Here is a 71,877-nt window from a genome sequence, read left to right as displayed (position 1 = left end):
ACTGAAGTCAATGAGAATCATGGGAAACCTCTCCACTGGCTGGAGTCACACCTACCACAAAAGAAGATGGCTGTGATTGTTGGAGTTCAATCATCACAGTCCTAGGCCCAACCATCTTCAGCTGTTTCATCAATGACCTTCCCTCTATCATAAGGTCAGAAGTGGGGATTGATGGAACCATCAATTCAGCGAACACTGAATAGTTGGATCTGAACAGAGGCTTTAATACACTTACAATAGAGCCAGCCTATTCGTCGTTGAACTTCAGGTGAACTGGCAGGCTGGCTCTGAGGCACTGATCTTTATACATCGGTCCCAGGGGGAGGAGTTCTGGGCGGAGCCAAGGGAGGAGCCCAGTACAAACTCTCGCGTACTCCCAGAGCAACTCCCCCTGGTGGTCGGATAGTGCAACTGCACTTACAATGGGTAGATAACGAACATATATACATGGAGTGATTTTGGCAACTATATATAGTGTGAATCACATTCACCACAGGGATGTTCACTGATGTTTGCACAATTTTCAGCACCATTCATGCCTCCTCAGATAATGAAGCAGTCCATGTCCATATACAGCAAGACCTGGATAATATCCAGGATTGGGCTGGCAAGTGACATTCATGCTATGTAAGTGCCAGGCAATGACCATCTCCAACAAGAGAGAATCTAACCATCTTTCCTTGATATTCAATGGCATCACCATTGAATCCCCCACTATCAATTTCCGAGGGGTTATCATTAGCTAGACACTAAACTGGAAAACCATATAAATACTGTGGCTACAGGAGCAGGTCAGAAGTCTGTGAAGAGTAACTCACCTGCTGACTCCCCAAAGCCTGTCCAGTATCTACAAGGCACAAGTCAGGAGTGTACTGGAATGTTCTCCACTTACCTCGATGAGTACAGCTCAAACAACACTCAAAATACTCCACATCATCCAGGACAAAGCTGCCTGTTTGATTGGCACGCCATCCACCACCTTAAACATTCACTGCCTCCCCAACAATGCACAGAGGCAGTAGTTTGTACCATCTACAAGATACGCTGCAGCAACTCTGCAAAGCTCATTCGAAAACACCTTCCCAATCCATAATCTACCTCCCAGAGGACAAGAGCAGCAGATTCATGGGAACACCACTACCTGAAAGTCTCTCACCATCCTGACTTGGAAATATATCATTGTTCCAGCCCTGTTGCTGGAACTCCCTAACTAAAAGCACAGTGGGTGTAACTACACCACATAGACAGCAGCGGTTCAAAAAGGCAACTCACCACCACCTTCTCAAGGGCAATTAAGGATGGGTAATAAATGCTGGGCTAGCCAGTGAAGCCCACATCCCAGGAATGAATATTAAAAAGTCAAAATGCTGCAACCAACAGAAATCTTCCACAGACAGGAATGATAAATGGCTTGATCATTTGCTTTAGTGCTGGTTGAGGATAAATGTAGGCCTGGACACCAAAGAAAACTCACTTGTGATCTTTGAAATAGCGTCATGGAATCCATTCCATGTGGCTGCAAGGGTAGTGAGTCCATAAATCAGTACCTCAAATGCAGCACTCCATGGAGTGTAGGCCCAGATTATGTGCTTAACATGTTGGAGTGCTGTCCGTGTGGAGTTTGTGCATTCTCGCCGTGTCTGCGTGGGTCTCACCCCCACAACCCAAAGATGTGCAAAGTAGGTGGATTGGCCATGCTAAATTGCCCCTTAATTGGGAAAAAAATAATAATTGGGCACTTTAAATTTATTTCAAAAAAGATGCTTGAGTGGCATTCAAAGGTGAGAGTGGGACCACTGAACCATGGCTGAGGTAGTGGTGTAGTGGTACTGTCGCTGGACTAGTAATCCAGAGACCTGGAGTAATTCTCTGGGGACCCAGGTTCGAATCCCACCTTGGCATATGGGGAGATTCGATTCAATATATAATTGGGAATTCCATGAAACCATTGTCAATTGTTGTTGTGGTAGTATGACTAGGAGTATTACGCTACCTGGGAGTGTGAGCTGCCATTTGTGCAGAGGACTCGCTGCCCGTTGGCCCAGGTATCGTGTGCCTCTTAGCCCGATTAGCTAAGAGGAAGGTAGCTCCGCCTACGAGGCTGGGTATAAGAACCCGTGTTCCCCGGCAGCCAGCCATTTTCCTGTACGTCTGCTGCCCGGTTCACTTCTTGCTAATTAAAGCCTTACGTTCGGACTTCACCTACGTTTCGTGTCCATTGATTGTGCATCAGTTGTAAAAACCCATCTGGTTCATTAATGTCCTTTAGGGAAGGAAATCAGTCATCCTTCCCCAGTCTGGCCTACATGTGACTCCAGACCCAATGTGGTTGACTCTTAAATGCTCTCAGGGATGGGCAATAAATGCTGGCCCAGCCAGTGATACCCACAGCCTATGAACAAATTGTTTAAAACTCTCAGGCTGGGATTCTCACTTCCGGGAACTAAGTCCCCATGCCGGCGGGGAAAACCGGAGCCAATGACTCCGATGTCAACGTGCCCCCAATGTGAGGAATTCTCACCTGTCTCAGGAGCTAGGTGGACGCCGGAGGGATTGGCGCCACTGTAGACGGCGCAAAGGGACGGTGCGAGTTTGTGCATGCGAAGCCCGGCCGGCGTATTTTGCCGCATGTTCTCTTCTTCGCGCCGGCCATGGCGGAGCCCTACAGGGGATGGCGCAGAAGGAAGAAGTGACCCCACGGAACAGGCCCGCCCGCAGATCGGTAGGCCCCAATGGCGGGCCAGGCCAACGTGGAAGCCCCCCCCAGCATTGGATCCCTCAGCGCCCCCCCTCCCCCCTCCCGAGGACCGCCTCTGCCAACATACCTGCCAGGTCCCACCGTGTGGGACCATACATAGCCCACGCTGGTGAGACTGGCCGAAAACGGACAGCCGCTCGGCCCATCGGAGCCCGGAGAATTGCCGAGGGGAAGAATGTTTTGTTCAGTCTGCGTGAAATGGGAGAGGTACACAAGAAACAGCTTTAATTCTAATGTTAGGGTTGAGGTTCCGAATGTTGTTATCTAATTGAATGTAGAACAAAGTCAGTTAGATTACAAACTACCTCTGCTCTGCCCAACTCAACTGTAATCCCAGTATTCCCAGTATACATTCATGCTTCTGTCAGAAGTGCATAACAAGATCCAATTTATGCAAAGTACAACATACAAAAAAACAATTAAATACTTTTTGAATAAACTGTGCCCGCTGATGTGGTGCACTGCTATGGAACAGAAAATGCAATTTGTACTATTGAGTAGGAATCAATATTATGTAATTTTGGCAGGGGGTATGCATGAGACTGGCAAAAAATGTAGGTGTAAAGATGATTCAATCATGGGGAAGTCGAAAGAAATAAAACATGCTCACTAATAAATCCTATATGGAAATTTTGGTTTTCACACAGGATTCCAGAAAGGAGAGTCAAACAAAGGGTTTATTACCACAAGTCCCAGTCCCAGCCGGGCCTACCCTGCAACTCAGCTCCTGCCTGGACCTAGTTCTGATATAACTATCCTGCTGATCAGCCTCCACGCCTCAGCGGGACAGCTCATACTCCACGAACCACGTTGGGGGGGGGGGGGGGGGGGTTAGCGGTTAATTGGGTCGTCCCTGTAATGATATGTATATTGACTGGGATGTAAAGAGTTAACAAGCTAATTATAATGCTTCTTACCACTAGAGGTAGCCACAGAACAGTCAATTATATATTATGTGACTTTGGGGATTCTGGGAGTCACGAGTTAGGAGAGAGCTGGATACGATAGTGAGAGAGAGAGAGCAGCTGTACTTGAGGAAGCCTGCTTTTTGGAGATAGCATAGTTTAATAGAGAAACCTTCTACTTTAGGATACTAATCGAATCTTAGTTAGTAATGTAATAAATTTATAGTTTTGTTTGTTAACAAAGCTTTGTTTTCTTTATTCAACACTACGCACCCGAGCCATCCAGGTAATGCAAAATAGAGAACATCCCCCCCCCCCCCCCCTCAAAGTCTGTAAGTCCTGTGGAAGAAGGTTGAGCAGGAGGACGGCTGCTCCTCTTCGCCCGCAGCTGCATTTCCAGTGGCTGCGGCGCTGGGGCGGAGGCCTATAGCGTGTCAGGGAATGTCGTTATCTCAATGACCACCTGGAGCATACCATGATTGCCGACTGATCCCTGGCCAGGTTGCGCCAGAAGCCTCGGATACCTGGGTCTCCATTTCCGAGTCGGAGTCTACCACCTCCCACATCTTGGTGTCGGGGCGCCCAGGGGGTGACGCCCCCATGTGTCGGGATGACGTGGCTGGATGCCAGTTCATCTGGTGGGGACATGGCCTAACACTGGGCCCCTGCTCCTGAGGTGGTCAAGGTGGTTCCGCACCATCCATTGTGGCATCTTCACTTGGTATGAAACCGGACCGGTCTGCTGGAAACATATTTTGAGGAGTCAGATGCATCGCTCAATGACAGTCTGGGTGGCCACATGGGGCTTGTTGTACCGGGTCTCCGCATTGGTCACCCACCTCTGTAATGGCATCGTTACCAGGTCCTCAGCGGGTACCCCTTATCCCTCAAGTGCCAACTGACCATCCTGGAGTGGTCCTCGAAGAGGCCAGGAATGCCCGAGTGTCCCAGGATGTAGCTGTTGTGCACACTCCCTGGGAAGCGTGCACGCACATGCATGATCTTCATCTGGTGGTCTCACACAAGCTGGATGTTCAGGGAGTGGAACCCCTTCCTGTTGATGTAGGACAGTCCCAGATAGTACGGTGAGCGCAAGGCAACAGGCGTGCCATCTATTACCCCCTGGATCTGGGGCATCCTGGTGATGGCGGAGAATTCTGCTACCCGGACATCATGTTGGGCCTAGTCCATGTCAAAGTTGCGATAGTTAGCTGCCCGGGCAAACAGGGCATCCATGACCTCACAAGTCCCTGCTCGAGCCCTGGAATGATCCTGAGGTGTAGAAGTTCAGAGCTTCAGCAACTTTGACGGCCACTGGGAGTGGGTATCCTCCTCCTCCATGTAGTGCCAAATCCCACTAATTATATGGAGATTGGCCTTAAGTGGTAATTATTGGATTCTCACCACATTACAGCGGGTTCCTGATTTTGTTAACGGGAACGGGCCGGTTAGATCGCAAACTGATCAGCGCCCGGCAAGATTCTCATTTTTGCCTCGCCTGCTATCTAACGGCCTTGTCGCGTTCTCGCTTAAGCCCTTTGTGTCTCGTGATGTGAAAGCATGTTTCCATACCCACTGGTCAGTGCAACTGAGAGGATTGACTAGGCTGAGTTACTAACATGTTAGCACGCCATTCTTGGGAATTAAACTACTTAATTGCTCCAAGCCAACAACCAGACCACCAACACGTAAAGGGGCGACAGGTAGGACTGGGTTTGAATGACAACTGATCAGATCAGTCCATTGAAAGCTAGATTTGTGCAATACTAAGTGGAGATGCATAGGTTTGCCAACCCTCCAGGATTGCCCTGGAGTCTTTGCGAATTGAAGATCAGTCTCCAGGACACTGCCGTGTGTAATCCTGGAGGACAATGATCAGGGCATTGAAAAAGATAGTTCTTTAAAAAGTTCTTCAACCAAATCTCTTTACCCAATATAAAAATATCAAAAATGAGGGGATAAAAGATTGTTTGCCTCACAGTCAAGCATCATCCAATTGTTAATGAGCCTTTTTACTTTCCAATTGCCGTAGGAAGGCAGTGAGTCAAGGGAATGGATGCATTGACCAACTAATGGCCGGGGTACCAAAGAGAAACTGCTAGAAAATCTCAGCAGGTCTGGCAGCATCTGTAGGGAGAGAATAGAGCTAACGTTTCAAGTAAGATGACCCTTTGTCAAAGCGGTAATGGCCGGGGTAGGTCATTTGATGAAACCTCCAGAAATACATTTGATGACAGTTGGCAACCCTGTTGGCTTAAGTTTAACTTTAGCAAAGACTTCTAATTTCAAATATGGGGCTGGATTCTTCGATTTTGAGGCTATGTCCTGACGCGAGCATGGGAACAGTGGCGTTTTACGACTGAGCATTCGGCGCAAAACGGCCACCGATCCTCCGTTTGTCTGGGGGCTAGCAGCTGAGCAGCGTAGAGCATCCGGTTCGGAGAATTGCAACATGGCGCGCGGATCTGGCCTGCAAAATAGTGTCCCCACCCCATAGCCGGTTCGCGAGCCCTGGACCACCCCCAACAGTGCCCCCAGCCCCGGCAAAAAACCCCTGCCCACGGATCGGCCCTCCCCCGACTGTGCCGGTGCTTGAATGAGTCCACAGCCGCCGCACTGAGTTCCCGACGGATGATAGCACACGCTACTGACGCCATCGGGAACTCGGCCAGTCGGGGACAGAGCTCGGGGGGTGGGCCTCAGGCAACGTCCTGAGGCCGTCGATGCGGCGTGCGGAGAGTACATGGCTTTGGAGGGGGCGGAGCGTTGTGAAAGCGGCACCCCCTCATTTTGTCGGAAACGGGTATTCTCTGGCTGACCGACTAATGCAATTTCAGCATCGGCGACCGGAGAATCCTGCCCTGGCTCTTTATTTACTGCTATGTGCAGCAGATACTGAGCTAAAGCACTCAATATTACATTGATTGCAAGCTTTCTAAAAGATCTGAACAAATACCTCATTGGTACTGGGAATGTGCGTGCCATTTCGTGCCAGAGGTAACCACCCAGGAAAGGCTGCATGCAATGATAAATCACAAAACAGTTCCAGGTCAGAGGGCACAGTTGGGGCACTTCCTGTGCTCACTCGGTAGTCAAATCAATACGTTGACAACAGAGAATAAACTTTTTAAAAAATAATTTCATTATCAACAACAGTATAATCTTTGATGGTAAATTCCAACAGTTATAGTGTGAACAGTTCCGAGACACAATGTGGGTTTTGCATTATTCTCATCCTTAAGGTTAGGATAGCAAGCTTCTTATTTGTGGAAACACCAGAGGTTCTGGTTGGCAAGTTTAATCCAGCACATCTTTTGGTTAGGAATGAACAGGAAAGGCCATTCAGCACCTAAAGCTTGTTTTGTCCTCATTGTTACATCATCGCTGCTCTGCACTTTACATCCACATGAAGCATTTCCAGTTGATTGCTAGATTCCAGTTGAAATGAAATGAAAATTGCTTATTGTCACAAGTAGGCTTCAATTAAGTTACAGTGAAAAGCCCCTAGTTCCAGCGCCTGTTCAGGGAGGCTGGTACAGGAATTGAACCCGCGCTGCTGGCCTGCCTTGGTCTGCTTTAAAAGCCAGATATTTAGCCCAGTGTGCTAAACCAACCCCTGCTAATAATAATCACTTATTGTCACAAGTAGGCTTCAATGAACTTACTGTGAAGTGCCCCTAGTCGCCACATTCCGGCACCTGTTCGGCGAGGCCAGTATGGGAATTGAACACGCGCTGCTGGCCTTGTTCTTCATTACAAGCCAGCTGTTTAGCCCACTGTGCTAACCCACTTTGTTCTGGTCTTGCTGCCAAACGTATATCTTGAGTAATAGGTTTGGATGACTGGAATGGTTGAATATTTTTCACTTGTTTTAAATGTTGTTTTGGCTGATAGGCAGGCACACAGTAGGTCGCCAAACAAAAGCAGCATTTAATCAGCTAACAGCACATTTGAAATACTTCACTGAAAAGCACAAAGCTGCAGGAAACTGGCTTTATCTTCACTTCAGATTTACTTTTTTTTCTCTCTTTTGCATCTCTTTTTCCAGCACCACGGTTGATTCAGGAATGTACCTTCAATTTGTTTCTGTGAATTTTCCCGACCTTTGAATATTTTTAATTCTCCTCATCTGCTTTCAAAGGCTGGCTTTGCTGTTCCGTACTGTACATCTCAACCATCATGTACTTCTTCAGATTGAATCAAAGTTCAAGAATTTCATCACTCTTTTCACGATGAAGTTCAAACTTTTCACCAGTTTTTGTTTTAAGCTCAAGTTCTGTAATTTTACTTCTGCTAGTGATTTCTGAAACTCTTCACTCCCCCTTTTGAAAACGTTTACTTTCCGTTGCCATTCTAAATTCTTGATTTTCATTTCTTCATACAAATATATCTTTGGAAATGTAATGTTTTTGTAAGTTTTCTTCCAAATGTCCGACCATTTCTTCAGTTCCGCAGTCTTTTTCTTGTACCTTTTGGCTTTATCCTGGAATGTAGAACAATTCTTAGGTCTTCTTTGCCAACTGATTCTTCAGTTCTGTCAAAGTGACACTGTTACGTATCAGAGTAGCACCATTGGCTAGTGTACAAATTTAATTTTGCTACTCTTTGTAATTTCCTGAGGAACAAGTTTTGAGCTCAGGGATCCCTATAGAATATGAAGGTCCTTCAACAGGTTTTCATTTTCTTTGCAAAACTCAATTTCCTCATCTTAGGTTTTCTTGTAATTCAACGGAGTCTCCACAACTTTTCTCGACTGTTCTTCCAATCTGCCGTTCAAGGCAGTCTTCATTTCTTCATGCTGCACTTGATCTTGAAGGATGATTGGTTGCTATTTCAACTATTTGTTTTCTTGTTGACCTCCTGCCAACTCGTGCTGTGCTTCAGTGCAGTGCATTGATTTGTCGCTACTGATAGTTCCAACACAGATTTTTCTGAAATAGTATTCAACATCTTTTTTTAACTCCTCATGTTTTCCAGGGCCATGTATTGATTCTTCCAAAGGGTCTTTCAAGGCCGTGACTTCTCTGAATACCTTTTCTGGCAGTTGTTGTGCCTGGCTGTACCTCTGGTTGAGGTTTTCCAATTCAACTTTGATATGAGCATTTTCCCGTGGAATAATTTTCTTTATGCAGGTTTTGTTTCTTTTGGGTTACCTTAGGTAGCTTTCCTTCATTCACAACCAACTCTTGCTCTGCACTGCCCCCTACTATTGCACTTTGGGTAATGTGTCAGCATTTTCCCAAACTTCAATTTTAAGCCTTTTGGGGTCTCCTCTGCACTAAACCCTTGGCTCATTCACTTCATTGCAGTAAAATGGTCAATGACTATCTTGTGGTTTACTTGGGTATTATGCTAGATTCTCCGATTCTGAGACTAAGTGCTGATGCTGGCGTGGGAACGGTGGCATTTTACGACCGAAATAAATGGCTCAAAACGGCCACCAATCCCCCGTCTGGTGGGGGGCTAGCAGGCACGCAGTGCAGACCAACCGGCTCTAGCTGCGGGTATGACCGGAGAATTGCTGGGTACGTGGCAGCGCATTCCCACGACGGCGGCCTGCAGTGGCCGCTTCATGCAACATGGCGCCAGATGCGCACTGACCTGGCCTGCCAAATAATAACCCCCTTTGGGCAGGCTTGCCACCCCCCACCAATGCCCCCTGCCCCCGCCAAAGCCCCCCCTGCCTGCGGATCGGCTCCCCCCTGACTGTGGTGGTGCTGGACTTAGTCCGCAGCTGACAAGCCGAGTTCACGAAAGTAAATACCATGAGTGACCAACGCCATTGGGAACCCGGCCCATCGGTGGCGGATCATCGGGGGAGGGACTCAAGTTACATCCTGAGGCCATCCCGACGGTGTGTGGCGTCCTCCTAGACATAGAAGTGCAAGGAAAAGCTTGAATAGATTACATAATGAAATAAAAGCCACAGAACAATATTGTTAAAGAGCAAGTAGCAGAGGTCCTCATGGTTGTAAAGTTTTGGTGGTTGTTAATAATCTTGAGGATAAATTAATAATAAAGATAAAACAAAGGGAGTTAGATAGTTGGAGAGGGTTTGGATTCTGAGGTACCAGGTGAGGTGAACCAGCTTTGTCACCATGGTGGATTTGGAAGAAATGGTCCTTTCAGATGGGACTTGACGAGCTAAAGCGAGATTCGCCACCAGGAGGCAACTGAATGATACAGATGTTGACACTCTACTGCTGGTAAAGTAATTTTCAAAATCTTTTTTGTTCTTTTAGCCACATATTCAGAGGAGTGTAGATCAATTGCCATAAAAGCCACAATTCTGTCGGGTGATACTTTTTCTGAAACCACCCAAGGGGGCAGCAGGTGCGAAAAGAAATATATAGAAACTAAACAAATGTATCAATGACCCGAATGATGCTTCCAGTTTCAGCAAGATCTGTTTTGTGTTCAATTAAAGGCAGATCCCACACTGTTTTATTGGAACCGTGAAGGCATCTTCAGGAATGCATGTTGATGGGATGGTACTGTGGAAATTGAGAAATGAGTTATTAATAAAATTAGAGTAGAATTTAAAATTGGGAGTTAGGCTTTTAAATCCATTACTTTAGATATTAAGCAGAATAGGACTGGAATAACTATAAATCAGCAATTCTATTTCGAGATGTTGGGCATGATTCCCCCACCGCATTGCACCCAGCACTGGGTACACGGTGGGTGAGGCCAAAAATGGGCTTCGCGCCAGGCGATGAGCCAAGCGTATTGCACCCGATCCGCTATTCCCGGCACGATCTGGATCACGCCCATGCTGGGCGAGATGCGGATAATCATATTTAAATGAGCCATTTAAATAAGCACAGCCCATCTGAGGCCACAGTGTCCCAGCTCCCGATAGTTACCAACCGTGCTGGCCAGGCCTCACACCAACGAGAATTAGTACTGATCTCCAAACACGGTATCCTACGTGGCACTGCAGGGGTGCCTCGGGAAGTGCCAAGGTGCCAGGTTGCCACTGCCAAGGGGCGTAGCCTAAAAGAGGTCATGTTCATGAAAGGAGGGTAAAGGGGGAGATATTAAAGATGGGAGGAGAATGGGGGATATGAGGGTGGTTATGAAGGGTGAAGAGGATGAAGGGGCGGCCAGAAAGGCGGAGACCTGAAAGGAGGTAGACTGAAAGGGGAGGAGTCCTAAACATCGGGGTGCCTTCATAGGGGGTATGCTCATTTGGGGGGTGCTGCCCCGATGCCCACAAGGAACTGATGGAGACAATAGGGAGCAGCCGGGACATTCAGAGGGATATGTCAGCATTGCTCCAGCAGATCCATAGTCGTTTGGAGCAGTCCCAGAGGCTACGGGTGCAGGAGATATTGCTGGCATTGAGTGGCACCAAAGCCTACACTGCTAGAGTGGCGACTGCAGTGGAGAGCCTGGTGCACAACTTTGGTAGACATAGAATTTACAGTGCAGAAGGAGGCCATTCGGCCCATCGAGTCTGCACCGGCTCTTGGAAAGAGCATCCTACCCAAGGTCAACACTTCCACCCTATCCCCATAACCCAGTAACCCCACCCAACACTAAGGGCAATTTTGGACACTAAGGGCAATTTAGCATGGCCAATCCACCTAACCTGCACACCTTTGGACTGTGGGAGGAAACCGGAGTACCCGGAGGAAACCCACGCACACACGGGGAGGATGTGCAGACTCCACACAGACAGTGACCCAAGCCGGAATCGAACCTGGGACCCTGGAGCTGTGAAGCAATTGTGCTATCCACAATGCTACCGTGCTGCCCGTGCTGTACCATTAGTGAAGGTGTCCAAGGCATTATGCAGTCGGTGGCGGCCATGGCTGATGGTCACGGCAGTATATCTGCCTGGCGGGGGGATGTGACCCAGTACCAGCCCGGCCTTGATGAGGTTCCGCGCAGCATGTCCCGCTCTCAGGTGGGCATGCCCGGTGCACTGCGGAGCTTGTCCCAGTCGCAGGTGGGCATTGCCGAGGTGCTGCAGAGCATGTGTTCAATTGCCCACCTGCGACTATTGCCCAATCACTGAGGAGCACCATCGAGGGTGTCGACACTATGGTGCGGACCATGGGGAACCGCCAGGCCTGGCAGAGCCAGGTGACGCATGGGCAGCCGGGGCTCGAACCAGCTGCCCCTCCATCCCAAGGTGAACTCCAGGGTCCTATGGGCATCGACCGGGAGGAGGGGGCGCTGATTGCCAATGTGGACCCATCCCATGGAGTAGCGACGGTGGGCACTAGCTCCCCGGGTTTCACCCCTCTGATGAGGCTGCGTCTTGCAGTCAGTGCATGGGACAGGGTTGCACGGCTGTGCATGTGCCGCCGACAAGTGAGCCGGGGCCCTCCGGCCCCAGAGGACGCCATCCAGGGGCATCAAAGGCCATGGGATGAGGTAAGCAGCAGGGTGCCTCCACCTCTGATGTGCATCCTGGGGACACACCTCGAAATAGTGGTAGAACTAGGAAGGCCAAACACATCGAGGATCACTGAGGGCACAGGTGGAGGGGGTGGCCAGGTAGGCAGGGGGTGAGGGGGTGGTGAAGGTGGGGGTGGCACCAACAGGAGAGTGGTGAATTGTATTACCCATTAAACACCTTTGTGCACAACCAGTATGACGTGTCTGACACTTTCTTCCGCATTTCGTGCTGACCCCGGCCCCTTGGCCCATCTCTCCAGGCATCTCCCCCTAACGTGGTACTCAGCCACCCTCTGGTTGTGGACATGTCCCCGGAGCTGTGTCCCATCCCCTGGGTGTTCGGATGTTGGCTGCTGTGTGTGTGGTTTTGCCTTCGCAGTGTTCCAGCACAGTGTCCAGGCATCAAGGTGTGATTGGGATGCTCGGCAATGAGTCCCACATGCTGCATGGCCCACCCACCCGCTGGAATTCACTTGGGTAGTGTGAAGTGCTCATTTAACCACAATTGTCAATTAACTATTAACAATAGCTTCAGCCACACACCCAGAGGCCTCAGCAGTCGGTGGGGGTTATGGGTGTTGGTGGGGCAGACAGGCAGGGACGAGGGTTGCTCCTGGAACGGGTATACACAATCCAGGGGTTGGCATGATGGTTCTGCGAGCAGTTGCCCCCCCACTCTCCTATGGCAGCCAACCCCTGCGGAGGGTCCCCCACTCTCAGCCGAGAGTGTGTGTGTGTGTATGCGTGTCCCACCGAGCACAGGGGCAGCAGGCCTAGTGCCCCTGGATTCTATGCCTGTGAGCAAAGATGGCTACTCACCTCCTTGGCTCCCCGCAGAAGCCCTTCCACCAGGTTCACGTTTTTCAAAAGGAGCACTAATCGGCGGCAGCATGAGCACTTGCTGGGGAGGCCACCGAATGACCGACCGAAGACCGTTGAATATAATAATAATCTTTATTATTGTCACAAGTAGATTTCCATTAACACGGCAATGAAATTACTGTGAAAATCCCTGGGGTGGCTCCCGTTAATCCTTCGTACACCCAGACACGGTAAGGCGCTGTTCGCACCAAATCTCCCCCCCCATTTCAAACAATCTCCCTCGCTTCCGGATCGCACTCAGTGCAGATCTGGGGGTACATTGTCGCGAGCCTCGCGATACAAGCGTCGAATACACAAAGTTTAAACTATATATCCTCCCCGATCTCTGTGCTCCTCTTCTGCAACCTCAGGAGCCTGACCCTAAAGTTCGGCGGGCCCCTACCCCCTCTCACCGTTTGTAGCCTCGCGACCCTGAAGGTCGACCCTGCCCCGCTCTTCGCAAATCTCACCTCCGACTGTAAATCCGTCGCCACCAGGAGCAGGCGGTACAGTATCCAGGACAGGACTTTTATCAGGTCCAAAGTCCAGCGACTCTTGCGGGAAGGGATCATTGAGGCCAGTAATAGCCCCTGGCGAGCTCAGGTGGTGGTCATCAGGACCGGGGAAAAGAACCGGATGGTTTTAGACTACAGCCAAACCATAAACCGGTATACGCACCTTGATGTGTACCCCCTCCCCTTGATAGCGGACATGGTGAATCAGATTGAATGCTACCGGGTGTTCTCCACAATGGATCTGAAGTCCGCATACCACCAGCTCCCAATCCGCCCGGAGGACCGCCACTACACGGCTTTTGAGGCAGACGGCCGCCTCTTCCACTTCTTCTAGGTCCCCTTCAGCGTCACCAACGGGGTCTCAGTCTTCCAAAGAACGATGGACCGAATGGTGGACCAGTACGGGCTGCGGGCCACATTTCCGTACTTGGACAATGTCACCATCTGCGGCCAAGACCATCAGGACCACAATGCCAACCTTCAGAAGTTTCTCCAAACCGCCCAAGCCCTCAACCTCACTTATAACAAGGAGAAATGCGTTTTCCTCACAACCTGACTAGCTATCCTTGGCTACGTCGTGGAGAACGGGGTCCTAGGGCCCGACCCTAACCAAATGCGTCCCCTCCTGCAGCTCCCCCTTCCCCCACTGCCCCAAGGCCCTAAAAAGATGCCTCGGGTTTTTTTCCTATTATGCCCAATGGGTCCCCAACTATGCGGACAAAGCCCGCCCACTGATCAAAGCTACCATCTTCCCACTGACAACTAAGGCCTGCCAGGCCTTCAGCCGCATCAAGGCAGATAGCCTTTTTCCCCCGAACCCTCAACGCCGCCGTAATTCGACACTCCTCATCGAAAAAGAAGCTCAAGCCATTGTGGAAGCTGTACGGCACTGGAGGCACTACCTCACTGGTAGGAGGTTTACCCTCGTCACCGATCAACAGTCGGTAACCTTCATGTTCAACAACACACAGCGGGGCAAGATCAAGAACGATAAAATCTTGAGGTGGAGGATCGAACTCTCCACCTATAATTACGATATTGTGTATCGTCCTGGGAAGCTCAATGAGCCCCCAGATACCCTGTCCCGTGGCACATGTGCCAGCGCGCAAGATGACCGACTCCGGGCCATCCACAACGACCTCTGCCACCCGGGGGGTCACCCGGCTCCACCACTACATCAAGGCCCGCAACCTGCCCTACTCCACCGAGGAGGCCAGGGCCTTGACCAGGGACTGCCAAATCTGCGCGGAGTGTAAACCGGGCTTCTATCGACCGGATAAGGCCCACCTGGTGAAGGCATCCCGGCCCTTTGAGCACCTCAGTATCGACTTCAAAGGGCCCCTCCCCTCAACCAATGGCAACGCGTATTTTCTTAACTTCGTTGATGAGTACTTCTGCTTCCCCTTTGCAATCCCTTGCCCCAACATGACCGCGGCCACCGTCATTAAGGCCCTACATAATATCTTCATCATGTTCGGTTTCCCCACTTACGTTCACAGTGACTGGGGCTCCTCGTTTATGAGCGACGAACTGCGTCAGTACATGCTCAGTAAGGGCATCGCTTCAAGCAGGACTACCAGTTACAACCCCCGGGGAAATAGACAGGTGGAGAGGGCAAACGCAATGGTATGGAAGACCGTCCTCCTGGCCCTACGGTCTAGGAATCTCCCATTTTCCACTGGCAGGAGGTCCTCCCCGACGCGCTCCACTCCATGAGGTCACTTCTTTGCACTGCCACGAACAAGACCCCTCATGACCGCCTATTTGTTTCCCCCAGGAAATCCACCTCCGGGGTCTCGCTTCCAGCCTGGCTGATGACATCGGGGCCCATACGCCTCCGAAAACACGTGAGGAGTCATAAGTCCGACCCCCTGGTCGAGAGGGTCCAGCTCCTTCACGCCAACCCCCAGTAAACCTACGTGGCTCACCACGACGGTCAACAAGACACTGTCTCCCTCGGGACCTGGCACCCGCAGGGTCCCCTATGACTATCACCTACCCCCCAACCTACACCGAGCAGCGCCCCCGCCCCTACATGGCCTACACCCTCCCCCCACACATCCCCTCTCCCCATCACCGACCTACAGGGATGAAGCTCCAGAAGACATTCTCCCGGAGTCCATACCTGTGCCCGCATTGATGAGTTTAACACCCGTGCCCACAGCGAAACGAGAACTCAGGCGATCACAGCGCACGATCAGGGAACCAGAGAGACTCAACCTGTGAGCCACTTCGCCCCTGCTGGACTTCAATTTTTTAACAGGGGGTGAATGTGGTGAATGTATTATGACAGCCATTCACCACTGTATTGCATTGTACTATGTTGTTGCCCTTGTGGGCTCCACCTATGGACCATTGTATTGTATTACACCACTTTGTATCATGTTGTTCCCCTTGTGGGCTCCGCCCCTTGAGAGGAGGTATCTAGGCGGCTCTCAGTGCAGAGCAGTCGCAGGCAGGCACAGTTTTAGTTGATTAAAGCCATAGTTCACTTCAACTCTCTGTCTCGTGTGGATTGATGGTCGCATCAGTCAGACTGCATGTGTATGTGTTTTTACCATGCGTGTAAGTGCGTCTGTATGAATGTGTGTGTGTAAGTGTGTTTAACTATGTGTTTAAATGTGTCTGACTGTATGTATGTGTAAATGTGTTTAACTCTGTGTGTAAGTGTGTCTGACTGTATGTGTGTATATGTTTAACACTGTTTGAAAGTGTGTCTGACTGTATGTGTGTGTAAGTGTGTTTAACTGTATGTGTGTAAGTGTGTCTGACTATATGTATGTGTGTAAGTGTGTTTAACTGTATGTGTGTAAGTGTGTCTGACTATATGTGTGTGTTTAACTTTGTGTGTGTGTCTGACTGTACCTGTGTGTAAGTGTGTTTTACCATGCTTGCAAGTGTGTCTGACTGTACGTGTGTGTGTAAGTGTGTTTAACTATGTGTGTATGCCTGACTGTATGTGTGTTTAAGTGTGTTTAACTGTGTGTGTGTGTCTGACTATATGTGTGTGTAAGTATGTTTAACTGTGTGTGTAAGTATGTCTGACTGTATGGGCGCGATTCTCCGCACTCACGACGGGGCGGAGAATAGCGGGCGGCGCAAATTTTTACGGCGACGCTGGTCCGACGCCCTCCCGCTATTCTCCCCCCCACGCCCGCCCCCCGACACGAATCGCTGCTCGCCATTTTTTTACGGCAAGCAGCGATTCTCCCCTGGCCGATGGGCCGATTTCCAAGGCCTTTACGGCCGTTTTCACGATTTTTAATACACCTGCTATACCAGTTCATGTAAACGGCCGCAAAGTGCCGTTCTGCACAGCCATGCCACCGATTGGCACGGCTGCAGGTCTGCGGGTCCGATTCCCGCGCACTCTTTCTCCCTCCGCCGCCCCGCAGGATAAGTCCGCGGGGCGGCTGAGGGGCATTACGGACTGCGCATGCGCGGATCTGACGCATATGTGCGGATGATGTCATCCGCGCATGCACGGGTTGGAGTCGTCCAATCCGCGCATTTGCGGCTGACGTCATCATATGCGTCAGCCGTCGCTAACTTTGGCGCGCGGGCTTAGCGAAATTCGTTAAGCCCGCGATGCCGGAGTTCACGGGGCCACGATGCTAGCCCCAACCAGGGAGCAGGATCGGGTCCCGGGAGGGGGCGCGGAGGCTGCCGTGAAACACGGCCGGTTTCGTGGCAGCCTTCAAGACTCTCCGCCTTTGCGGAGAATCGCGCCCTATGTGTGTGTAAGTGTGTTTAACTGTGTGTGTAAGTGTGTCTGACTGTATGTGTGTAAGTGTGTTTAATTGTGTGTGTAAGTATGTTTGACTGTATGTGTGTGTGTAAGTGTGTTTAACTGTGTGTCTGACTTTATGTGTGTGTGTAAGTATGTTTAACTGTATGTGTGTAAGTGTGTCTGACTGTATGTGTAAGTGTGTTTAACTGTGTGTGTGTTGACTTCCGGTTGCGGCTATGCGGAGCTAAGCCGCACGTTCGGCAGCTCCCGCTATTTAGGGACTTTTGGGCCGTTTTGAGGGTTTACCGGGTTGCTGCTGGAACAACTAGGAAGGAGCCGATGGGGGCCAGGGGGGAAGAGGAGAGGCGTTATCGCCATGGGGAACGGGTCGAGCGGGGTGTGCTGGCCTGGGGCGAACATCTGCCAAGCTATGGCTAGTTGGCGGGGGAGGGGGGTGGGTTGCCCTCTGATCCGGCTGATTACCTGGAACGTGAGGGGGCTGAACGGGCCAGTTAAGAGAACCAGGGTGTTTTCCCATCTAAGGGGGTTGAAGGCGGACATGGCTATGCTCCAGGAGACCCACCTAAAGGTGGCGGACCAGGTTTGTGTGAGGAAGGGGTGGGTGGGGCAGGTTTATCATTGAGGATTGGATGCGAAGAACCGGGGGGGTGGCGATTCTGGTGGGGAAGAGGGTGGCGTTTGAGGCGGCTGAGGTGGTGTCGGACAAGGAGGGCAGATATATTATGGTGAAGGGTAGGCTGCAGGGAGAGAAGGTGGTGCTGGTGAACGTATATGCCCCGAATTGGGATGATGCTGGCTTCATGAGGCAATTGTTGGGCCGCATCCCGGACCTGGAGGCAGGGGGCCTGATCATGGGGGGAGATTTTAACACAGTGTTAGATCCCCCACTGGACCGGTCCAGTGCAAGGACGGGTAGGAGACCGGCGGCGGCCAAAGTGCTGAGGGGATACATGGACCAGATGGGAGGGGTGGATCCCTGGAGGTTTGGGAGACTGAGAGCGCGGGAGTATTCCTTTTTCTCTCACGTCCATAGGGTTTATTCCCGGATAGACTTTTTTGTCCTGAGCAGGGGATTGATTCTGAGGGTGCAGGATGCCGAGTATTCGGCCATAGCGATTTCGGACCATGCCCCGCACTGGGTTGATCTGGAGATGGGAGAGGCGTGGGACCAGCGCCCGCTCTGGCGACTGGGTGTAGGGATGCTGGCGGAGGAGGAGGTGTGTAAGAGGGTTCAGAGAAGCATTGAGGGGTATCTGGATACCAATGATACGGGGGAGGTCCAGGTGGGATGGTCTGGGAGGCTCTGAAAGCAGTGATCCGGGGGGAGCTGATCTCCATCCGGGCCCACAGGGAAAGGAGGGAGAGGAAGGAGAGGGAGAGACTGGTGAGAGAGCTCCTGGAGGTGGACAGGAGATATGCGGAGCCACCGGAGGAAGGGTTGCTGGGAGAACGGCGCAGTTTGCAGGCCAATTTTGACTTGTTGACCACCAGAAAGGCGGAGACACAGTGGAGGAGGGCGCAGGGCGCGGTATATGAGTATGGAGAGAAGGCGAGCAGGATGTTAGCGCATCAGCTCCGTAGGCGAGATGCGGCTAGGGAAATTGGTGGAGTGAAGGATGGGGGTGGAAATGTAGTGCAGAAGGGGACAGAAGTAAACGGGGTCTTTAGGGACTTTTACGAGGGATTGTACCGGTCGGAACCTCCGAGGGGGAGAGAGGGGATGGAGAGCTTCATGAACAGGCTATGTTTCCCAAGGATTCAAGAAAGGCTGGTAGAGGGGCTGGGGGCGCCGATAGAGTTGGAGGAGCTAGTCAGGGGGATCGGGCAAATGCAGTCAGGTAAGGCCCCGGGGCCGGACGGGTTCCCGGCGGAATTTTACAAAAAATATGCGGACCTGGTGGGTCCCCTGTTGGTGCGAACCTTCAATGAGGCATGGGAGGGGGGGGGCTTTGCCCCCGACGATGTCGCGGGCACTGATCTCTTTGATTCTAAAACGGGATAAGGACCCCTTGCAGTGCGGATCATATAGGCCTATCTCGCTCCTTAACGTGGGCGCTAAGTTGCTGGCGAAGATCCTGGCTACCAGGATAGAGGATTGTGTGCCAGAGGTAATTCACGAAGATCAGACAGGATTTGTCAAGGGGCGGCAGCTCAACACGAATGTACGGAGACTGCTCAATGTTATCATGATGCCGGCAGTGGAGGGGGAGGCGGGGATAGTGGTGGCGCTGGACGCAGAGAAAGCGTTTGATAGAGTTGAGTGGGGGTACCTGTGGGAGGTGCTGGAGAGGTTTGGATTTGGGGAGGGATTCATCAAATGGGTGAGGCTGCTTTACGCGGCTCCGATGGCGAGTGTAGTCACAAATGGAAGGAGATCGGAGTATTTTAGGCTTTATCGTGGGACCAGGCAGGGGTGTCCCCTGTCCCCTCTGCTCTTTGCACTGGCGATTGAACCGCTGGCCATGGCGTTGAGGGAGTCAGGGAAATGGAGGGGTCTGGTGCGGGGTGGGGAGGAGCACCGGGTATCGCTGTATGCGGACGACCTGCTGTTATATGTGGCGGACCCAGAGGGGGGAATGCCGGGGGTGATGGAGCTGTTAGCGGAATTTGGGGGCTTCTCGGGCTATAAGCTAAATTTAGGAAAGAGCGAGGTATTTGTAGTGCACCCGGGAGATCAAGAGGAGGGAATTGGGAGGCTCCCTTTCAGGAGGGCAGTGAAGAGTTTCAGGTACCTGGGGGTGCAGGTGACCAGGAGTTGGGGAGCTCTCCATAAGCTTAACTTCACCAGACTAGTGGAACAGATGGAGGAGGAATTTAAAAGGTGGGGCATGGTGCCGCTATCGCTGGTGGGTAGAGTGCAGTCCGTCAAAATGACGGTTCTCCCGAGGTTCTTGTTCCTCTTCCAGTGCTTGCCCATCTTTATCCCTAGGGCCTTTTTTAAAAGGGTGACCAGCAGCATCATGGGATTTGTTTGGGCGCATGGCACCCCGAGGGTGAAGAGGGTCTTCTTGGAGTGGGGTAGAGATGGGGGGGAGCTGGCGTTTCCCAACCTCTCGGGGTACTACTGGGCGGCCAACGTGTCGATGGTGCGTAAGTGGGTGATGGAGGGGGAGGGGGCAGCATGGAAACGGATGGAGAGAGCGTCCTGTGGGGATACAAGCCTGGGGGCCCTGGTAACGGCGCCGTGGCCGCTCCCTCCTACGAGGTATACCACGAGTCCAGTGATGGCGGCTACCCTCAAGATTTGGGGGCAGTGGAGGCGACATAGGGGAGAAGTGGGGGGCTCGATGGAGGCTCCGTTAAATGGGAACCATAGGTTCGTCCCGGGGAACATGGATGGGGATTTCAGGGATGGTACAGAGCGGGCATTAGACAGCTGTGGGACCTGTTTATCGACAGAAGGTTTGCGAGCCTGGGGGAGTTGGAGGAGAAATTTGGGCTCCCTCCGGGAAACATGTTTAGATATCTGCAGGTAAAGGCATTTGCTAGACGGCAGGTGGAGGGATTCCCTGCGCTCCCCGCGAGGGGGGTGAGTGACAGGGTGCTTTCGGGGGTCTGGGTCTGGGAGGGGAAGGTATCCGATATCTACAAGCTTATGCAGGAGGTGGAAGAGGCGTCAGTAGAGGAGCTGAAAACGAAGTGGGAGGGGGAACTGGGGGAACAAATCGAAGACGGGACATGGGCTGATGCCCTGGAGAGGGTTAATTCTTCCTCCTCGTGTGCGCGGCTTAGCCTCATTCAATTCAAGGTGCTGCATAGGGCCCACATGACTGGGACGAGGATGAGTAGGTTCTTTGGGGGTGAAGATAGGTGTGTCAGGTGCTCGGGGAGTCCAGCGAACCATGCCCATATGTTCTGGGCATGCCCGGCACTGGAGGAGTTCTGGAAGGGGGTGGCGAGGACGGTGTCAAGGGTGGTGGGATCCAGGGTCAAGCCAGGATGGGGACTCGCGATCTTTGGGGTCGGGGTAGAGCCGGGAGTGCAGGAGGCGAAAGAGGCCGGCGTGCTGGCCTTTGCGTCCCTAGTAGCCCGGCGAAGGATTTTGCTACAATGGAAGGGCGCGAGGCCCCCAAGTGTGGAGACCTGGATCAATGACATGGCGGGCTTCATTAAGCTAGAGAAGGTCAAGTTCGCCCTTAGAGGATTGGTGCAAGGGTTCTTTAAGCGGTGGCAACCTTTCCTCGACTTTCTGGCTCAACGATAGGGTACTGGGATAGTAGCAGCAGCAACCCGGGGAGGGGCGGGGGTGGGGGTGGGGGGGGGGGGGGGCGATGACTATGTTTGTTTATTTTATTTAAATTTGATTTATTTAATTTTAATTTATGGTTGAGTTTTCTTGTTGGGGGGGTGGGGGGAGTGTGATACGTGTGATGTTACGGTTTGGGGGGATTTGTGGGTGTTATGGGGCAGTTAGTTGCATATTATTACTTGTTATATTTTTATATTTTCTGTAAAAAATTCCCAATAAAAATTACTTTTTTTAAAAAACTGTGTGTGTCTGACTGTCTGTGTGTGTAAGTGTGTTTAACTGTGTGTAAGTGTGTCTGACTATATGTGTGTGTGTTTAACTGTATGTGTAAGTGTGTCTGACTATGTGTGTGTAAATGTGTTTAACTGTGTGTGTAAGTGTGCCTGACTGTATGTGTGTGTTTAACTGTGTGTAAGTATGTCTGACTGTGTGTCTGACTGTATGCGTGTGTGTAAGTGTGTTTAATTGTGTGTGTAAGTGTGTCTGACTATGTGTGTGTAAGTGTGTTTAATTGTGTAAGTGTGTTTAATTGTGTAAGTGTGTTTAATTGTGTGTGTGTCTGACTGTATGTGTGTGTAAGTGTATTAACTGTGTGTAAATGTATCTGACTGTGTGGGTGTAAGTATGTTTAACTGTATGTGTAAGTGTGTCTGACCGTGTGTGTAAGTGTGTTTAACTGTGTGTGTCTGACTGTATGTGTGTGTTTAACTGTTTGTGTGTGTCTGACTGTATGCGTGTGTGTAAGTGTGTTTAACTGTGTGTGTAAGTGTGTCTGACCATGTGTGTAAGTGTGTTTAACTGTGTGTGTAAGTGTGTCTGACCGTGTGTGTAAGTGTGTTTAACTGTGTGTGTAAGTGTGTCTGACCGTGTGTGTAAGTGTGTTTAACTGTGTGTGTAAGTGTGTCTGACCGTGTGTGCAAGTGTGTCTGACCGTGTGTGTAAGTGTGTTTAACTGTGTGTGCAAGTGTGTGTTTGTGAAGCGAGCACCCCAGCTCTGTAAAAGGTAGGCGTGGAATGTATCAGAAGCAGTTTGCAGCAGGGGGATTGGCTCCCGGTGCCGCACGTGGTTTCACAGCTGATTTCCTGTGGCAATGTTTATGTCAGTTTCCCGAAGCGATCGGTGAACATGAAGCACTGAGAGAGAGGGAGGAAAACACTGGCTCCGAGCGGAGATGGCCGAGTCCAACGCGATCCCGGTGCAAGACGAGAACAACTGTCCCATCAAAGTGGACCACGACCGCAAAAGGAGGCAGTTCGAGGTCCGGCTGAACGGTAAGCAGCAGAGATCCTCTCCGTGTGTCTCTCACCTTTGTTTTCAACCAAAGGGAGATTATACTCCTTAAAAGGGCAAACGCTTTCTCTGACAATCCCCCCCACCCCATTCCACAAAGCAACAAACAATATCCGGCGGTGGGGACTTCAAGAGTCTTTTCACACACAAATGTTCGACACCTTGTTTTTACCGAGCTATTTATAATCCCGATGGGCCGAAAGGTTAACCCTTTATTTGCTCCGTCTCTGCTGGCTCCGACTTTGACTCCTGCCTCCCTTAATTGTGTATCCCGCAGAATTACCCCTCACTGACAGTCACTGTGGAGTTACTGCTATTCCCTATGTTGATTTGGCATCTTCCAAAATTGGGTGTAAAAATCGAACCTCTGCATCATGCCTCTGAAGTGGACTTCTTTCTTGGCCTTTGCGAACTGCGTTGTCAAATTATGGTAAAGTTTAAGCTACACGCCCTTGGCTAGGAGAGGCTGCATGTGAACTGAAGGTGAACTCGGGGTAGATGTCAGGGGTGGGGTGGGGCGGTGCTGGTCAGGAGGAATGAGCTGAATTCCACAGGGAATAGTAGATATCCAGAATGTGGCCTGGTCCCAATGGGCTCCTTTTGGGGCAGAACCGCAAGGAAACCTTAACCGCCTCCCCTTGACCCCTCCCCAGAACCTCCATCAAAATGACCTGATGGAAGCACAGTAGCTGCAGAAGCTGTAGGTGGGGAATGGGTGGGGTGCGGGAGGAACTTCACTGCTCTGGAGCCTCATCCCCTCCAGCAAGGGGCTCGATGGATAGTCGTCAGGTACAGGGGACCCTGAATGATTTCCATTTCCTCTGTCTGTCCAATCAGTAGAGTGCTGAAACCAATCTGAAGATCTCCCTCCCACAATCCTGGTAAGCAGCAGCCAGTTTAACAGCTTCCAGTTCCTGACACCTTTCAAAATAGCAGAATGTCCCAAAGGTGCTTCAGAGAGATGTAATCAGGGAACAAAAAAAAACTGACACTGTGCTAAAGAAGGCGGGTTTATTTTTAATCCTTTACACAGGATGTGGGTGCCACTGGCAAGGCAAATATTTACTGCCCTTCCCTCATTGCCTGTGAAAATGTTTCAATATTGGTGAGGAAAAGCTGGATCTAAAGGCTACCAAGGCAGTGAGGAAAGTGAACCGCTTTAGAGGAGGAATTCCAGATGTCAGGAACCAGGTGGTTGAGATCATGGTGGGACAAAGGAATTGGAGGAATGCACCACGGTTCGAGGGATGCAACGTCATTTGAAAGTTGCAGAGCTTTAAGAGGTTACAGAGATAGGGAGGATGAGGACCCGGGAGGGATTTGAAATTAAGGACGAGAAATATAAACTTGAGTGAACTGGGAGCCAGTGTAGATTAGTGCACACAGAGGTAGTGGGTCAACTGGATTTCAGCCAATGAGCATATGGCCAGCAGAACTTTGGTTTGATTCATGTTTCGAGAGGGTGGCGATGAGAGCGGTCAGGGGGATATTGGACTGGTTGAGTCTGGAAGTCATCGATAAGGGTTTCAACAGATGATGGACAGAAGCAGTGGGCAAGACGGATGATGCGACAAGGGCAGGTATAAGTGGTCCCTGTTATGGAGATGTTATGGAGCTGAGCTGAAATAGGATGCCTGGGTTGGTATCAGTCTGGTTCAATCTGAGACAGTGACCAGGCACCAGGGTGAGGGCTGGAAGCAACAGATAAGGAACAGAGTTTGTGGCCATGTTCGGGGCAGCAGGGTAGCATGGTGGTTAGCATAAATGCTTCACAGCTCCAGGGTCCCAGGTTCGATTCCCGGCTGGGTCACTGTCTGTGTGGAGTCTGCACATCCTCCCCGTGTGTGCGTGGGTTTCCTCCGGGTGCTCCGGTTTCCTCCCACAGTCCAAAGATGTGCGGGTTAGGTGGATTGGCCATGCTAAATTGCCCGTAGTGTCCTAATAAAAGTAAGGTTAAGGGGGGGTTGTTGGGTTACGGATATAGGGTGGATACGTGGGTTTGAGTAGGGTGATCATGGCTCGGCACAACATTGAGGGCCGAAGGGCCTGTTCTGTGCTGTACTGTTCTATGTTCTATGTTCTATGTGGTTGTTGTATCTGAGAAGCTCCTTTTTTAAATGATTCAGTCCGGGAAAGTAAAGTCACTTTGCTTGAAAACATTCAATGTTACTTGAAGCACTTCTGAACTATTTCTGGGAGACACGATGTGCCTTTGTAAAAATGCAAGTTCTTTCTTTTAAAACACTATCAGCAGCGCATTGACCACAGAGGTAACAGGCTCCCATGTATCCATAGAATCGCAGTGCAGTGCAGAATACAGTGCAGAAGGAGGCCATTCAGCCCATCGAGTCTGCACCGACCATCTGAAAGAGCACATTACCTAGGCCCACACCCCCCTGGAACCCTGTAACCTCACCTAACCTACATATCATTGGATGACGGGAGGAAACCAGAGCACTCGGAGGAAACCCACGCAGACATGGAGAGAATGTGCAAACTCCACGCAGTCACCTGATGCCGGAATCGAACCTGGGTCTCTGGTGCTGTGAGGCAGCAGTGCTAACCACCTGTGCCACCATGCTGCGCGATAGTAGTAGTGTAGTGTGATTGTTACATGGTGATTTCCATTGTAAGGGTAACTAATTGCACCCCCTGGAGGCTGTGAGGGTAAATATTCAGAGTGATAGGGTGTAGATTTCACATCCACAATCCTCAGCACAGCAAGTTCTCAATCTCCAATCTGTCAACAGAACATGTCCAGAGATGTGTTCTCACAGGGAGCGTTTGGAGATTCAGGCTGAAGCCACAATCGCACAATTCCTGGCAGGTACTAAACAGAGGAGCCAGTTGGCCCACTTGATTTAGCTATGTTGGCACTTTTTCAAAAGTAAATTATTGCTCACCTCCCACCTTGGCCCAGTACCGAAGGCGTGTGGAACTGAACTACAGCCGGATAAAATAGTCAACCAGGGCTCCTGGTACAGCTGGCCATTCCCAATTCATACTGGGAATAGAAAGAAAAAGAATGACATTGTTTCGAGAGCACCTTTCAGAACCTCAGGACATCCCAAAGCACTTTATAGCCAATGAAGTACTTTTGAGTTGTAATCGCTGTTGTACTGCCAGGAACATGGCAGCCAGTTTGCGCACACACAGCAATGTGATAAGGACAAAATTATCTGTATTTTAATGACATACAATGAGGGTTAAATGTTGACCAACATACCGTGGAGAACACCCCTCTCTTCTGCAATAGTGGTAAACGTATCCCCATGAGAAGATTGACAGAGCTTTGGATTGACATCTCTTCCAAAAGAGCTTTGCAGTGCCGTGTCATAGATTTTGTACTCAAGTCTCTGGAAAGGGACTGGAACCTGCAATCGCTCCAAGAAGCTGGGGACAGTGGGGGTGTAACTTGAAAATTTCAGATAGATTTTAGTGCGACAATGGTAATAAAGCATTGGGGTATGAAGTGACATTTACTCAGGTCGTGTGTTTCTGCTGAACAGGTCGATTCTCAAACCTCATGGGCGGGATTCTCTGTTGGCTGACGCTGGAATCGCAAAACGCGATTGGGGCGGAGAATCGGTTCCGACGCCGAAATCGCAGCGGGCGCCGATTTCATGCCAAATCGCAATTCTCCGTCGCCTTGACAGCGGCGTCAATGCGTTCCAGAAAGCTCGTAAAGTATACATCATTGGCATATCATTCACGGCCCTGATTCTCCAAGGACTCAGCGATTCTCTGCCTCCAATGGGCCGAATTCCTGACAGCACTGTTCATTTGTGCTTTTAAAAATCGTAAACCAGCGTCGTGGCTGCTGAGGGAGAGTGAGGGGGTACGGAAAGTGTCCAACATCACCATAGTTTGCTGATAGTTGTGCCCCTGGCTGGGGGGCTTCTGCCTGGGCTTGGGCGAGTAACGGGGGTGGCCAGGAGGTGGTCTGTGGGGGCAGGGTGGATGGGCATGGAGCACCATTGCTGTGGCCTGCAAGGCAGCTCTGCAGCTGCGCATGTCGCTGACACACTGTGAACTTAGGGCCACAGGTCATATGGGTGTCCCCTCAGGGCACTTCCCTAAGTGCCCTCTGGCCCCAACCAACCCATCAGCTGTACGGGCGCACTCCAGTGCAACGAGTGCCATCTTGTTGACTGGGATGAGTATGAGTGGGGAGTGTAATGTGTATGTGCAGCTTTCAGCCCCCCCGAATGTCAATAATGGACCCTGCGAATCCTGCACCGTTTCTTATTGGAATCGACTGTGTTCCGTGTGGTGTCTGTGCTAGCCCCTCCACAGTTGCTGTATCGGTCCAGGTGCAGCGGCAGTTTTGTGTCGTGGAAGTCCTGCCCCGGTGTCAACACATAGTCTCGGGAACGGAGAATCCCGCCCATATCTTTGGTCACATGAGGCAGGAGGACCCACAGTCATAACTGGCACAAAGGAAGATGGTTGGTGGTGGTTAGAGGTCAATCATCTCATTTCCAGGACGTCACTGCAGGAGTTCCTCAGGGTAGTGTCCTCGGCCCAACCATCTTCAGCTGCTTCATCAGTGACCTCCCTTCCATCATAAGGTCAGAAGTGGGGATGTTTGCAGATAACTGCGCAATGTTCAGTATCATTCGTGGTTATCATCAGTATCCTCAGATACTGAAGCAGTGCATGTCTAAATGCAGCAAGATCTGGACAATATCCAGGCTTGGGCTGACAAGTGGCAAGTAACATTCACACTACACAAGTTCCAGGCAATGGCCACCTCCAACTAGAGAGGATCTAACCATTGCCCCCTGACATTCAATGGCATTCACTCCCCCCTAATCAACATCCTGGGATTACCATTTACCAGAAACTGAGCTGGACTAGCCATATTAATACTGTGGCTACAAGAGCAGGTCAGAGGCTATGAATCCTGCGGTGAGTAACTCACTTCCTAACTCCTCAAAGCCTGCTACCATCTACAAAGCACAAGTCAGGAATGTAATGGAATTCTCTCCACTTGCCTGGATGAGTGCAGCTCCAACAACACTCAAGAGGTTGGACACCAACCAGTACAAAGCAACACATTCTTGGAAGAGCAGGGTCGGATTAGAACAAGTCAACATGGATTTAGTAAGGGGAGGTCGTGCCTGACGAACCTGTTAGAATTCTTTGAGGAGGTGACAAGTAGGTTAGACCAGGGAAACCCAGTGGATGTGGTCTATCTGGATTTCCAAAAGGCTTTTGATAAGGTGCCACACAGGAGGCTGCTGAGTAAGGTGAGGGCCCATGGTGTTCGAGGTGAGCTACAGGCATGGGTTGAGGATTGGCTGTCTGACAGAAGGCAGAGAGTTGGGATAAAAGGTTCTTTTTCGGAATGGCAGCCGGTGACCAGCGGTGTCCCACAGGGTTCAGTATTGGGGCCGCAGCTGTTCACCATATATATTAATGATCTGGATGAAGGGACTGGGGGCATTCTAGCGAAGTTTGCCGATGATACGAAGTTAGGTAGTCAGGCAGGTAGTGCTGAGGAAGTGGGGAGGCTGCAGAAGGATCTAGACAGTTTGGGAGAGTGGTGCAGGAAATGGCTGATGCAATTCAACGTGAGAAAATGTGAGGTCTTGCACTTTGGAAAAAAGAATCCAAGCATAGACTACTTTCTAAACGGTGAGAAAATTCATAATGCCAAAGTACAAAGGGATCTGGGAGTGCTAGTCGAGGATTCCCTAAAGGTAAACATGCAGGTTGAATCTGTGATTAAGAAAGCGAATGCAATGTTGTCATTTATCTCAAGAGGGTTGGAATATAAAAGCAGCGATGTGCTACTGAGCCTTTATCAGGCTCTGGTTAGGCCCCATTTGGAATACTGTGTCCAGTTTTGGGCCCCACATCTCAGGAAGGACATACTGGCACTGGAGCGTGTCCAGCGGAGATTCACACGGATGATCCCTGGAATGGCGGGTCTAACATATGATGAACGGCTGAGGATTCTGGGATTGTATTCATTGGAGTTTAGAAGGTTAAGGGGAGATCTAATAGAAACTTACAAGATAATACATGGCTTAGAAAGGGTGGACGCAAAGAAACTGTTTCCGTTAGGCGAGGAGACGAGGACCCGTGGGCACAGCCTTAGAATTAGAGGGGGTAAATTCAGAACAGAAATGCGGAGACGTTTCTTCAGCCAGAGAGTGGTGGGCCTGTGGAATTCATTGCCGCGGAGTGCAGTGGAGGCCGGGACGCTAAATGGCTTCAAGGCAGAGATAGATAAATTCTTGATGTCGCGAGGAATTAAGGGCTACGGGGAGAATGCTGGTAGGTGGAGTTGAAATGCCCATCAGCCATGATTGAATGGCGGAGTGGACTCGATGGGCCGAATGGCCTTACTTCCACTCCTATGTCTTATGGTCTTATTTAATTGCTATCCCTTCCACAAATATCCATTCCCTCCAGCTCTGACCCACAGTGGCAGCTGTGTGTACCATCCACAAGATGCACTGCAGGAACCCACCAAGGTCCCTTAGGCAGCACCTTCCAAACCCACAGCCATTACCACCTAAAAGAACATGTGCAGCAAATACCTGGGAACCCCACTACCTGGAGGTTGCCCTCCAAGTCACTCACTATCCTGACTTAGAAATATATTGCCGTTCCTTTACTGTCGCTGGGGCCAGATCCTGGAACTCCCCACCCCCCCGCCCCCTTACAACACTGAGTATACCTACTTCACAGGGGCTTCAGCAGTTAAAGAAGGCTGCTCACCACCACTTACTGAAGGGCAGCTAGGGATGAGCAATAAATGCTGGCCTAGCCAGTAACTCCTACATCCCCTAAATTAATTTTAAAAACAAGGTAGTGGGATTCAGAGTGCAGATTTGCTTTGTTTTCTTGCCATTAGACCATAAGATATGGGAACAGAATTATGTAATTCGACCCTCCACCATTCAATCATGGCTGATATATTCCTCATCCCATTCTCTTGCCTTCTCCGATAATCCCTGATCCCCTTATTAATCAAAAAATCCCCTTGTAAGTTCGAGAACACCAAATCTGTGCTTGAGGTACTGTTACGTAATTTGTGCTTGAGATACGTGGGCATACTGTGGTTAGCACTGTGGCCTCACCACACGAGGGTCCCAGGTTCGATTCCCCGACTGGGGCACTGTCTGTGCGGAGTCTGCATGTTCTCCCCGTGTCTGCGTGGGTTTCCTCCGGGTGTTCCAGTTTCCTCCCACAAGTTCCGAAAGACGTGCTGTTAGGTAATTTGGACATTCTGAATTCTCCCTCTGTGTACCCGAACAGGCGCCGGAATGTGGCGACTGGAGGCTCTTCATTGCAATGTAAGCCTACTTGTGACAATAAAGATTATTATTATTACCTATAGAACTACAGACCAAGGCCATCTCTGCTGCTGCTCTACCTCATCAGTAAGGTGTTAGACTCAAAGTGCGATGCACCTTGATGGATAAGCTATCGCCATTCTGAATGATTAGTAACAAGCTGCTCCCAGTCATTAAGGTCAATGCCACCATTCTTTAAGGCGGACTTCAGAGTACCTCGGAAGCGTTTTCATAGAATCCCTACATTGCAGAAGGAAACCATTCGGCCCATTGTGTTTGCACCAGCTCTTGGAAACAGCACCCCACTTAAACCCACGCCTCCACCCTATCCCCATAATCCCACCTAATCTTTTGGACATGAAGGGGCAATTTAGCATGGCCAATCCACCTAACCTGCACATCTTTGGACTGTGGGAGGAAACCAGAGCACCCGGAGGAAACCCACCCAGACACGGGGAGAAGGTGCAGACTCCACACAGTCACCCGAGGCTGTTTTCTTTGTCCTCCCTGAGAGAGTTGAGCATTTGAGAGTTGAGAAAGCCGGAGATGAAAGGGAAAATGTTTTTCACACATCTGGACACAGTGCCCAGTTCATCGATGTAGATTTTTGCAGGAGCTTTACCTGAATGCTTGTGGAGCTGGCTTTAAGAAAGACACTAGTGTTTATTCAAACAGCAGAGGATGTGGCGGAGGCATTGCTGATGGAGTTCCTCGAGAGCTCTTGTGTGTCCCAGGTACCCAGTCCAGGTACAGGAGTGGGGTGGCTTCAACTGCTTTGTACACTATGACTTTTGCCGAGTTGTGGACCTCTTTGATGCCAAACACTTTGCTTGTAGAAAGAGGTGGTGCAGTTGGATCTCCTCGTCAATGGTTACTTTTTGAGAGAGCTGGGCTGCGAAGATATGGGAAGTGTTCAATATTTTCCAGAATCTCTCCATCAACGTACATGGTAGGTGGAATATTTGGCTGACTGGGTGTGGGTTGATATGAAACAAAAACAGAAAATACTGGACAATCCCAGCATGTCTGACAGCATCTGTAGAGAGAGAAGGGATCTAACGTTTCGAGTCTGGATGACCCTTTGTCAATTGATGATAGAAGTTTTGTTTCGGCAACTAAGGTTAGGTAAGTGACTGGAAAACAGGGATACGGGTGGAGTTGTGGGCTAGGTAGGGTGCTCTTTCCAAGTGCCGGTGCAGACTCGACAGGCCGAATGGCCTCCTTCTGCACTGTAAATTCTATGATTCTATGAACATTCGAGTACAGGCCAAATTTCATGTGTGTAGAATTAAAGAGATCAAGAGTGGCTTGCAAATCTGGTGTGGAGTTGGGAGTGGGGGGCGGGGGGGGGGGGGGGGGGGGAGGGGGGTGAATTGCAGATACCAATTCCCAAGTGACAATGAACACCAATTTGCTCTTGTACCACAATCAGCACCTGGATTAGATGTTGCCAACACTCCAGAAATGGCCTGGGTCTGCAGGTATGAAAGATTAATCTCCAGAACAGTGTTGCGAGTTAACAACAAGAGGAAAGAAACCATTGGGATCATTCTTTTATTTTTAATCACTTTTCATTATCTTTTCATCTGTTTATTAGTTAAAAAATATGAGCGATATTTGACTGGTCAGGAATGAGCTAATCAAGTAGTAATGAACAGGGCCCGGGAGAGGGGGGTGCAGACAATGCCAAACACTGGGGTCTGGGTTGGGGTGAGGTGGGGTGGGGGTTGGAATATGTGTGTGAAACTGGATTGCTCATCGTCCAGACTGAGCAGAAGCTGTAGGTTGGGTCAAGAAGACATTCAGAACTAGAGAATTCAAATCTTCTTAAAGCCGGCGTGTCAATGTCACGTCAGTTTCACTAGTTGCTGCGTTGCTGCTTCCCACCTTCGGACAGCTTCGACTTTCCAATTTTTGTTAGTGAAAAGCCCACGGAAAGGAGTTCAAGGAAGCTGGAGAGGGGGTGGGGTTGGAGAGGGGGTGGGGGGGGGGGGGGGTTGGAGAGGAGGTGGGGGAAGTTGGAGAGGGGTGGGGGAAGTTGGAGAGGGGGTGGGGGAAGTTGGAGAGGGGGTGGGGGGAGGTGGAGAGGGGGTGGGGGAGGTTGGAGAGGGGGTGGGGGAGGTTGGAGAGGGGGTGGGGGAGGTTGGAGAGGGGGTGGGGGAGGTTGGAGAGGGGGTGGGGGAGGTTGGAGAGGGGGTGGGGAAGTTGGAGAGGGGGTGGGAGAGGTTGGAGAGGGGGTGGGGGAGGTTGGAGAGAGGGTTGGGGGGTTGGAGAGAGGGGGGGTTGGAGAGGGGTTGGGGGGGTTGGAGAGGGGTTGGGGGATGGAGAGAGGGTGGGGGGGTTGGAGAGGGGGTGGGGGGGTTGGAGAGGGGGTGGGGGGGGTTGGAGAGGGGTTGGGGGGGTTGGAGAGGGGTTTGGGGGGGTTGGAGAGGGGTTGGGGGGATGGAGAGAGGGTGGGGAGGTTGGAGAGGGGTTGGGGGGATGGAGAGAGGGTGGGGGGGTTGGAGAGGGGGTGGGGAGGTTGGAGAGGGGGTGGGGGAGGTTGGAGAGGGGGTGGGGGAGGTTGGAGAGGGGGTGGGGGAGGTTGGAGAGGGGGTGGGGGGGTTGGAGAGGGGGGTGGGGTTGGAGAGGGGGTTGGGGTTGGAGAGGGGGTGGGGTTGGAGAGGGGGTGGGGTTGGAGAGGGGGTGGGGTTGGAGAGGGGGTGGGGGAGGTTAGAGAAGGGGTGGTGGAGGTTGGAGAGGGCGTGGGGAGGTTGGAGAGGGGGTGGGGGAGGTTAGAGAAGGGGTGGTGGAGGTTGGAGAGGGGGTGGGGAGTTTGGAGAGGGGGTGGGGGAGGTTGGAGAGGGGGTGGGGGTTGGAGAGGGGGTGGGGGAGGTTGGAGAGGGGGTGGGGAGGTTGGAGAGGGGGTGGGGGGGGTTGGAGAGAGGGGGGGTTGGAGAGGGGTTGGGGGATGGAGAGAGGGTGGGGGGGTTGGAGAGAGGGTGGGGGGTTGGAGAGGGGATGGGGGGGGTTGGAGAGGGGATGGGGGGGTTGGAGAGGGGGTGGGGGGGTTGGAGAGGGGGTGAGGGAGGTTGGAGAGGGGGTGGGGGAGGTTGGAGACGGGGTTGGGGGGTTGGAGAGAGGGGGGTTGGAGAGGGGTTGGGGGGATGGAGAGAGGGTGGGGGGTTGGAGATAGGGTGGGGGGGTTGGAGAGGGGGTGGGGGGGGGTTGGAGAGGGGGTGGGGGGGGTTGGAGAGGGGGTGGGGGGGTTGGAGAGGGGGTGGGGGAGGTTGGAGAGGGGGTGGGGGAATGGAGAGAGGGTGGGGGGGTTGGAAAGAGGGTGTGGGGGTTGGAGAGGGGGTGGGGGGGTTGGAGAGGGGTTCGGGGTTGGAGAGGGGGTGGTGGAGGTTGGAGAGGGGGTGGTGGAGGTTGGAGAGGGGGTGGGGGAGGTTGGAGAGGGGGTGGGGGAGGTTGGAGAGAGGGTTGGGGTTGGAGAGGGGGTGGGGGAGGTTAGAGAGGGGGTGGTGGAGGTTGGAGAGGGGGTGGGGACGTTGGAGAGGGGGTGGGGGAGGTTGGAGAGGGGGTGGGGGAGGTTGGAGAGGGGGTGGGGGGGTTGGAGAGGGGGTGGGGGGGAGAGGGGGTGGGGGGGGTTGGAGAGGGGTTGGGGGGATGGACAGGGGTTGGGGGGGGTTGGAGAGGGGTTGGTGGGGTTGGAGAGAGGGTGGGAGGGTTGGAGAGGGGGTGGGCGAGGGTTGGAGAGGGGGTGGGCGAGGGTTGGAGAGGGGGTGGGCGAGGGTTGGAGAGGGGGTGGGGGAGGGTTGGAGAGGGGGTGGGGGAGGTTGGAGAGGGGGTGGGGAGGTTGGAGAGGGGGTGGGGGAGGTTGGAGAGAGGGCTGGGGGGTTGGAGAGAGGGGGGGTTGGAGAGGGGTAGGGGGGGTTGGAGAGGGGTTGGGGGGGTTGGAGAGGGGGTGGGGGGATGGAGAGAGGGTGGGGGGGTTGGAGAGGGGGTGGGGGGGGTTGGAGAGGGGGTGGGGGAGTTTGGGGAGGGGGTGGGGGGGGGGTTGGAGAGGGGGTGGGGGGGTTGGAGAGGGGGTGGGGGGGTTGGAGAGGGGGTGGGGAGGTTGGAGAGGGGGTGGGTTGGAGAGGGGGTGGTGGAAGTTGGAGACTGTTGGTTGTGGGAATTGGGGGAAAGCTGGGGGGATTGGGAGTGTTAGGGGAGAGGTTGGGGGGTTGGAAGTGTTAAGGGGAGAGGTGGGGGGGGTGGGAGTGTTAAGGGAGAGGTTGGGAGTGCTGGGGAGAGGTTGGGGGGTTGGGAGTGTTAGGGGAGAGGTTGGGGGGTTGGGAGTGTTAGGGGAGAGGTGGGGGGGTGGGAGTGTTAATGGAGAGGTTGGGGGGGTGGGAGTGTTAATGGAGAGGTTGGGGGGGTGGGAGTGTTAATGGAGAGGTGGGGGGGGGGTTGGGAGCGTTAGGGGGGAGGTTGGGAGTGTTAGGGAGAGGTTGGGGGGTTGGGAGTGTTAAGGGAGAGGTTGGGAGTGCTAGGGGAGAGTTTGGGGGGTTGGGAGTGTTAAGGGAGAGGTTGGGAGTGTTAGGGGAGAGGTGGGGGGGGGGTTGGGAGTGTTAAGGGAGAGGTTGGGGGGGTTGGGAGTGTTAGGGGAGAGGTTGGGGGGGTTGCAGTGGGAGATGTTGGGGGAAGGTTGGAGGGGAGGTTGTGCATTCATTTGTAATTCTGGATGGATGAAATAAACTGGACTAGGTGGTCTTTGTCATCCATAATTATCCTACAAATAGAGGGTGCAATCATGGCTGGAGTTCTGTGTATTTTGTTGCTGATTAAAAGTTCCTGTGAGCAGACGTTGTGGGGTGAGATTGCCAGGGCAGGAGTGCATAATGGGCTCATTGCGAATCGGTAACCTATTTGATACTGCACATGATTCTCAAGAGCCTTTTATGTTGACTTCAATCTTGTCCTTTTGGCTACTTACCTATAATCCCACTCTGTCTTGGTGCTTTTTATGACGTTTTTCAGGTGTTGAAATATCGTGATAATGTTGTGTTGCATAGTAGATATCGAAAATGTGTTATCGTGAGAAGTAGCATTCAGCAGTTTTCAGATTTGCTGATCAAGAAAACACGGATATAATTGTGAACTATTCATTTTTTGTCTTCTGACCTCTTAAAAGTTGTGTTGCACAGATACACCTGAGGCCTCCAACACTTCTCACTTAACGTGAAAATATATGTTGTTCAATCAATCCACTTCATTACTTGGGGTCATTTGATCTTTCTACCCTCTGAGATTACTGATAAAATACTCCTTGTATGAAATAATTATATTGGATAAAAACATCTACCCAGGCAGGAGAAAGGTTTCTTGTACGTCTGCAGAATGGAAAAGATCTTATGCTGTTCATCTGGATTGCAAGTCGTGAATCTTTCTCCCAAATGCAATATTACACTCTCCATCTCCATATGGTGCCCTGTGCAAGACATGTTAATGAGGGCTGAGGCAGTTACCAAAATCACTAAATAACTAATGGGATATTTTCCTGTCAAATTAACAATATTGGTCAATGTTGTTAAAGTAACATTTGTACTTTTTTTGTTTAACAGTCATGGTGAGATCATCAATAAGACGCATATAAACTAACACCGCATTATACTGTTTCTGTTCTCAATATTAATGACCCATGCTGCATGTATATTGGATGATAATTGTGACCAGATGTCACTACTTTGACCTTTCTGTGACTTATTGCAGTGACTTATGGTCCGTAACTATATCAAATTGCCGTCCTTAACACATATAGGTGGAATTTCTTCACACCATAGTGAAATCCTAGGTACGTCACTTCTCAGAACTGGAAAGTGCACTTTTCCCATTTAAGGTAGACCTCTGTCCCCCAAAACTTATTAATACTTCCTCTAGGCAGAACATGTGCTCTTCAGGGGTGATGTCGGTGACTTAAATGTCATCAAGTTAGACCATTACTGTGGGAATTCCCTGGAGCAGATTGTCTGGAAAATAGCGCAGGTTGAAGTGGTACTGAAAGGTAGTCTTGTGTACTGAAAGGGCCCTATGTGGGTATTTATTGTGGCAAACGTCGGAGATTCATCATCCAATTCTAGTTGCAGGTAAGCATGACTAAGATCCAATTTTGAATAGGTAAGGCCCCCTGCAAACTTAGTGTAGAGGTCCTGGATCTGGGGAATCAGGTACCCATCGACCTGGGCAGTCTGATTCATGGTTAGTTTGTAGTCCCTGCAAATTCTTATTGAACGATCTGGTTTGATCGCTGTGCACTCGGAGGACTGAACCAGTTTGATTGTGCTCAACTCTTCTAATCTCTTAAACTCATCTTCAACCTTCGATGCAGTGCATATGTCACTGGTATGGCTCCGGAAAACTTGGGTGCCGAGTCCGGATTGACATAGATTTTGGCTTTGGCTTCTTTGATCCAGCCCAGTTCCTCGTGAAAACTTCTTCATCTCTTTATGGCATCTTGGGGAGGACGCCATTGGATATTTTAAAAATCTCCAACCAATTGAGCCTAATCTTCTGTAACCAGTTTCTCCCCCTCATGTTGGGTCAAGGCGGCACAGTGGCGCAGTGGTTAGCATTGCTGCCTATAGCGCTGGGGACCCGGGTTCGATCCCGGCCCTGGGTCACTGTCTGTGTGGAGTTTGCACACTGTCCCCATGTCTGCGTGGGTCTCACCCCAACAACCCAAAGATGTGCAGGTAGGTGGATTGGCCACGCTAAATTGCCCCTTAATTAGAAAAAAATAATAGGGTACTCTAAATTTATTTTTTAAAAAGGTTGGGTCTGTGCCCTTCCAGAACAACCAGGGGCAGATTAGCCTCCTGCCCTTTGTACGCCACTGGTGTGTTGATGGTTCCAAGGATTTTCACGGTTTCCCCATTATATGTATGTAGAAAGCTTGGCTATGGTACTGTTCAAACTTAGAGGCTGAGTTCCAACACGGATATATTGGAAAGTCTGCTCTCCCACTACACTCACTGAAGATCCAATGTCAACTTCCATTTTTAGGGGTTTGCTGTTTACCCTCAAGTCAATCTCAATTGGGGCTGTCTTATTCAATTGGCCTATATTCAACCGATATATTGCATGGTCTCCTTCAGAGCTCTTCTCCACTGTGTTCAGTGGTGCTGTGGACTGCTGCTGCTGTTGTTTTGTTTTGCATTGGCGCGCTTTGCCTCGCACAGCAACTTGCTTGAATGTGCCCCCTGCGGTGGTATCGGAAGCACCCAAACCCCCCAAACATGACAGATCTCCAGCGGATGGTCTCCCCCTCAATGATGGCAGTCCACTCTGACTTGGGCTGATGCCCATCTTTTCCCTGGTCCTTTGACTCTGGTCCAGTCCCGAGGGAGGTGTGTGGATCTCTGCCGTGCCTATTGATCCTGCCATGCAACTCACGGCCATACTGCCCAACGATTCATTGACCTCTCCTTCAGTCACACTTTGGAGCTCAGTGGCACCTTTCTCGGTGCACTCTGAACTATCACCTGAACTATCTCGATCATTTTTTTCAACATTATAGTGGTTTCAGCCAGAAGCTTCTTCTGGATATTAAGGTTATTGATCCCACAATCCAGGTGGCCACACAACATGTCCCCAAGCGCGGTCCCAAACGCGCAGTGCTCAGCAAGCTGGCGAAGCCTGACCGTGAAAGCTGAGATAGACTCTTAATGGTACCTCATTGCTCTTAATGGTACCTCATTGCAGAGTTACATTTCTAACTTTGGAGTTTAATTGAGGGCCTTGGGTTGAAGTTTTCTTTGACCCCAATTTTACTATCTGGCTAAAGGTCCTTGAGTCAGGTGTCTCCAGGGACATAAGGATCCGAATTAAATTATACGTTTGACATTAGACGAGACGAGACGGAAATGGGGGGGACGAACTGGGGACAGAAGTTGGTTGGGGATTCTGGAGTGAAGCACTGAGCAGGGCCAACTCCATCTCCTCCTACACAAGGCCCAGCCTCATGCAGTTCAAAGTGGTGCACAGAACACACGTGACCAGAATGCGAATGGACAGATTCTTCCCGGAGGTGGAGGACAAATGTGAACGGTGCCAGAGAGGCCCGGCCAACCACACCCACTTGTTTTGGGCTTGCCCCAAGCTTGCTGGGTGCTGGACAGCCTTCTCCGAGGCAATATCCAAGATTGTGCAGGTGAGGGTGAAGCCATGTATCAGAGCAGCCAGAGTTACACATGGGGAAGAGGGCCGACACCCTAGCTTTTGCTCCCTTAATCGCACGCCGGAGAATCCCTCTCAGCGGGCAATCAGCAGCACCACCCACAGCTGCAGACTGACTGGCAGACCTGGCACAATTTCTCCATTTGGAGAAGATCAAATACACCATCCGAGGGTCAGAAGAAGGCTTCCTTAAAGCACGGGGGCAATTTGTTGGCCTGTTCCAGGCCAACAATAGCTAGAAAGGAAGAAAACATTTTAAAAATTAGTAGAGGACGGACAGGAATGCACAATCCAGGGGGAGGGGGAGCGAACCTGAGGGGAACAAAGGAAACAAGGGGGAGGGAAAGGGGAGAGCACAAGTAAAGGGGGGGCTCAACCCCCAAGCAAACAGGGAGGCTACCCGCAGGGGGTGGAAGAGGATAGCGCATTGAGACAGGCGGCGATAAAATGTAAATAGGTACAAAATAAACTGATGTATTGCACAATAACGTACACAATGCAACTGTGTATAAAGTCGAAAATAGCAATAAAAATATTTTTGAAAAAAATAAATTATATGTTTGGGGCCTGCAATCTGTCAGAAATACCACATTGTTTATCCTCACCTGTGATCTCGTTCGCATTAAAAAATATAATGGAGCAGTTCAATGTACTGACTCCCATCCACAGCCCCTTGGTCAAACAGGTCTGGTTTACAGATGATGGGCATTTCCACTCACGGTTTAATGATTCCTGGCTCTCATTGGAGCTTCTTTCCTTTCTCAACTCCTCCTTCTTTCACACCCTGAATTCACGACGTCTGACGGCTGCGTTCGAAGCTTTTATCTCATCGCTACTGGTGGCCAGAGACAAACACTGGAGGCTCCCAGTAGTTAACAAGGGGGTTTATTGATGGAAGGCAAAGGCAGATAAGTAACAAGCACAGGGCACGGTCCAACAGATGTAATCACTTCAGCTACAGGGTCCACATTGCCCGGGGTGCTGCTCCCAGTGAGGTATTTTATATTGAGAAATTGAGGCTGAAGCACTGTCAATTCTTGAGGTAGAAGCTCAAGGGTTCAAGTCCCATCCCAAGACTTCTGCACAGAATCCAGGCTGATGCTCGAGCATTGAGTGAGTCTGCATTGGTAGAGGTGTTTACCTGTGTGTATGTCCTGCTCAGGTAGATGTAAATGATCCTGCGCCACCATTTTGAAGAAGAGTCAGGGGATTCTGACCAATATTGATCGCTGAACCAAAACACTAAGAACAAAGTGACTGCTCATTTAACTCCTTGCTGTTTGTGGGAGCTTGCTGTGTACAGTTTGGCTGCTGGGTTTCCTACGTTATAACAGTGAGTATGCTTCACAAAAGTACTGATGCTCGATCAATAACTCTCGAAGCGAGATTGGAGTACAATTGAAGGCTTTATTGGACTAGATGTTTACCCCAGCAGCGCAGGTACAGAATGTAGCAGCCGGGGAGACACAGACTCTTATACTCCGCCTTACTGGGCGGAACCAGCAGGCAGGCTTCACCAATGATCTTGCTGTCTCAGGTACCTCCCACACCAATGGTCTTGCAGCCTCAACCTGGGTACCGTAATACCCCTAATACCGACTACCACAAGTATCTAATTGGCTGGAAAGCACTTTGAGATGGCCTGAGGTCAATGAAATATCGTGTGTAAATACAATTCTTTTTCAGGTTTGAAAAGCTAAAACTTAGAATGCAAAAGAACTGCAGCAGTGTCAAAAGTAATGGGTGAGATCAGAAATGAATGAACTGGCAGTGAGGGGGGCTTGCACGAAGACTGGCATCCTGGGGGTGCTGTGGACTCCCTCCGTTTTGAGATTTCAAGGTGTTTTATCAAGATTCTGTTAATAATGGGTGAGTAAATCTATGAAGTTACCTATTCATAGAATCACAGAATTCCTACAGTGTAGAAGGACTGGGCCTTTGAAAGACCACCCTAGCCTGTGCCCAATTCACCCGTCCTATTCCTGCAACCCCACTCTATTGGTCAGAAGTTGAGCTGCAGGCACCAGACAGCCCTCCCACCCTCATGGTGGTAGGAACGGTGGATTGGGAAAGTAATTTCAAACAATCTTGCAAGTTGTCCTGTGAGACTGAAGTTAGCAACTGCATTTCTAGCCCGACTTTCAAAATGGATAGAGTCACTTTGCTGCATTGGGGGTGCATATTCCTGATCAGGAACAAAGTGTTGTTCAAGCCCTGTAACAGAGATTGTCAAATCACTGAATATTGATTGAAAGAAAGAAAAATACATGCATTTTATAGTGCCTTTCACAAGCTCAACACTTTACTGAGTGTTTTACATCCAATAAAGTCCTTTAGAATGACATCACTGTTATAATTGAGGAAAAGCAGCAGACAATCTGCAAACAGCAAGTTCCCACAAACAACAAATAACATGGGGTTTTACTTTGTGTAGATGAGGGGTGAATATTAGCTTGTTCCCTAGGGAGAACTTCTGTTCTGTTCTTCAAAGTAGTGCAATGGAATCTATTAGGCTCACTTAGAGGGCAAATGATTGAATGCCTCATGGCACCTCTGATAGTGCAGCACTCACCTGATACTGCACAAGGAGTGTCAGCCTGGATTGCATCCTTGGGTTTCTGGAGTGAAACTTACACCTGTGAACTTGGGAGTTGAGAGAGCTACCAATAGAGCCAGAGCTGGCCCACAGTGCACTATCCTGCAGTGTCATTGGGTATTGATCACAGCAAGAAAGCTGGCTGATTTTGCTTCCTCTGCCTCTAAATTCAGGGGCAGTGAGGCAGATGGTAGCATCCTCACCATTATTATCATCCAAGCAAGTAAACATTGATTCGAAATCCAAGCTCGGATCCTAGAAATGTTTTTTTTAAAATTCCAATTAAGGGCAATCTAGCGTGGCCAACCCACCTACCTTGCACATCTTTGGGTTGTGGGGGTCAGACCCACGCAGACACGGGGAGAATGTGCAAATTCCACATGGCCAGTGACCCGGCGTTGGGATCTAACCCGGGTCCCCAGCGACGTGAGGCAGCAGTGCTAACCACTGTGCCACCGTGCCACCATTGCAAGTGTATGTTTGAGTAACTGATCCCTGCTTTAGCTGTGCATCAGGGAAACTCTCCACTGGCTAGTTCAATGGTTGGTGACTTCTGTCTTTCTATCTTTGTGTGTGCGTGTACAAATGTGATATGATATCATCTATAATATAACAATAAAATAACCTGCAGCAAATTCAGTCCAAAGTGTGACCAGCTCCAAAGCACCGTGGTTGGCACTGTTGCCTCACAGTGCCAGGGCCTGAGGTCCAATTCCAACTTTGGGTGACTGTTTGTGTGAAGTTTGCACATTTCCCCCGTGCCTGCGTGGGTTTCCTCCGGGTGCTCCAGTTTCCTCCCACAGTCCAAAGATGTGGGGCGCGATTCTCCGCCCCCCACGCCAGGTGGGAGAATAGCGGGAGGGCCTCCTGACATTTTTTACGCCTCCCGCTATTCTCCCCCCCCCCCCCCCCCCCCCCCCCACCCGCCCCACGCCACAAATCGCCGCTCGCCTTAAAAAACAGCGATTCTCCGAGGCCGATGGGCCGAGCAGCCGGGCCTTCACACCCGTTTCAACACGGCAGCAACCACACCTGGTCGCTGCCGTCATGAAACAGGCGCCAGATGCCCGTTTGGGGCATCTAGGGGCCCGATTGGAACGGCAGTACCACTGCCGTGCCAAGGGGGGCATAGGCCAGCGATCGGTGCCCACAGATCGCGGGCCTTGCGTCCGTAACGGACGCACTCTTTTCCCTCCGCCGCCCCGAAGATCAAGCCGCCACGTCCTGCGGGGCGGCTGAGGGAAAAGACAGCAATCGCGCATGCGCGGGTTGGCGCTGTCCAACCTGCGCATGCGCGGCTGACGTCACCGTACGCGTCAGCCGGCGTGACGCATGGGGCCCCGCTCCTAGCCCCGCCCAGGGGGGTGAATTGGGTCCCGGAAGTGGGCGCGGAGGCTGCCGTGGGTGACGGCCTGTCCCACGGCAGCCTTTACGATTCTCCGCATTTGCGGAGAATCTCACCTGTGCAGTTTAGGTGGATTGGCCATGAAAATTGCCCCTTAGTATCCAAATATGCTCAGGCTGGTTGGGCTTGTGAGAATAAGGCGAGAGAGGGTACTCTCTGGGACGGTCAGCGCAAGCTTGATGGGCCAAATGGCCTCCTTCTGAGCTGTAGGAATACAATGGATTCTTTCTATGGAGACTGTTAGAGGTTTTACAGACGTGGAATTTGAGGTTTACCACATTTGGGTTTCTTTCACAGGAATATGTCATAGATTGTAAAACAGCTGACTAGGAAACCAGAAACCCAATGGCTGGATAGCTGAGAGAAGAGGGTACCATCAGCACATGGAAGCTGGACCTTGTGTGTCGCTGCACCTTCCCAGACCCGGGGCAGAATTCTCCGCTCCCGGGAAAAATCATGAAGGCCGTCGTGAACTCAGCCGAGTTTCATGACGGCCTCGGAGGCCGCTCCTCTCACCGTATTCACCCCCACCCGGGGGGCTAGGAGCGGCGCTCCGTTATTCTCGGCCGCCGGGCCTTGACGCTTGAGTCAAAGCGGAAGCTGAGAATGACGCGACGGCGGCGCCTATGTGACTTCAGCCGCGCATGCGCAGGTTGGCCGGCTCCAACCTGCACATGCGCGGCTGACGTCACGACGGCTGACGGTTCAAACCCGTGCATGCGCGGTGGCCGTCTTCCCCTCCGCTGCCCCGCAAGACGTGGCGGCTTGATCTTGTGGGGCGGCGGAGGGGAAATTGTGCGTCCATTTGAGACGCCGGCCCGACGATCGGTGGGCACCGATAGCGGACCAGTCCCTTTCCGAGCACGGCCGTGGTGCTCACTCCCCTCTCCGCCCCCCACAAGCTTCAAACGGGCCTTTGGCGCCCATATTCACGACGGCAGCGACCAGGTGTGGTTGCCGCCGGCGTGAAACGGTCGCGAACGGCAGGCCGCTCGGCCCATCCGGGTCGGAGAATCGCCGGTCGGCGTGAAAAACGGCAAGCGCCGATTCTTCCGAGCGGGGGGTGGGAGAATCGCGGGGGGTGCCAGGGGGTGTGAAATGAGTCGCCCGGCCCTCCCGCGATTCTCCCACCTGGCGTGGGGAGCGGAGAATCGTGCCCTTTCAGGAGGATGGACATTTCCTTTTCCAATCGCTCACTGAAACTGTCCATCTTTCCCTTAGACACATGGTGCTCACAGTTCCATCTCTACGCTGTGCTCACATGTCATTATAATTTGGAAGTAATAATTTCATTGTTTTAGTTCTAAACGTGACTGAGCATCCAAAATTAACAACTAACTTGCACTCTCCAATATTTGGGTTTCCACGGTATTATAAGGGAAAAATTACTGGATTAAACGGTAATATTGGAGGATGACAGATTAATGTGAAATACCATGACAGCAGATTTCCTGCTAGGACTAGCTACAAGCAGCAGTAGAGGTTCAGAGAAGGGGTTGGAAAGACTTGCATTTATCCAGGACCTTGCTTGTCCCAAAGGATTAATTCTGAAACGTAGGGCTGAATTTTTTGGCTGTTTCCGCTGGCGGGATCTTCCCATCCCGCTGACTGCAACCCCCTGCCATGAGTTGCCTGGCGACGGAGGGTGTGCACAATGGGAAATCCCATTGACAACGGCAGGACTGGAAGACCGTGCCGCCGGTCAATGGCAGGTTGCCTCCGCTGCCCTGCGGGGGTGGGGGCAGGGCAGGAAATCCCACCCTACTCGTCACCGTTGTAAGATTTCCGCAAACGTTTGTTTTTCCCAAATGTTGTTCCCAAACCTGCAGCCTTCGTCACCCAGAGGAGCAAGATCATCAGGTGCATGTGAACATTGGTGCCTCCAGATTCTTCTTCAACTCACATACCATCCGAATCTGACACTGAGCACTGTTCTTTCATGTTGAGAGCACACCTAGTGTATTGTGAAGTCTCCTTCTCTAAGGGAGGACATACTTGTCTCAAGTGGATTGCAATGATGATTCTAAACTGATTCCTGGGATAAAGGGATTGTCCCACATGGAGAGATTGACGAGTCGAGTTGTGTATTCTTTAGAGTCAAAATGAATGAGAGGTTACCTCACTGGAACATAAAACACTTGAGGGACACGCCAGGGTAGACCCTGGGAGAATGTTTCCCCCGGCTGGGAAACCCAGAACTAGGTTTCAAAGTCTCAGAATATAGGGCTGGCCACTTAGGAATGAGATGAGGAGAAATGTCAACGTTCAAAGGGTAGGAATTTTCGACTTCAGAGGATTGTAGATACTTAGTGGTTAAGTAGATTTAAGACAAAGATTGGTACGATTTTAGATTGTTGTCTGTAAATTATCAGACACTTCAATAAGTTTATTAGTAAAATGTTTTACCCAGGTGCCTTTATTTGCGAGATGAATAAAGGACAAAATACAGGTTCATGAGGCACAGACTATGCAGTTATCGATGTAACTTCGCACGTCTTTATCTATGTCTGGCCATCAGCACAATCCCTTAGTCCATTCTCCCGTGACTCCTACCCGTTGATGGCCCTGAACATTGTGGTGCTGATAAATAATTTGGCAGGACGAGCGTTCAGATCCACATGGATTGTGCTCACCCAGCTGGACTGGGTGTAACCACTCAGAAACTGCTATGAATTGCGTCCACAGGCGACTGGGGTATGCTGTCGGGTGTTCCCCTTTCTTTTGCCAACACTTATTCACGCCATCCACTGGGTCCCCTCCATCATATCCCACTCCAGTCAAAATTGCCACCTTCATCTCTTCAAATGTCCGCCCACCCCAGCTATATTTTGGAGATTGGGCAAGGCAGAGCGTATCACTGGGTTTAAGCACATTAATACCAGTTTTACCTCCTCTACATCATTTAACCCATGCAAAACCTTCTGTTGGTTTGACTTCACAAAGAACACGTTTGGATCCGCTGTTGGCTTAAACACCTCAACTGTCTTGTCGATGTCAGTTAATTGCACTATGGTGTATGGAGTCACACGTGTGATGTTAGAATTCTGGCTAGTGGTGACCTGGTTCATAGGGGCAAGGGAATTTCCTGGGGGTGCCACCCATTATCAGAATCGGCACAATCGCAGACTTCCGCCTCTATCACTTCCTACTCTGCCCCTGGGTCACTACCCACTGATTCTGTTGTCAAGGAACATCCTTTTTTTTTTACAGACAATTGTGATTTTAATTTTCCAATGTTACGCAGGCACTTTGAATGGTCTGCTATGAGGCTCTATTCTCTTTCCCTACCTGGTGCGGGACCTTTACTGCAGCCCCCAGATTACTGCATTTCTCTTTTAATTCCTCTGCTGTCTGTTGTGCTGCGTCGCAACCCCAGGTCGCACACTGCTCTTTCTGATAGGCCTTCTCGCATTGCGCCTGAAACTGGCTCACCTGCAACAGGCTGGTTTGGTTCCTCTGCTCTCTCCTCTCTAACTCAGTTTTCAGCTTCTTGATCTGCTCCCTACAGCCACCTGCTTCCTTTTTATATTTTAAACTCTCAACCTCTCTCCCACGGAGCTGTTCCACACAACTAATGACTTATCTTGGAAGTCCATCTACCCAACTCTTTATGGGTGTGGTCCCAACAATTTTTCCCTTTGGATCCCAGATCTGATATCGGTGTCTTACCCAATTCTACCCATTTGAATCATTTCTTGTTAAAGTATCTCCGAAGAGTTTCTTCCCATTTGGTACGGATTGCCATTACTAACTCTCTCTCCCTCCCGAGGGTTTGCACGGGTGTGTTGGAATTGACCGGAGTAGGGGTCCAGCTTTCACTGAATTCCTTCCCACAGAGTTTACCCAGCTCCCTCAACTATCCTCGTTCTGACTCCATAGTTTGTTCACCTCGTGTTACAGACACCTGGGGCGGGATTCTCCCGCAATTGCTGAAATGGGCCGACGCTGGTGCCAAGAACGGCGCGAACCACTCCGGCGTTGGGCCAACCGGAAGTTGCGGAATTCTCCGCATTTCCGGGGCTAGGCCAGCGGCGGAGGGGTTGGCGCCGTGCCAACCGGCATCGAAGGGCTGGCGCAAGTTGGCGCATGCGCAGAACCGCCGGCATGGTTCCACGCATGCGCAGACCGGCCAGCGTGTTCCAGCGCATGCACAGGGGGGTTCTTCTCCGCGCCGGCCATGGCGGAGCCCTACAGAGGCTGGCGCAGAAGGAAGGAGTGCCCCCACGGCACAAGCCCGCCCGCAGATCGGTGGGCCCCGATCGCGGGCCAGGCCACCGTGCCCCCCCTGGGGCCAGATTCCCCCGCGCACCCCCAAGGACTTCAGTAGCCGGCCTACAAGCCAGGTCCCGACATGTGAGACCATGTCCATTTCACAGCGGCGGGACTGGCCAGAAACCGACAGCCGCTCGGCCCATTGGGGCCCAGAGAATTGCCGGGAGGCTGCTGCCAATGGCCCCCGACCGGTGCGGCGTGATCCCCGCCGAAAACTGGTGCCGGAGAATACGGAGATTCACGTCCCCCCCCCCCCCCCCCCCCCCCCCCCCCCCCCTCCCCCCGGGGATTCTCCGACCCGGCAGGGGGTCTGAGAATCCCGTCACTGTTTTATGACCCAATTTACTGGTCAGATGCCTGTACTCTGTCTGTCCACTTGAATCCTGGCCAACCATGTGCGGCGACTGCCCTCTTAATTCAGGCTCAGGCTGGATGTTGGAGAATACAAGAGTGGTGAGTTTGAATTTGGAGCAACTAGGGCACTTCTTATTGAAACCCACCCAGGGACTCCCTTGTTGTCTGTAAATTATCGACCAGTTTATTGATAAAATGTTTTACCCAGATGCTGTTATTTTCAAGATGAACAAAGGACTGACACAGGTTCACGATTCAACCCAAATTTATTAACAATCACAATAAAACAGATATCCTCCCGAAATGCCCAAATATAGTTTGCCCAGGATTTTAATACGACCCATGCCAATGAACTTGATTGAGCTGTGGGTCCAATACTCTTCCATCCATTCTCTGGCCTGAGGTCGAGTCTTCTCTGTTGCCTCTGTGTCGAGTCTTTGCTGGGGAGGGTCTCTGGATGTCTCTTTCTTATCCCCCTCTTTGCAACCTTCCAGAAGCTTCTCTGGTCCTCAGCCAATAAGGTCTGTGGTGATCCACCACTGTGTATATATATGTACAACAGTACCTGTATTACAGGTTTGTAGGTAAACCCCTGCCGGCTAGCTCTGCCCACAGGGAGCAGTATAAATATTCATGAGCTCTCCTGAGCTGCCATTCTACAGCTGCAGTCGAGGGAATATCTCACGGTAATAAAGCCTCTCTTGTACCGATTTGTGTCTTTGTGTGCAATTGTTAGCGCATCAAGGTCACTGGCCGGGGGTTACAACACCCAATTGACATGCTGATTGCAATTTAGCAGAACACCAGGAATTCCACAACTCCACAGGGGTCCATCCTCAGATTCCTTGTCTGCACGTAACCATATAAAGATAATGGAGGGAAATCTTGGTGCCAGAAAATCCGGCTTCATCTGGAGAATCCACAGCAATTGATCCATTTGAATGGGGCTGATTATCTCCTGATGTCTTTACAGGACAAGCCCAGACTTGCCCCAGCTGTCTATCTCTGCCCAGTGTATTCGAGTTTGGCTGTTTAGCTTCCTATCAGGCCTGTCTGTGGTTCTGACTGTGCCTCTCATTTAAAGTGTCCAATTCTGTATCGTGCCTAAATTTCAGACCATTGGCCATTTTACCCCAAGATACTAAGGGAGTTGAAAGATAGAGGGATGGTGTGAAATGTGAGATGGAGGTAGAAAATCAACCGTGCTCTTGTTGAATGATAAAGCAGACTCAGAAAGCCAAATGGTCTGTGCCTGCTCCTATTTCTCATGCTCATATGTTCTTCTGTTCGTACATTACAACAGCGACGACATTTGAAGAGCACCTCATTGGCTTTAAAGCACTTTAAGATGTCACAGGGCCATGAAAGTTGCTATATAAATGCAAGTCTTTTTTTTCTCTCACTGGGTGAACATTTTGAAACTCCCAATCTAACAACACTGTGGGATCTCCTCAGCCAGACAGGTGCTTAACAGGATTCAAGCCAGTCGGTGAAGTCAAAACTGAGACACAAACCGTTTCTTGCTGAGAGAGTTGATTGGCTTTGTTCAGCATCAACGCGCCTCAACCACACCCAGTGTCTCAGCTATCCCCTATTGACATGAGTTAAAATACCCATCAACTGTTTGCCGTTACAATGTAATTGACGTTAACAACCTTAACAATGTAATTGACAAGACATTGACACCAGGCTGCAGCAGTTCAAGAACGAGCTCCACCAATATCACCTCATCAAGGGCAATGGGAGATGGATAATAAATGCCAGCCTTCCCAGTGACACCCATTTTCTGAGAATACTGGTCAACAAAATGATCTTAAAGTGGGAAAACGCCCAGAGGCACAGCGGTGGATTATTGTTCCTCCAAACCTGGGTTGTGCGTGTATAACACTAGGGAACTGATAGTTCCAGCTCTGGCATAGCTCTTGGGAGTGTTTTGAAATGGTGGGCTGAAAGTGGAGCATGAGAGGGTGTTGGTGCAATATGAATTGCTCTATACAAAGTGCATATTTTCACCCAATAGTGCGCGTGGCATAAATTCACGAGCGTTGCTGACCGTTGTCCATTGCCACCTTGTTTCCTCGTTTTCTAGGTTCACACGAGCGTGCAGTGCTCTTATACGATTATGTTGGAAAGAAAACAATTGATCTGCAGCATACAGAGGTTCCTGATGCCTACAGAGGAAGAGGAATAGCAAAGCTAATGGCTAAGGTATGCGTGTTATTGGAATGACATCATCACGTCTGAGGCTTGGTTTGCTACTTCACACATTTACTGACATGATATAAGCACCTCTGCAAATCTCTGAAGGTGCCAGGACACTGATTCGGCTGTTTATTTTTTTTTAGAAAAAGCATTCAGGATCCTTGAAGTTAAAAAATAGAGACACAAACGAGGAAGTTATGTTATGGATTATGAAAGGCTGTTTTCCCCTGTGGAAGGGAATTGACCGTGGGGAATGTCACTGTTTAAAAATAAAGGGTTGCCCGTTGAAGACAGAGTTGAGGAGAATTTGTTTCTCTGAGGGTCGTGACTCTTTGGAATTCTCTTTCTCGGAGAGCTGCGGGAGGCTGGTGTTACGTTCTGGTGCTTGACCGGTAGGGATCATGCACAACAGAACGTCTAGTTCTTGACTGGTTAAATGTTTATTGTTAAATAAATGCCATGAGAAATATATCAAAAAACTACTAACCATGCTAAATGATCCTAGAGCTACTGCAAGTATAACTAGCCACTAGCACGACTATCTCCAGACTCCTCGAAGTACAGAGTCATGTGGTAGTTCTCCACTGCCACCTGCTGGTTGGAGGTTGTATACATTACTATTTACATGATTACTTATGCATATCATCACAGCTGGGTCATTGAATATTTTTCAGGCAGCGGTGGATAGATTCTTGACCAACAATTAAGGGTGTCAAAGGTTATCGGGGGTTGGGAGGTATGTGAAGTGAGGTCGGAGTCAGATCAGCCATGATCCATTGAATGGTGGAGCGGACTCGAGGGACCGGATGGCCTACTCCTGCTCCTAATTCGTATGTTAGACTTTATAGCCCATTGATGATGGCGTCAACTGGACCATTGTGTCTAATTCTGGACACCAACACTTTAAGAAGGGTGACAAGGCCTTGGAGATAGTGCAAGAAGAGATTTACTGGAATGGCATGGAGATGAGGAACTCCAGTTCTGTGGAAAGACTGGCGAAGCTGGGATTCATCTCACTGGAGCAGAGAAGGTGAAAGGGGGATTTAATAGAGGTGTTCAGAATTATGAAGGCTTTTGATAAGAGTAGATAGGAAAAACAGTTTCCTCTGGCAGGGGTCATTGGACACAGATTAAAATAATTGGCGCAAAAGCCAGAGGGGAAATTAGTGGTCACACAGTGAATTCGTACGATCTGGAAAAGGTGGTGGAAATAGATTCAATAATAACTTTGACAAAGGAATTAAAAGGAACTATTTGTAGAGAAATGGACAAAAAGTGGGAAACGGGACTATTTAGAGAACTCTTGTCAAAGCCCTGGCCCAGGCATAATGGGATGAATGGCCTCTTTCCATGCTGTACAATTCTATGACATCTGGTTCCTCCTCAGCGCCAATTTTAAACTGGATCCCATCCAAAAAAAGAGAAAGCATTCATTTCCAAGTTAAACCATCATAAACAGCAGGAAAAGTGAGGTGATACTGAGGCAGCTTATGCAGATCTCTGAGTAAAGGTGACCTATTCTTGAAGTATTAAGATATAAATTATTGGTCCTGTTCTTGTTGTCATGACTGTAGTGATCTTTGTAATTGGCTAGTTGAGGCCTCCTGTTGATTGGTGGCAGCATTGTTGCTAAGGTAACCCTTGTTGTTCAGTGTGAGGATTTTCCGAAGCTCATGTCTTAAAGCGAAACAACTGTTGGAGGGTGTTGTGCATTGGCTGTCTAAGATATCTCCATGAAAACTGTATCTCACTGCCTGAGTCGGCCTAAGGCATAAATTTTGTTCTGCTGAAATCTTGTAATCATCGCATTTTTTTTCCTTTAAAGGGAGTTTTACTCAAACCAGCAGGTTTGTCAACGTGTCACGCGATCTAAGTTAATTGGGAAGGGGAATCCCGGCTGCGTTTCTTACTCCTGATTTATTTACTCCTGACCAATAGTTATTGGTCCCTTAACCCTTAACCCAAAATTACCTAGACCTGGTACACAGAGCACAATTCTCAATGTGCGGCTGATAGGAACCCTGGAGGCATTGTGAACTGCGAAGAGATTAGTGTAAAATTTCAAAAGGATGTTGGCGGGTTGGTGGAATGGGCGGACAGATGGCAGAAAAATTTAATGTAGAGAAATGTGAAGTGATTCTTTTTGGTCAGAAGAACATGAAGAGACAAGAGAGAATAAAGGCCACATTGCTGAAACCAGTGCAGGAGCAGAGGGGCTGGCACATAACGTACGTAAGTCTTGAAAGTGGCAGGATAGGTGAAGAAAATGGTGAGAAAGGCACACGGTTCCTGGGCTTTATTAGTAGGGACAGAGAGTACGAGAGCTTGTATAAGACATTAGTTCAGCCTCAGCTGGAGCATTGTGTTCTGTTCTGGGCACTGCACTGTCGGAGAGATGTGAAGGCACTGGAGAGAGTGCAGGAAAGATTCACGAGAATGGTTCCAGAGATTTTATGAAGATAGATTGGAAAAGCTTGGATTGGTTTCCTTGGAGAGAAGGAGGTTGAGAGGAGATTTGATGGAGGTCATTCGAAATCATGAGGGTCTGGACAGAGTACATAGGGAGAAACTGATCCCGCTCGCGAAAGGATCGAGAACGAGAGGGCACAGATTCAGAAGTAATTGGCAGAAAAGACGATTAAGATAGCGGGCTATGGACAGGTGCAGGAAGGTGGGAATAGAAAGGGCACTTGGGTGTTCTCGGGCTGGCATGGACAAGACGGGCCGAATGGCCTCCTTCTGTGCTGTAACTTTTCTATAATGTGAAAAAAACTTTTATCACGCAGCATATGGTTGAGATTCGGAATGCTGTGCCTGAAAGTGTGGTGGAGGCAGGTTCAGTTGAGGCATCGAAATGGGAATGAGACCGTTATTTGAAGAGGTAGAATGTGGAGGGTAACAGGGAGAAGGCGGGAGAATGGCACCAAGCGAATTGCTCATTCGGAGAGCCAGGAGAGACACAATGGGCTGAATGGCCTCCCTTCACACTGTAACATTTCTGTGATTACCGCATTACTGTTTGTGGGAGCTTACGGTGTGTAAATTGGCTTCTAAATTTCCCAACTTAACACCAGCAATGGCATTTTAAGGAGTACTTCATTTAAAAAAAATTGTTTTTAGAGAAATACAGCACAGAACAGGCCCTTCAGCCCATTGGCTACTTTGAGGTCATAAAAGATGCTGTGGAAATGCATATTCTTTCTATTTTGCCTTGAATGTCTCTTCACCAAGAAGAATTGCCTGGCTTCATCCAACTTGTAATGTTAATCACATTCCTTCGAACCCAGTTGAAATTATACCAATGTGTAAGACCACTAGTGTTCCTGCTCCCACATCCTACTCATTAGTTATACATATTAATGCTCATGTCTTGGGACTGACAAACAGACCTCAATCAATACAACCATTTACACAGAGCTATGAAGGCTCCATTATTAGCAAGGATAGCCACTCATATGGAACTCATGCCTGGGAAAGTCAATTAACCTTGAATGAGTTGTTGGCGCAGGAGTAATATTTAGCAAAATGCTATTTAACACTGCACTTCAGGACTGAGAAATGAACACGAAATGAGTCTCTTACTCTACTTTTACTGTATGTCAGCTGTGGTTCAGTAGGCAGTGCCCCTACGTCTGAATCAGAAAGTTGTGGGTATAAGCCCTACTTCAGAGTTTGAGCACAATATCTGGGCTGGCAATCCAGTGCAGTACAAGACAGAGTGCTCCACTGCTGGAGGTACCATCGTTCAGTTTAGATGTTGCACTGAGGCCTTGACTGCCCTCAAAAGGAAAGGGGTGAGGTAACTTTTGCAAATTGTATTGAGTCACATTTATTTCAGTCTTTGTATAATCCTGCTGTTCAAGAAGGTTTCAGCTATCCTAGGTAAGACTGGGTTGCAGGAATCTTTGTTGTCTGCCTTTTGCTAATTCCCTGTTTGGAAAGGAAGAATTTGCCCTTATCTAGGCAAACATGACAACCAACTGTGCCCATGGCAATCCGACAAATCCCGCAACCTGCAACTGAGGTGAAGAAGCAATTAATTTACTTGATGGCAATGATTGAGGGAGGAATGTTGGTCAACACAGCAGGGGAATTGCCCCACCTGGCTTTGAGCAGTGCCACAAGATTCTTTAGGCAGCAAGCCTGTGCTCTTACGCACCCCACAACCCCTTCCTTTGCCCCACTATTAGCCGCTTTGCCTTCAACCATTGAGGTTCTGAGCTGGAAAATCTTCCTCCTCAACCCCTTCCCCCTCTCCTGTCTCCTTTGAGACACTCCTTAAAACCTATCTCTTTGACCAGGTTTTAGATCACCTGTCCTTTCTTCCCCCTATGTATTGGACCTGCATAGCATCTTGGGGTGTTTGCTGGAATGAAGGTGCTATATAAATGCAAGTTCTGATTATTGCTGTCACTATTGTCGTCATCGACCTCACTTCCTCCCTTTTTGGCCCAGAGCACTGGAAAATGAACATCACTTATTTCCGACCAGTATAATACATCTCGAGTTAAAGCAAGGTGAAATGGCAAGAAGGAGAAAAGGGCATTCTCAGCAAACAGTGGTCAAAGGAAAACATTCAGGAATTACTTGGAAAAAGTGGAAAAAATCCATAACAAAACAAGCCCAGCCAAAGGCTGTGAAATTCTTGAATGGTTTAACCTGGCTGGGGATATATCGCTGCAATTTGTAGCTTGTTTGTTGCACGTTCATGCAATTCCCTGAAGGCTTTGCAAAACCCAAGCCAGTGTTCTGCTGGCCTTCAGCAGCAAACGTAAAGCAATGGGAGTTTATGTAATGGCAATAGTCCAGAAACCTGGGCTATGAAATAAATGCTCTTTATTAAGCACAATCAACTGATATATGTGAGTGTGTCTCTGTGTGTGTGTGACTATCTGCGTGTCTCTGTCTTACTCTTGTGTGTGTGGTGTTGTCTGTCTATGTGTGTGTGTGAGTGTGTCTGTATGTGTGCATGCTTGCCTGTGTGTATCTCTGTGTGCCTGTGTGAGAGACTGGCAGAGGAGGTTGAGGGAAATAACTTGAAGCTCTTGTTTATTGACTGACAAGTTGCCCATTCAGGTTTCAGAATTGCTTCCTTAAAGGGGCAGTGCTGGGCAGAGTGAGATTCAAAGAATGGTTGCAAAAATACCTTCCAAACCCACGGCCACTGCCATCCAGAAGGACAAGAGCAGCAGATACCTGGCAACCCCACCACCCTCCACATCACTCAATCTTGTCTTGGAAATATCTGGCCGTTCCTTCACTGTCGCTGGATCAAAATCCTGGAACTCCCTCCCTAACAGCACCATGGGTGTACCTACACCCCAGCGATTGCAGCGGTTCAAGAAGGCAGTTCACCACCACCTTCTGAAGGGTACTTAGGGATGGGCAATAAATGCTGGCCTAACCAGTGATGCCCACATCATGTAAATGAATAGAAATATATAGTTCTATCCACAGAATTAGGACATTTAGTCCATTGTGTGCGTGTCGGCACTTTGAAAAAGCCACTTAGCACAGCCTTGCAAATTGCTCCTTTCAAGTGCTTGTGTTTTTGAAAGTTACTGAAACTTTTCCTCCCGGCCTTTCAAACAGTTCATCTCAGATCATCACAGCTCGCTGCAACATCTTGATATGGGAACGGTTTCAATTCTTTTTTTCATGGATAACTTAAAGAACTTGCATTTATAAAGCATCTTTCATGCCCAGAGCTCATCCCAGAGTACTTTACAGCCAATGAAGTACATTTTTGAAATGTAGTCATTATTGTAATGCAGGGAACACACCAGCCAGATTGTGCACAGCAAGCTCCCACAAACAGCAATGAGATTTAGAGAAATACAGCACAGAACAGGCCCTTCGGCCCACGATGTTGCGCCGAACTTTTGTCCTAGGTTAATCATAGAATTTTGGACAATTTGTCATGGCCAATCCACCCAACCTGCACATCTTTGGACTGTGGGAGGAAACCGGAGTACCCGGAGGAAACCCACGCAGTCACGGGGAGGATGTGCAGACTCCACACAGACAGTGACCCAAGTCGAAATCGAACTTGGGACCCTGGAGCTGTGAAGCAATTGTGCTAGCCACAATGCTACCGTGCTGCCCTTAAGAAGTTAACCTACACTCCCTTATTCTACCCTAATCCAAGTACCTATCCAATAGCCGCTTGAAGGTCCATAAATTTTCCGACTCAACTACTACCACAGGCAGTGCATTCCATGCCCCCACTACTCTCTGGGTAAAGAACCTACCTCTGACATCCCCTCTATATCTTCCACCATTTATCTTAAATTTATGTCCCCTTGTAATGGTGTGTTCCACCCGGGGAAAAAGTCTCTGACTGTCTACTCTATCTATTCCCCTGATCATCTTATAAACCTCTATCAAGTCGCCCCTCATCCTTCTCCGTTCTAATGAGAAAAGGCCTAACACCCTCAATCTTTCCTCGTATGACCTACTCTCCATTCCAGGCAACATCCTGGTAAATCTCCTTTGCACCTTTTCCAAAGCTTCCACATCCTTCCTAAAATGAGGTGACCAGAACTGCACACAGTACTCCAAATGTGGCCTGACCAAGGTTTTGTACAGCTGCATCATCACCTCACGGCTCTTAAATTCAATCCCTCTGCTAATGAACGCTAGCACACCATAGGCCTTCTTCACAGCTCTATCCACTTGAGTGGCAACTTTCAAAGAACAATGAACATAGACCCCAAGATCTCTCTGCTCCTCCACATTGCCAAGAACCCTACCATTAACCCTGTATTCCGCATTCAGATTTGTCCTTCCAAAATGGACAACCTCACACTTGTCAGGGTTAAACTCCATCTGCCACTTCTCAGCCCAGCTCTGCATTCTATCTATGTCTCTTTGAAGCCGACAACAGCCCTCCTCACTATCCACAACTCCACCAATCTTCGTATCATCTGCAAATTTACTGACCCACCCTTCAACTCCCTCATCCAAGTCGTTAATGAAAATCACAAACAGCAGAGGACCCAGAACTGATCCCTGCGGTACGCCACTGATAACTGGGCTCCAGGCTGAATATTTGCCATCCACCACAACTCTCTGTCTTCTATCGGTTAGCCAGTTTGTTATCCAACTGGCCAAATTTCCCACTATCCCATGCCTCCTTACTTTCTGCATAAGCCTACCATGGGGAACCTTATCAAATGCCTTACTAAAATCCATGTACACTACATCCACTGCTTTACCTTCATCCACATGCTTGGTCACCTCCTCAAAGAATTCAATAAGACTTGTAAGGCAAGACCTACCCCTCACAAATCCGTGCTGACTATCCCTAATCAAGCAATGCCTTTCCAGATGCTCAGAAATCCTATCCCTCAGTACCCTTTCCATTACTTTGCCTACCACCGAAGTAAGACTAACTGGCCTGTAATTCCCAGGGTTATCCCTATTCCCTTTTTTGAACAGGGGCACGACATTCGCCACTCTCCAATCCTCTGGTACCACCCCTGTTGACAGCGAGGACGAAAAGATCATTGCCAACGGCTCTGCAATTTCATTTCTTGCTTCCCAGAGAATCCTTGGATATATCCCGTCAGGCCCGGGGGACTTGTCTATCCTCAAGTTTTTCAAAACGCGCAACACATCTTCCTTCCTGACAAGTATCTCCTCAAGCTTATCAGTCTGCTTCACGCTGTCCTCTCCAACAATATGGCCCCTCTCATTTGTAAATACTGAAGAAAAATACTTGTTCAAGACCTCTCCTATCTCTTCAGACTCAATACACAATCTCCCGCTACTGTCCTTAATCGGACCTACTCTCACTCTAGTCATTCTCATATTTCTCACGTATGTGTAAAAGGCCTTGGGGTTTTCCTTGATCCTACCCGCCAAAGATTTTTCATGCCCTCTCTTAGCTCTCCTAATCCCTTTCTTCAGTTCCCTCCTGGCTATCTTGTATCCCTCCAGCGCCCTGTCTGAACCTTGTTTCTTCAGCCTTACATAAGTCTCCTTCTTCCTCTTAACAAGACATTCAACCTCTCTTGTCAACCATGGTTCCCTCACTCGACCATCTCTTCCCTGCCTGACAGGGACATACATATCAAAGACACGCAGTACCTGATCCTTGAACAAGTTCCACATTTCACTTGTGTCCTTCCCTGACAGCCTATGTTCCCAACTTCTGCACTTCAATTCTTGTCTGACAGCATTGTATTTACCCTTCCCCCAATTATAAACCTTGCCCTGTTGCTCGCACCTATCCCTCTCCATTACTAAAGTGAAAGTCACAGAATTGTGGTCACTACCTCCAAAATGCTCCCCCACTAACAAATCTATCACCTGCCCTGGTTCATTACCAAGTACTAAATCCAATATGGCCTCCCCTCTGGTCGGACAATCTACATACTGTGTTAGAAAAGCTTCCTGGACACACTGCACAAACACTACCCCATCCAAACTATTTGATCTAAAGAGTTTCCACTCAATGTTTGGGAAGTTGAAGTCGCCCATGACTACTACCCTGTGACTTCTGCACCTTTCCAGAATCTGTTTCCCAATCTGTTCCTCCACATCTCTGCTGCTATTGGGGGGCCTATAGAACACTCCCAACAAGGTGACTGCTCCTTTCCTATTTCTAACTTCAACCCATATTACCTCAGTAGGCAGATCCCCCTCGAACTGCCTTTCTGCAGCTGTTATACTATCTCTAATTAACAATGCCACCCCCCCACCTCTTTTACCATCCTCCCTAATCTTGTTGAAACATCTATAACCAGGGACCTCCAACAACCATTTCTGCCCCTCTTCTATCCAAGTTTCCGTGATGGCCACCACATCGTAGTCCCAAGTACCGATCCATGCATTAAGTTCACCCACCTTATTCCTGATGCTTCTTGCATTAAAGTATACACACTTCAACCCATCTCCTTGCCTGCAAGTACTCTCCTTTGTCATTGTTACCTTCCCCACTGCATCACTACGTGCTTTGGCGTCCTGACTATCGTCTACCTTAGTTGCTGGACTACAGATCCGGTTCCCATTCCCCTGCCAAATTAGTTTAAACCCTCCCGAAGAGTACTAGAAAACCTCCCCCCCAGGATATTGGTGCCCCTCTGGTTCAGATGCAACCCGTCCTGCTTGTACAGGTCCCACCTTCCCCAGAATGCGCTCCAATTATCCAAATACCTGAAGCCCTCCCTCCTACACCATTCCTGCAGCCACGTGTTCAACTGCACTCTCTCCCTATTCCTAGCCTCGCTATCACGTGGCACCGGCAACAAACCAGAGATGACAACTCTGTCTGTCCTGGCCCTTAACTTCCAGCCTAACTCCCTAAACTTGTTTATTACCTCCACACCCTTTTTCCTACCTACATCGTTGGTACCAATGTGCACCACGACTTCTGGCTGCTCACCCTCCCCCTTCAGGATCCTGAAGACACGATCAGAGACATCCCTGGCCCTGGCACCCGGGAGGCAACATACCTTTCGGGAGTCTCGCTCGCGACCACAGAATCTCCTATCTATTCCCCTAACCATTGAATCTCCTATTACTATTGCTTTTCTATGCTCCCCCCAGATAATAACCAGATCATCTCCTTTTAGCGGTGTTGGTTACGGGAGCACCCAGAACACTGAGAAAACTCTCCTGTTCTTCTTCAAAGTCATGTCACAGGATTTTGTATCAAAGTAAGGCTTGGGTTTAATGTCTCCTCCGAAAGCTGACATTTCTGGCAGTGTAGGAATGTCAACCCAGATATTGGGCGGGATTCTCCCAGCCCTGGGCCAGGCCGGAGAATCCCCGCGACCGGGCCCCGACGCCGGCACATGATTCTCCGCAGAGCAGTGAATTGGCGTCATTGGCGCCAGCGTGGTTGGCGCGGCGCCACTCGGGGGCTGCTCTACGCGGCCGGCCTGCCGATTCTCCGGCCCGGATGGCCCTAAGAAAAAAACCGAGTCCCGCCGGCGCCGTTCTAACCTGCTCTGAGCCGGCGGGACCTCGGCGTTGAAGGTCGGGTGGCGGCCTGTAAGGGGGGGGGGGGGGGGGGTCCCAACCCCGGTGGGGCCCGACCCCGGTGGGGCCTCCAATGTGGCCTGGCCCGCGATCAGGACCCACTGATCGGCGGGCCGGTCTCTCTAGCTGGTGGCCTCCTTTCCTACGCGCTGGCTCCTGTAGCCCTGCACCATGTTGCGTCGGGGCCGGCGCTTTGAAGGAGGCCACTGTGCATGCACGCGTTGGCACCGGCGCTACTGCGCATGTGTACATTGGCGCCTGCGCCACTGGGCGGATGCCGCAGTGCACAGTTCGCGCCAGGATCCGCACGCCACTCCAGTGCCATGCTAGCCCCCTGTAGGGGCCAGAATTACTCCTGGCAGCGGCCTGTGTTGCGTTTTACAACGGCGTGGACACTCTGCCGATGGCTGGGAGAATTCCGCCCATTGTAATCGGGTATCTGGAGAAGTGGGGATGAACCAACACCTCCTTGACTGAGAGGTGAGTGGCCTACCCACTGGGCCACAGCTTTACTAGAGTGCAAAGGGATAGGCTGAAGAGATTGTGAATGGATGGCTATGAAGCCAATACCTTTAAAGCGCAGGATAGAGAAAGTAGAAGAGGCGGAAATTAATCAAATCTGACTGTTCCCAGAAACTCAAAATGAGATGTCGAAGTCATTCCCCTCCGGTGTTGATCAGCTTGTCATTAATGAACACGATTAATCTGAAACTGTTCTGGTCAGATACCCGATGCCTGACATTTGATACCTTTTCTCGGGACATGAAAACCAACGGAAGAGCTGATGGGTAAATCTAGGTCACACTTACCTTGTAGGAAAATTCCTGTAAGATAAACGGTTTCTTATGCGTTAGCTCGGATCATTCATTAATATTCCGACATGGAGTTGTTATTTGAATCCATTGACCATTTAGGGACAGGATGGAACTCTGAATTCCATTAAAGGGCATCCTTGTTACATTTCTAGTGGTGAGTGTGGTGCTGTAGAATAGGGAAAGCTGAGAAAACACAAGGACGTTGACAGATTCCTTCGGCAAGTGAGAGTGATTTGTTCTGGAGGCGCCAGAAGCAATGCTGGTTAACAAGACCATAAAAATCCAAATACAGCTCTGGGCACACTTCTAGAGAAACAGAATTGAACGACAGGAAAGCTGTGTAAACTCCAGCCTTGCCTAGGCCGCACTGCATGGTTCTGGTCTCCATATTACAGAAAAGGTGTAGAGGCATTGGCTGGGGCACAAAAAGGTTTACAAGGATAATAATAGAAGTGAGAGGTTATAGTTGTTGGGAAATACTGAAAAGTATGGGACGCTCTTCTGTGGAAAAGAGAAGGCCAAGAGGTGACTTGATAGATGCCTTAAGATTATGAAGAGGTTTGATACTGTCGATATCATATATCATATATAATTTACAGTGCAGAAGGAGGCCATTCAGCCCATCGAGTCTGCACCGGCTCTTGGAAAGAGCACCCCACCCAAGGTCAACAGCTCCACCCCATCCCCATAACCCAGTAACCCCACCCAACACTAAGGGCAATTTTGGACACTAAGGGCAATTTATCATGGCCAATCCACCTAACCTGCACATCTTTGGACTGTGGGAGGAAACCGGAGCACCCGGAGGAAACCCACGCACACACGGGGAGGATGTGTAGACTCCGCACAGACAGTGACCCAAGCCGGAATTGAACCTGGGACCCTGGAGCTGTAAAGCGATTGTGCTATCCACAATGCTACCGTGCTGCCCCCCACAATGCTACCGTGCTGCCCCGTGCTGATATAGGAAAGATATTTCCAGTTGTGCAGGGCCATGAACATAAGACAGTCACTAGTAAATCCAATGAAGAACTCAAAAGATATTTATTTTCTCACAGGGTGGATTGAAGGCGAAACTTAGAAACATAGAAAAGAGACGCAGGAGGAGGCCGTTCAGCCCTTTGAGCCTGCTCCTCCATTTATTATGATTATGGCTGATCATCAGGTTCAATACCCTGATCCCGCCTTCCCCCCCCCATATCTCTTGATCCCTTTTACCCCAAGAGCTCTATCTATAGAAACATAGAAACTTGTTATCATAAGGAGTAGTTGAGGTGAATGGCATTGATGCATTTAAGGGGCATCAAGATAAAGATGAGGGATAAACCTTATCCGTGCTGTCGAGTTAGTTACTTATCAATCGGATTCTCCATTTAATTATTAACAAGTCCTACTTTGCTTCTTGAGTTATGTGATCTTATGCCACACATTAGCTTGCAACCCATAAACTAATGCACCATTTTGCACAATGAATGTTTCTGCCTTTTATTTTCTCTTTTCTGCCCCTGTTGGTGCGTGCTAGACCACTGTCTCACAAACGCACCTGATTGGCGATGGTTTAACCAGTTTTGTCAGAGGTGCTGTTATTCAGATGACACATTAACCTGAGGCCCTGTCTACCCTCTCAGGTGGAGGCCACAGGTCCCACTGCAAGAAGCTAAAGAGAAGCAGAGAGGGTGGGTGGGGGAGTGTTCTCCCAGGTGTGGTAAACCGCTGTTGCACCTGTATTAGGTGATGTAAGGTAGGGCCTGTACTACAGGTTCGCTGGTAGCCCCTGCCTGCTGGCTCCGCCCAGGAAGAGGAGTATAAATATGCGTGTCCTCTATTCAGCAGCCATTTTGCCAGCTGCTGTGGGAGGCCACACATCTTACTGCAATAAAGCCACAGTTGTACCCAATCTGAATCTTTGTACAATTGATCTTGCATCAATTTATTGCAGTCAGATTTTCTAAAAGATGGACCTCTGAATCAAACCACATCGCCTGCAGCTGGATCCGCAATCAAGCGATGCCAAAAAGGACTTTGATCACTGGCTAGCTTGCTTCGAGGCCTATATCAACTCAGCGACCACCCCTCCGATGGAGGCTCAGAAGATACAGATCCTGTACTCAAGGTTGAGCTCCAACGTGTTTCCGCTGATCTAGGACACCCCGAACTACGCAGATGCCATGGCGCTCCTCAAAGAAAACCAAGCACAGAAAACGAACGCCAGGCACGTACTCGCCACTTGCTCTCAACTCCCTGGTGTCCACAGAAGACTTCTGGCGGGCCCTAATCCCACTCATCCGGGACTGTGACTGTCAGGCCTGTGGCCACCGAACATTCCAACCTTCTTATGTGCGATGCGTTTGTAACGGGGATTGGGTCGGACCTCATACGCCAAAGACTGCTAGAAGGGGCCACGCTCGACCTAGCTGAGACTAAAAAGCTAGCACTCTCCATGACTGTCGCCTCACGTAATGCTCAGGCCTACCCCTCCGGCTGCGCGGCCCACCCCTCCTATCCCTCGTGGACCCCACAGACGGCCGCCCTAGCCGGGGCTTTACCCAGCCAGTATGCCTGCACCACACGCCTACCCATGCACCCCGGGAGCCCCCAATGTTACTTCTGCGGCCAGCAGAAGCACCCCCGCTGCTCGGCCCGCACTGCCATTTGCAAGGCTTGCGGTAAAAAAGGAAATTCACCGCGGTGTGCCAGGCCCGCGCAGTCGCCGCTATCGCCCCCCCCTCCCCCCTGACCTACACTCAATGGGCGCCGCCATCTTCGACCCGGACCACGTGGGGCCAGTGGGCGCCGCCATCTTGACCTCCCCGGACCACGTGCAGCCAGTGGGCGCCGCCATCTTCCCCCCTCAGTCCACGTGCGGCCCATGTGTGCCGCCATCTTGTCCAGCCTCCGCAACGTGCGGCCCATGGGCGCCGCCATTTTGTCCCCCACAGGATCTTCAGGCGCCGCCATCTTGTATTCCCCACGGGGCATGGATGCCGATAGCATTCCATGACCTGGGCCCCCCACGCTCTCCAGCTTCTGACGCCAGCCACGACCACCCGCAGCTCGCCTCAGTGACGATCGACCAGTCTCGTCCGCACAACCTAGCCACTGCTTCGACCAGTATGAGAATCAACGGTCACGTGACCTCTTGCCTGCTGGACTCCGGGAGCACCGAAAGCTTCATCGGCCCAGATACGGTAAGGCGCTGCTCCCTCGCGGTCCATCCCGCCAACCAAAGAATCTCCCTAGCCTCCGGATCTCACTCCATCGCGATCCGAGGGTTCTGCACGGTCACTTTCACGGTCCAGGGCGTAGAATTCAGCGGCTTCCGCCTCTACGTCCTTCCTAATCTCTGCGCTGCTCTACTACTAGGCCTGGACTTCCAGTGCAATCTCCAGAGCCTAACCCTCAAATTCGGCGGGCCCCTACCACCCCTCACTGTATGCGGCTTCGCGACCCTAAAGGTCGACCCACCCTCCCTCTTTGCCAATCTACCTCCAGATTTCAAACCCGTTGCCACCAGGAGCAGACAGTACAGCACCCAGGACAAGACCTTCATCAGGTCCGAGGTCCAGCGATTGCTTCGGGAAGGCATCATCGAGGCCAGCAACAGCCCCTGGAGAGCCCAAGTGGTAGTCGTTAAAACTGGGGAGAAACACAGGATGGTCGTGGATTACAGCCAGACCATCAATCAGTACACGCAGCTCGACGCGTACCCCCTCCCACGCATATCTGATATGGTCAATCAGATTGCACAGTCCCGGGTCTTCTCAACGATAGACCTCAAATCCGCCTACCACCAGTTCCCCATCCGTTAATCGGACCGTCCATACACTGCTTTTGAGGCGGACGGTCGTCACTATCACTTCCTCAGGGTTCCCTTCGGCGTCACTAACGGGGTCTCGGTCTTCCAAAGGGAGATGGACCAAATGGTCGACCGGTACGGTTTGCGGGCCACGTTTCTGTACTTAGATAATGTCACCATCTGCGGCCACGATCAGCAGGACCACCTTGCCAAATTCCTCCACACCGCCACTCTCCTCAACCTCACCTACAACAAAGAGAAGTGCATGTTCAGCACAACCCGCTTAGCCATCCTCGGCTATGTGGTCCAGAACGGAGTTCTGGGGCCCAATCCCGACCGCATGCGTCCCCTCATGGAGCTTCCCCTCCCCCACTGCCCCAAGGCCCTCAAACGCTGCCTGGAGTTCTTCTCTTACTACGCCCAGTGGGTCCCAAACTATGCGGACAAGGCCCGCCCACTCATTCAGTCCCTCCACTTTCCCCTTACGACCGAGGCACAACAGGCCTTCGCCCGTATCAGAGCTGACATAGCCATGGCTGGGATACACGCAGTAGATGAGACTCTGCCCTTCCAAGTAGAAAGCGACGCATCAGACGTCGCACTTGCCGCCACCCTCAATCAGGCAGGCAATCTCGTGGCATTCTTTTCCCGCACCATTCATGCCTCAGAAATTCGGCACTCATCCGTTGAAAAAGAGGCCCAAGCTATCGTTGAAGCCGTGCAGGAATTACCTGGCCGGCAGGAGATTCACTCTCCTCACTGACCAACGGTCGGTAGCCTTCATGTTTAACAACATACAGCGGGGGCAAGATCAAAAATGATAAAATCTTGTGGTGGAGAATCGAGCTCTCCACCGACAATTACGAGATTTTGTATCGCCCCGGCAAACTCAACGAGCCCCCAGACGCCCTATCCCGAGGTACATGTGCCAGCGCACAAGTAGACCAACTCCGGGCCCTACACGACAGCCTTTGTCACCCAGGGGTCACACGATTGTACCATCTTATCAAGGCTCGCAATCTGCCCTACTCCGTCGAGGAAGTACGGACAGTCACCAGAGACTGCCAGGTCTGTGCTAAGTGCAAGCCGCACTTCTACCGGCCGGACCGTGCATGCCTGGTGAAGACCTCCCGCCCCTTTGAACACCTCAGCGTGGATTTCAAAGGGCCCCTCCCCTCCACCGGCCGAAACACGTATATTCTCGGTGTGGTTGATGAGTATTCCAGATTCCCCTTCGCCATCCCATGCCCCGATATGACGTCTGCCACCGTCATTAAAGCCCTAAACACAATCTTCGCTCTGTTCGGTTTCCCCGCCTACATCCACAGTGACAGGGGATCCTCATTCATGAGTGATGAGCTGCGTCAGTTCCTGCTCAGCAGGGGTATCGCCTCCAGCAGGACGGCCAGCTACAACCCCCGGGGAAATGGGCAGGTAGAGAGGGAGAACGGGACAGTATGGAGGGCTGTCCAGCTGGCCCTACGGTCCAGGAACCTCTCGCTGGCAGGAGGTCTTCCCTGATGCACTACACTCCATCCGGTCACTACTGTGCACTGCTACGAATAACACACCCCATGAGCGTCTTTTTGCCTTCCTCAGGAAGTCCACATCCGGGGTGTCGCTCCCGACTTGGCTCGCAGCTCCAGGACCGGTCCTGCTCCATAGACACGTCCGACTCCACAAGCGGACCCGTTGGTGGATAGGGTGCACTTGCTCCATGCCAACCCCCAGTATGCCTATGTGGCGTACCCCGACGGCTGCCAAGATACTGTCTCTCTCAGGGACCTGGCACCAGCAGGTTCCACCCATAGACACTTCTCCGGCCCGGTGCCACCCTCCCCTCCCCCGGCGCTCCCAACATTAACCCCACCAGGACCATCCCTCCTTCCCATGCCAGAGGATGAAGAGGATTTCGGCACACTCCCAGAGTCATCCAACATCAGGCCAGCATCGACATCGCCAGCATCGACATCGCTGCCACCGCTACGTCGCTCCCATCGGAACATCAGGGCACCAGACTGGTTGAATCTCTAACTGGCACCGGACTTTCAAAGGACATTTTTTTTCCCTGATAAAACACTGTACATAAATTCACTACTGTATATAATTCTCCACCACCCCCGGCGGACTCATTTTTAACAGAGGGTGAATGTGGTAAACCACTGTCACACCTGTATTAAGTGATGTAGGGGAGGACCTGTACTACAGGTTCGCCGGTAGCTCCTGCCTGCTGGCTCCGCCCAGTAGGAGGAGCGTGTCACCTATTCAGCAGCCATATCGCCAGCTGCTGTGGGAGGCCACACATCTCACTGCGATAAAGCCACAGTTGTATCCAACCTTAGTCTTTGTACAATTGATCGTGCATCACCAGGTGTCCTGACTGACATTTCTCCCTCAATTAACATCACAAAACAATCAGGTTATCAGGCCCATGAGAATTTGTTGTGCTCAAATTGACTGCTGTGATTTTTTTTTACATTGCCATGTATTTTCAAGGGAGGGAAGGAGGGGGTGGAGGTGAGGGGGCAGTCCTATTAACCTACTCCTGCTTGAGCCCCCTCCTCAGGCACACTGACTCAGCACTCACTCACCTCACTCCAGATAACTCGGTGTGACTAGACGCAACTTTCCAGTTCCCTGGGAGTGGGTCGTAGTGTGGGTGTTGGTTGCAGCCGGGCCCAAGCTTTTCAAAATACCTCATTAGCTGTAAAGGGCTTTGGAACATCCACAAGATTTTGAAAGGTGCTATATAAATGCGAGGATGTCTTTTATTTGAGCATTTACAGTCACGGGTTTGTTCTTTTGTTCCCTCTTCTTCCTCTCTCTCTCTTCCTCTCTCTCTTGCCCATTCAGTCTTTTCTGCTGTGTCCCACAGCTCATTTCACTTGCTCTTTGTACCTAGGCCGCCCTGGACTTTGTGGTCGAGGAGGATCTCCGAGCCCACCTGACCTGCTGGTACCTCCAGAAGTACATCAAAGAGAATCCACTGCCACACTACGTGGAGAGAATACAGCAGCGAGCACCCACAGATTTCCAACTTCGCTAGAATCGGAGGAGGTTCTGGCCACAGTGATCACTGTTACATACTTGATTTTTCCTTCCTTTGTTGGGGGTGGGGTGGGGGAAGGGGCAGTGACGCGGGGGGTGGGTGGGTGGGGGGCAGTCATATTAATTATCGGCGTGGCGTGCAATTTAAAATGCACAAATATATCCGGGGGTGGGGAAGGGAACGGATAATATTTTCTGAACACGTGAGGCTAGTGTCTATTTACTTTTCAGAATGTGCTCCTTTTAAGCCTCTGATGGACTCGACTTTGCACCAATATGATTTCTTCCTCCGTGAGACCTCCTGAAGCATCATCCTCTTTCCAACTGACGCGGGAAGCATTTACAAGACAGGATGTTGCCCAGTTACAGGTTCAACATGGTGGATTAGACAAAGGGATTATCCTTTCTTCGGCTTTTTCAGCATCATGCGAAACGTTGCATTTTGTAATTCTTTCTTTTTTTTTAATGTTTCCTTGATCAAAATCCGTCACTTTGAGCATAAGTGTTTCCCACAAGATTAATTTTCACCCACCCACCCTGTTTAACATAAGACTGAGTCCAAGTTAAAAGGGTCAACGCACAGACTGGAGGACAAGGTCACGCAGCGCCAGGGACAGATGTCATGGGTGCATGGTGCTCCTCCTGTTTCTGGGCCCTTCATCCCCTCTCTGCCCTTCCACCCACTCCCTCAATTGTGCTGCTCCTCCCCTTTCGAGATTGACCAATCCATTCGCCAAACTATCACAGAAAGGTTCGCGTAAAATGATAACGGCCATTGGTGGCATCTGGTTACAGATATCGTCCAACTATATAAGCAGCATGCATCGGAAATGTTAAGAGTGGCAACATCACATAGTGTGGTGTTAGTTTGTGTGCATCCTACAGGTGATCACTCCTCTGCAACTATTACACAAACCAGAGAGTACAAATTTTAATTTAACAGTACTGTGCAATATTGTTAATTTGACAGGAAAATATCTCAGTAACTCTGCAGACATAAAGACTGGTTTCAGTGACTGCCTCATTAAACCATTCTGTCCATTGTACCATATGTACACAGTGTTATGATTCCAGTTGACATTATAACTGGATAAGAAGACCCCAGAATGGAACGCTGGCTCAAAAGACCATAACTTTTTAAAAAAATAAAATGTGGAGGAATAGAGTCACAAGACCACTGTTAGTTTCAACAACGAGGGAAAACAATTTATTAAACATCAAAAATTGGATTATGTTACAATACTTCTTTACTGCCCCTTATCTTACCAAATACACACACAGTTAGGATTAACACGGATTACAAAGTACTTCTTAATCTACAATGGTCTCATTAACAAAAGGTCCCTTTTAAGCATGCAAGTTTACTATAGTCAAATACACGCACTCTGCTCTGAACCCAAGTTAGTGTCTGTAGATTTCTCCTCAGATTCCCTCCAGATGACATGAGAGTTAAAACTCCACTCTCAAAAACACACTTTAAAGACTTCTTTCATAATAATGCTTTCCCTTTGCGATTTACATTCCAAACTCCACGCCAGGTTTTCTAAATTACACTTTTAAAGAAAGTTTCCGCTCCACTTTTAACAGTGAATCCAGTCCAGGACTTTAGACCAACCCCTTTAGGAGTTGTTTGCCTTGACAGCTGTGCACACTGCTTATATTTGCCAGACTGTATTAAAATTACATCAAATGTTTCATCTACCTCTGAAGTCTGCTGTCCCACTTTAAATCTAGTTGCTGCAATTGTCTCTTTAACTCAGAACATTTTGTTTATTCTTCCTTAAATTCTTCTCAACAATACCTTGGTCTCTGCTCATTTAATTCCAGACTTCGTGAACATTCTTCCTGTCCCAATTCCCTGGTTATCTGAACTGCATTTTGTTCCTTAGGAAGCTTACATCTTTGCAACTCCTTTGTCCTGTCTACTCTTGGCAGAATTGACTCCCCAGTGTCCTCTCTCCATTTGCCCCTAAATTCAGCTGAAACTAAAACTTAAAAGCTTCTCGTGCAGACTCGATGGACCGAATGGCCTCCTTCTGCACTGTAAATTCTATGATTCTATGATTCTCTACCTTACAAGGCCCCAGTTGTTAAGAAACACCCACATGCTTATGACTTTTATTTATTCTTCACATACTATCCTTCTCTAAGCATAGTAGAAACACAGTTGGAACTTAAACAACCACCAAACATACAACTACCTTTGTCCAGCATGCACCTAACTATAGATTTTACATTTCCAGGCACAAAAACATTAAGTGAAAACCACTTCAAACTATACCTTAATTCTAATGTTTATCAATACAAATATAAATCCCTTAAAACTACCTATGTTTTAGTAACAACAGTGACAGGAAATACAGATTGGGGGGGGGGGGGGGGGGGGGGGGGGGGGTGGGGGGGGGGGGGGTGGTCAGGGAACTCAAATTTTACAATGCATATTGCAAGAAAATCTCTTGGGTTTTGGTTCACATATTTTGGCTACCTGTTCTATACAGGAAAAGAAGACCATCTTCATGCTGCAGCTCGCATGGTTTCATTGTTGGAGAGTTGTCGAAGGGAAGGGGGGGAGGGTGACGCACTGACACAGCACTCACTCATCTCACTCAAGATAATTCACTGTCATTAGAAGCAAAATTCAAGTTCCCTGGCAGTGCATCACACTGTGGATGTAGATGACAGCCCAGTTCAGCCAAGTCTGAGCACCGCCAGAGAACTGCTTCCCCCCCAGCCCTTCTCCATTCCGAGGCTCTGCTCCCTGCCAGGGCTGCTCAACCCCTCCCTTGGGGTCTTGCTCTTCCCGCCCTCCCCACAAGGGATCCTGCTGTCTCCCCAGGGACCTTTCCCACAGGGGCACTGCTCTCTTCCCTCAGGCCCTGCTCCCGCCACCCCCCACCCGCCCATCTGCACCAAGGCCCTGCTCACTGACCCCATAGGGCCCTGCTCTCCTCCCCGGGCACTGCAGCCCCCCCACCGGAGCCCTGCTTACCCCCTCCCCCCCACCCTCAGGGCCCAGACCCCCCGAGGCCTGCTCCACCAGGGGCCTTCTCTGTCTGGCCCCTCCTTGGCCTCACAAAAGATGCCATCGCAAGTCACTCAGTACAGTTGAAAGACTCCTGCATGGAGGCCTTAACATTTTAGACCCAATAATTTGATGCTGCTGTCAACCCTAATGAATTTTAACAGGTGTGCTAACAATTATTTACACCAACAGAAATCTGTTCTGTGGACCTCCGCTATGGCTGACCCAATAAGAATACTAGTTCAATTTTAATTTATTTTTACATTGAAAAATGCAATTATTTATCAGATTCCCTCGAAATCATGAACAGACTGGTTTCCATTGAAACCTTCAATAGACTAGTTTCAATTCAAGCTGTTTTAACCACCTGCTCCCCCCTCAAACGATACCTGCAAAATCGAAGGACCCGGGAAATCTTTGTTGTTTTGCCTCTTGTCCCTGCAGACATTCCATATTAACCTTCATCCACCTCTAGCTCACCACATTGTGAGGTGGAGGTTTTATCCCAACGCTGTCTCTTGCTCTATCTGCACACTGGGACTCACCATCTCTAAACACACATCCTTCTTTTCTGGTCAGCCTTGCTTCCTTATCCAGGAGGGGAATTCATCAATCCAGGTGTACTGGATTTAAAAAGAAAATTCTGCACACTGAAGGTTATTGGAAGAGTTTTTGTGGCCAGTGCCCATTTAGGAGATGCCGGATCTGTCATTGGAGGAGCAGCTCCATCATACCCATGCCTGCTGCTCCTCCAGTCACTGCTCTGCTTGACCCTTGTGCAGCTTCATGGTTGATTGTTTTAAGAAAAGAAATCGCAATCACAAAGCTGCCTGAAGGTTAAACTGCCATCAGAGCAGCCACTCGATGAATAATTGGCATGAAAGACCAGCATGAAGTGTGCAGCCTCTGGGTGCTCAGACCGGACAAACCCCCATGTACAACACTGAGCCAGGGCCCCACGCCCCCGAGCCCCAGTGTTTTAAACTAGTAGCAGCCCCATCCTCCAGGACTTGCCACCAAGCTTATAAAACAGTAGGAGGAGAAGCCTAAACAAATCACGAAATTGTGGTTCGGCGGCGGCTTGGGTTTTAAGAGCTTGTGAGATGTGGGAGGAAAGGGAAGGAGAGAGCTGACAAATAGACAAGGTGCTTTGGGGGCGATCAAGACGGAATACAGGCTAAGGGAGGTACTGAGCACCACAGCTTGGAGGAACTGCCTTTTTCAATGCCTCCGGTGCAAATTGTACGCCTGCAATGAGGCCAAGAAATTGGACACGTCTCCAAAACACTTTAACCACAATCAAAAATATATTTATTTTTTAAATACCTTAAAACAACCAACAGAGGGCAAGAATTTGTCAGCAATTTATCAATGAGCTATATATCACGGAAAAGTTGGCAATGGTTTGACATGTCCCTTTTTCATTTGTAGCCATTGACCTTATGGATCTGGATGAGTTTCTGGTGCTAGCTGCCCCTCAATGCTTGAGAAAGGCAACAGCCGACACGGGTTGGAGTGACAGATTGAATTGTGAAGTAACTTTCAAAGAGAGAGAGGGAGCATTTAAACAGCCAGTTTGACCAGAGCAAATACAGGAAGTCAGCAATCTCTCCCAACCCCAACTCACCTCACCTACAGCCAGATAAAATGCTGGCATTTAGTGTGCAAACAAGGCAGGAGATCAGGTCTGTGGAGAGTACATACAACAATAACTTTTGCATTTATGTAGAGCCTTTTAATGTAGAAGAAATGCCCAAGGAGCTTTGCAGAGGCACATTAGCCTGCCTGTTCTGGCCAGAAGGTTTGACTGTTGTTCTTAATGGGACATTCTGATGAAAATGGGACATTTAAAGAAAGATCTTGCTTTCATAAAGCACCTTTTGATACCTCAGGAAGCCCCCAAGTACTTCAGAGCCCCTTTGAAGTGCAGTCCCTGTTGTACATAGCCAATTTATTCACGGCAAACTCAAGCAGATCACGTTATCTGCGATGTTGGTGGAGTGATTAATAGAACACCAGCAAGCAAGCTAGAAAATATCTCCAGGAGCTTCTACCAGCCTTCCACCAATGGACGGCACCGTTACCTTGGAGCCCGAAGCTCAAGGGTTCAAGCCCCACTTCGGAGACTTGGG

The 71,877-nt window shown here is 50.1% G+C and overlaps 1 protein-coding gene across 1 annotated transcript; it reads left to right on the top strand.

The window, feature by feature from the left end:
• Positions 1-22,516: 22,516 nt before the first annotated feature.
• Positions 22,517-68,523, top strand: natd1. Its single transcript, XM_038819462.1, has 4 exons — positions 22,517-22,720; positions 48,965-49,083; positions 66,578-66,732; positions 66,955-68,523. Exons 1-3 carry the CDS (start codon positions 22,621-22,623, stop codon positions 66,719-66,721), a joined length of 363 nt encoding a protein of 120 aa, XP_038675390.1. The 5' UTR covers positions 22,517-22,620; the 3' UTR covers positions 66,722-66,732; positions 66,955-68,523.
• Positions 68,524-71,877: the final 3,354 nt, after the last annotated feature.

Source organism: Scyliorhinus canicula, chromosome 15, assembly GCF_902713615.1.
Source record: "Scyliorhinus canicula chromosome 15, sScyCan1.1, whole genome shotgun sequence".
Taxonomy (NCBI): domain Eukaryota; kingdom Metazoa; phylum Chordata; class Chondrichthyes; order Carcharhiniformes; family Scyliorhinidae; genus Scyliorhinus; species Scyliorhinus canicula.
The sequence above is the reverse complement of the archived record's forward strand: the minus strand, read 5'-3'. Positions and strand labels throughout refer to the sequence as shown.

Coding starts and splice junctions, on each gene's coding strand:
- natd1 (XM_038819462.1), top strand. CDS start 22,621: ATGGCCGAGTCCAACGCGATCCCGGTGCAAGACGAGAACAACTGTCCC. Junction 22,721..48,964: donor GTTCGAGGTCCGGCTGAACG/GTAAGCAGCAGA, acceptor CTCGTTTTCTAG/GTTCACACGAGCGTGCAGTG. Junction 49,084..66,577: donor TAGCAAAGCTAATGGCTAAG/GTATGCGTGTTA, acceptor CTTTGTACCTAG/GCCGCCCTGGACTTTGTGGT.